The sequence below is a fragment of the Stigmatopora argus genome, chromosome 1 (genome assembly GCF_051989625.1).
Source record: "Stigmatopora argus isolate UIUO_Sarg chromosome 1, RoL_Sarg_1.0, whole genome shotgun sequence".
Classification (NCBI taxonomy): Eukaryota; Metazoa; Chordata; class Actinopteri; order Syngnathiformes; family Syngnathidae; genus Stigmatopora; species Stigmatopora argus.
The window spans coordinates 26082040-26142987 of NC_135387.1; the positions used below are offsets into that span (position 1 = coordinate 26082040).

A 60948-nucleotide genomic window follows, 5' to 3' on the forward strand; every position below is an offset into this window, starting at 1 on the left:
TGGCTTTTTTTCTTAAAAAACGACATAGTATAGTAAGGCTTTTTTTCTTAAAAAACGACATAGTATAGTATGGCTTTTTCCCCTAAAAAAACGACATAGTATAGCATGGCTTTTTTTCTTTAAAAAACGACATAGTATAGTATGGCTTTTTTTCTTAAAAAACGACATAGTATAGTAAGGCTTTTTTTCTTAAAAAACGACATAGTATAGTAAGGCTTTTTTTCCTAAAAAAACGACATAGTATAGTATGGCTTTTTTTCTTAAAAAACGACATAGTATAGTAAGGCTTTTTTTCTTAAAAAACGATATTGTATAGTAAGGCTTCTTTTCTTAAAAAACGACATAATATAGTAAGGCTTTTTTTCTTTAAAAAATGACATAGCAAGTAAGGCTAAGAGAGTCGGAGAATAAATCTGACTTCTGATTCTTCGCCTACTAGTTGTTGCTGTGGTCCACTGGCAAAATCATTGGGTCAGAACATGAGGTGGGAATCAGGAGTGAGTTCAATTCCACTCTTTGCAATTCTCAAATTGTTTATTGAGGTAATGAAAAGGATAAATACAACTTCCAACTTTACTGTGGTGCAGTGGCAAAGACAATGGGTCAGAACTTCAGGTGGACTCAAGTTCAAATCAGAAGTGAGTGTGATTCCACTCTTTGCAATTCTCAAATTGTTTATTGAGGTAATGAAAAGGATAAATATAACTTCCAATCAGATCATTTCAGAAGACACTGTGGTCCAGTGGCAAGAACAATGGGTTGAAGTTGAATTTGGACACAAGTTCAAATCTGGAGTGAGTTCAAGTCCACTCTTTGCAAATCTCAAATTGTTTATTGAGGTGATGAAAATGATAAATATAACTTCCAATCATGTCATTTCAGAAGTCACTGTGGTCCAGTGGCAAAGACAATGGGTCAGACAGACCTCAAGTTAGTGGATTTGACTGCCATGTGGGAGATGGGGTTCGAATCCCGCTCTCGTTTGACTAATCACTACACGAGTAGTTCAGTAAATGGGTAATCCTTTTTTCATTCAAATAAAGACTTAGTCATTTTTTTCAGCAAAACAATATTTCCGGTCAGCCTTCGGCTGACCGGAAGACAGTTGGGAGGGGGGATCCCTGGTGGTGTTCGACAGTCGGCCTGCGGCCGACTGCCGACACCATGCAGTCGTTGACTGGCAACACCGGGACGTGAACCCTCGACACCCACGTCGCAGGCAGGTGACTTACCCACTACACCACGAAGCGGCCCGCCTATACATGATTGGAAGTTATATTTATCCTTTTCATTACCTAAATAAACAATTTGAGAATTGCAAAGAGTGGAATTGAACTCATTCCTGATTTGAACTTGAGTCCACCTGAAGTTCTGACCCATTGTCTTTGCCACTGGACCACAGTGACTTCTGAAATGATGTGATTGGAAGTTATATCTATCCTTTTCATTACCTCAATAAACAATTTGAGAATTGCAAAGAGTGGAATGGAACTCACTCCTGATTTGAACTTGAGTCCACCTGAAGTTCTGACCCATTGTCTTTGCCACTGGACCACAGTGACTTCTGAAATAAAGTGATTGGAAGTTATATCTATACTTTTCATTACGTCAATAAACAATTTGAGAATTGCAAAGTGTGGAATTGAACTCACTCCTGATTTGAACTTGAGTCAACCTGAAGTTCTGACCCATAGTCTTTGCCACTGGACCACAGTGACTTCTGAAATAAGGTGATTGGAAGTTATATCTATACTTTTCATTACGTCAATAAACAATTTGAGAATTGCAAAGTGTGGAATTGAACTCACTCCTGATTTGAACATGAGTCCACCTGAAGTTCTGACCCTTTGTCTTTGCCACTGGACCACAGTGACTTCTGAAATGATGTGATTGGAAGTTATATCTATACTTTTCATTACCTCAATAAACAATTTGAGAATTGCAAAGAGTGGAATTGAACTCACTCCTGATTTGAACTTGAGTCCACCTGAAGTTCTGACCCATTGTCTTTGCCACTGGACCACAGTGACTTCTGAAATGATGTGATTGGAAGTTATATCTATCCTTTTCATTACCTCAATAAACAATTTGAGAATTGCAAAGAGTGGAATTGAACTCACTCCTGATTTGAACTTGAGTCCACCTGAAGTTCTGACCCATTGTCTTTGCCACTGGACCACAGTGACTTCTGAAATGATGTGATTGGAAGTTATATCTATCCTTTTCATTACCTCAATAAACAATTTGAGAATTGCAAAGAGTGGAATTGAACTCACTCCTGATTTGAACTTGAGTCCACCTGAAGTTCTGACCCATTGTCTTTGCCACTGGACCACAGTGACTTCTGAAATGATGTGATTGGAAGTTATATCTATCCTTTTCATTACCTCAATAAACAATTTGAGAATTGCAAAGAGTGGAATTGAACTCACTCCTGATTCCCACCTCAAGTTCTGAACCAATATTTTTGCCACTGGACCACAGCAATAACTAGGAGAAGAATCAGAAGTCAGATTTATTCTCCGACATTCTTAGCCTTACTATACTATGTCGATTTTTTAAAGAAAAAAGCCTTACTATATACAGACGCTCCCCTACTTACGAACATTCAACTTACGAACAACAGTACATACGAACATGTCTGCAAATTGCGTTTAAGTCCAAAAATGTTCGCAAGTCCAATTTTGTATTTCGCGCCTTTTTCGGAGTAGTACTTCTTTCCGCCGCTAATACCGACGCCTGGCGCTGTGAGAGCTCAGCTCACCCAGCATCTACCTTCTTCTTCGTTGCAATGCGAAAGTGCGTGAATGTATCTCCAGTGTGCAAAGAACCTTTTTCATTTGTATCATTAAATATCTCATGCATCCAATATTGAATATGGTTGGTAAAAAGCTAAAGGCTTCTATTGAGGGAGTTGCAAGGAAGAGGCAAGCCATTTCATTTGAAATGAGTGGCAATAATAACGAAGCTTGATGCGCGTGAGAGTGGTGAGCGTTTCTCGGGCATTGAATCGTTCAACCGTCAGTACCATTTATAAACAGAAAGATCGAGCAGCAGGATCCAAATATTGAACGTTGCACAAAGTTTGCAAATGAATTGAATGATGCCATACAGTGCTACCGCATCATTTATGATGAAAAAAAGAAGAAAACTGTGCAATCGTCATTAGGTCGCTTCTTTTGGCCAGTTTCTAATACATAAATCTCTCTCTCTACAGTACTGTACATATTCTCTCCATTTTATTAAATGTTTTTTTTTTCAGTACAAACCAATGCGTGTTACTTATACAAGCCTTAAACATACAAATGCACTTATATAAACCTTCAATATACTTATATCGGCCTTAAACATAAATTATAATACAAAATATAGCACTGAATCAACTTACAAACAAATTCAACTTATGAACAATCGCTCGGAACCAATTGCGTTCGTAAGTAGGGGAGCGTCTGTATAACATAATCATACACATTAAACATACAACATATAATCATATAACAATGATTTTCATCCTTATCAGTTAAAAGGAAGCACTTGGAAAACCATTTTTCATTATTCAAGCCGTTTATGCTCATAATTGTAGATGGGGTGCTGGAGCTTATCCCATCCAACTATGAGCAACAGGCCGTGGACACCCTGAATTGGTTGGCAGCCAATCACTGGGCACAATGAGACAAACAACCATTCACTCTTACTTGGGGAGAATTTAGCGTACAATTAGCCTAGCATGCATGGTTTTGGGATGCAGGAGGAAATCAGAGTACCCGGAGAAAATCCACGAACATGCAACTGGATTGAACCCTCGATCATAAAACTATGAGGCAGACGGGCTAAACACCCGATGGTGGCGTAGAACGTCCAATTCACTTTGACTGGGAGGGTCGAATGAACCAACGTTCAAATTAGACGTCATACGCCGCCATCGGCAGCCAATGAGAGCGTGAAAAAAACAATACAGTGGTACCTCGTGATACAACATGCTCGTCCTGCGACACGCTCATGGTACGACAAAAATTTCGATCGAATAATTCGCTCGCGATACGATTAAAATTTCGAGATGCGACGAGGCCAGGTGGCCATGACATGAGAGGCTGTTTATCATTGTCTTTTTTTTGCCGCATCTCTTTCGTGTATAACTACTATATCTACGAGGACTGAACGATTTATTCAGACGAGTTTCGACCAGGAAACACAAAATGCGTAATGTGCGGGCAAAAAGAGGGCTTTCTGGGTAATGAAGTATACTTGTGCACACAACACCCATAGGCAATGGCACCCTTTCTCAGAATAAAACTTCATTACCCACAATCAATACGTGGGTAAGCTCAGCTATTGCATTTGCTGTTATTCTTTCTAAGGAAAGAAGCTCCCGCGATTGCTCATTAAGCCTATTTCTCGTTGGCAAGTGGTCGTGCGTTATCCTATTGTGAGAACATTTGTGTGCATCATTTTCGGAATATTTTGAAGGCAATACAACAGCAAACAGTCCATCGATAGCGAAAGTGAGGGTGGAGGCGTGGCCAACCGCTAACCCGGAAAATGAAGGTAACAAAAGATTAAGACAAAACTAGAATTCAGTTTTCTGTAAAGTTACATTCAACGTATGTTTGAGCCGTGTGTGTTGTTGTCTCTCCCCTCCGCGAAATATGTCTAATTTTACATCTATTAAACACATTGTATTACTATTAAACCACGTGTTATTTATTCCTTTGTCAATATATGGCGAATTAGAAGAAATAAAACATTTTTTTCCAATCCAATATCCGTTTTTTGGTGTTTGTTCAGAGGGTTGGAACGAATTAATTTGTTTTCAATTCATTTCAATGGGAAACGTTCGCTCGAGTTACGAAAAGCTCGACATACGATCTCAGTCTCGGAACGGACTGCGATTGTATGTCGAGATACCACTGTACTACTTTCTGCAGGACAGGTTCTTAATACATGCACTCACTGCCAGCCAATCCAGTTGTAATGAATAACCAACTTGATTTTCCTTTATTTATTTATTTCATCCAAGTTTGATAAGCTATTTAAACTGTGAAATGCAGCTCATCTATCGAGAGTGCTTCTAACTAATTTGGAATCAAAATCCTTGCTGAATACTTAGCCTGGGAAACCCTGAGCTCAATTGACCTATCGCAATGCCCCCAGCATTGATATTCATCGTGATGATGATGAGCCCTGAGAGAGGATTTATGCAGGAAAGGCAGAGGGAGAAATTTATGAAAGGAGGAGCCTCTGAAAATGAAGGACGCCCTTGGCCTGTCCCCTTTGGTGGACGGATGCGTGCGACAATTTGTCATCATCTCGGATGCTGATGAAGCTCCCGGAGAGCAAAATAGCTGGCATATTTCTTACCCCAGAGTCCAGCTAGACTAGGCTAGCTAAACTGAGGCATGGGTGTCAAAGTGGCGGTTCGTGGGCCAGATCCGGCCCGTCAAAGTAAAACACGTGTCGACTTAGTGTTTTATGTTGGCATTCGAATTAAAATTGGAGATGTTAGAGAATGCTTTTCTGGAAAAATAATGAAAATAATAGGGAAATATTATGTGGAAGATCTATTATTTACTGTTTTTTAAATGATTATTTTTTTATGGCAACTTGTTTTTTAAAAACTAAAAAAAGAGTATAATAAATGAGACGCATACAAATATAGAATGCAATACATTTTCCTAAATATTTGAAAGTATTTTCTAGTATTTTCCTTCTTAAAACCAAGGTAAACATTTGTACAGAAGCTTATTGCATTCACCTAAAACGTTTTTTTTTAAAAGCCCTGGCCGTTTTTAAAATTAATTTATTTTTGGGGTTGTTTTTTGAAATAATTATTTTTTGAAACCTGTGTTTCAGATTAATTTATTTTTGGGGTTGTTTTTTAAATTAATTATTTTGTAAAACCTGTTTTTCAAATTAATTAATTTTCTGGGGTTGATTTTTGAATTTTTTTTTCTTCTGTGCATTTGTCCTCTTTAGGAAAAAAAATAGTCAATAATTTTGTAAAAAAATATTTGAAAAAAATAAAATCATGATACGATTGCTTACTTTTTTCCTCTTATCTGAATAGTAACTCATTTTTAATTAAAATCTAAAATATTTTAAAAAAGATAATAATACATATTCAGGGTTCTCTGGTCTTTATTGTAATAATCCAATTAATTAAAACATTTATGACAGAATATTTGCTGTTAAGAGGCTGCAAAAGCGAATTTGAACAAATCTTAATGTCTATAAATGAGACATGGACTACCACAAAAGCTCTCAATGATGACAAGACCCACAATAAAAAAGAGTTGGACACCCTTTTTCTAAGTCTTTTTTTTCTTTTTAAACCACACGTGTTTCTCATCGAAAGCTTGATTTTAAATAAAGCAAACGTGTCAAATGTCGACATTGACTGACATCTGTTTCACTTGCTTTCCAGTCAACTTGCAGATGTTATTCACAAAGAAAAAGTCAGATTTCAATCTACTTCTTTGACACATCGGAACGAATCAAAACCATTCCAAACGGCAGACTGAAGATGATAACCGTCATGACTTCCCTTGAGAAAGTAAGCTCTTTTTCATTGGGGTTTTCCCCCTGCAAATTGACCCCCTTTGTTCAAAGGCCTGCATTTAATAGGACGAAGCGATGAAACAAGTGTAACTTCTGGCCTCGTGTGAAGATCATTTATACATATATCTGTGGCTGCATCACATTTTTTGATGTGAAGTGGTTTGAAAGAACTTGTCAGAGAGGTCGCGGGCTAGACTACAGACGCCGACTGTTAGCCGAGGGATGACCGTATGAATGGCGGTACAGTTTGCACAGGAAATACCACAATGGAGTAGATGGAAGGCTTTTGACTTATTATTTATGTATTGCTTGGCATTTCTCAGACTGTAACCATGCCAGTCAAGGGAAATTACCCTCTTTTCCAGACCATAAGTCAAATTTTTTTCATTGTTTGGCCTGCGATTTATAAGCAATTGTGGCTTACCATATTTACTCGCACATAAGCTGCCCGCGAAATATCGACCGCATTCGCTTGCGTCATGACGTCACGCGCCGACGCAGCGATGCCATTTTGTTGTGACGTCATTGTGTCATGGCGCCGTCAATTTGCAGTTATTTTGCATGTCGTGTTTTTATGTACATATAAGTCGTACCCCTGATTTAATCATTTTATGTCAGATGTGTCAAAGGTGCGGCCCACGGCCCAGAAGTGGCCTATTGGGGGTCCGATCAGACCCGCAGGGTTGTTCTGCCTGACAGGCACTTTGTAGCTCATTCACACGGTTCGTACAGAATTAAATTAAATAAAAAAAATTGACAAGGGCACCGCAAAACAAGATGTTTGTGAGATCATGTGAACTTTGCTCCATTTCCTATCCCCTATTAGATTTATTTATTCACCCCTTGCTGTCAAAATAGCACCTTCATTGGTAGCTGATGAGTTAATTAGGAATACTAAAATGCCTCAAAACCAACAGGAAGTAACCTGGAAATGCCCCAAAATCAGCGAGGAGTGACAAGAGAATGACAAGCATCCTGAAACATCCCTGAAAATCAATAGGAAATAATCCAAAATTTACTGGTAGCGACTAAAATGGAAGTGGGAAAAAAGTGATGCAAAATGAACTCATTGTCTGCTATTGACAATGACAAATGTCCAATTCACTTAAACTGGCTGTCGATGCTCATCTTTCAATGCCAATGGCGGCAAGTAAGTTAACGTTTTGGGCCAAAAATAAACCGGCCCGGCCCACATGAGATCCGGTTGGCATTAACAGAGCCTGCCAAAGTGAGTTTGTGTTATGTTATGATTTTTACGCTATAGGCCAAGGGTGTCAGACTTGGTTCGCGGGCCGCGTTAACGTCAACTCGGTTCCATGTGGGCCGGACCATTTTAGATATAATATTAAGATTTTTTTTTTTTATAAATGGATTAAAGGAACAGGATTAAAAGCCCTAAATATTCAATTTTTTATAGTTTTTTTGAGCTTTTTTTCTTAGTAAGAGAAAATCATTTATTTAATAATTGGTTTTCATTTAAAAAGGAAACCATTTTTTATTATGTTCCATATTAAAGTGGAAAACAGAAAATATTTTCGATATATTTTTAGATTTTCCAAGATTGATTTTTGACCTAAAAACACAGAAAAAAATGATTAAAAAATTGAAATTATTGATTTAAGAAGGGGGAAATCAGAAAATATAATATACATCTATATCTATCATTTTAATTTGATCCTAAAACTGAGAGTCGGCACTCATGATTTACACACAAAATGATGCAGCGGGCCAAATTTGTGCTATAGGCTATCCAAAAAAAGTTACCAAAAAGTTCATGTTTTTTCTTGATTTCAAAACAATTATTAACAATTATCAATTAAAAATGATATAATAATCTAAAACCTGAATCTGTGAACTCACTTTTAACGTTTAAAACACCCTGATGCAGATTTATACTAGGATGGCTAAAAAAACACACACAAAAAACACACTGTTTGGACTGAAAGCGGAAGCACACAGCTCGTCCCGGTTTGTGTCATCCGTAAAAGCGACATTTGTTTAGAGCCCCGATCTTCTCTGGGAGTCAGACAGATCTGTTTCCAGTCCCACCTATCAAAAGCGCCGCTCTCGAATGCATGACGGATGGCTCGTGGTTTATGAAGCGACAGCTCGGGCAAAGAAGTTCACCTCACACCTGCCACATGGTGTCTGTTTACCTGCATGGTGAGGAGAATTAAGCCCAGGTGCACCGTTGACGCAGTTTGTTTTGTTGTGAGTTGTTTAACTCATTCCCATTTGCGAATTGATGACGGAAATGTTTTGCTACGTTCGGTAAACAAGACAGACGGCTTTAAACAGAGATTTGACTATCTTTGACTGCAATGAATGGAGTTTTTTTCTGATCTGGAACAAATTGTGGTGCAAGTACCGCATTTTCCGGACTATAAGACCCCTTTTTTAATAGGTTAGCTGGGGCTGTGACCAATGTTCCCTCTATTTTTTTGTTTGTCTGGGCAGAAAGACAACCTCCCTGAGCACACTGAGTACTGGTGTGAGCAACATAATCATTGCTCGCTATGGGCACACACCAGTATCACACCTGCCATAAGCAGGTGCATGTCTACTACACATTAATGATTTAGTAATAATACAATGTAATGAGTAATATCTATGAATGGGCGGCCCGGCGGATGAGTGGTTCGCGCGTCGGCCTCACAGCTAAAAAAAAATTAAAAAATAAATTAAAAAAAATTAGATTTTATTTTGTGCGCTCCATATGATTTGCTGTGCGCAGAGAAGACGAGAGTAGTGCGCAATTGCGCATGCGCGCAGCTTAGAGGGAACATTGGCTGTGACTAAAACTCAAATGTGACTTACCGTATTTTCTCGCGTATACGCCGTATTTGTCCCTATCCGAATCGACGGTAAGCCTTATATGCGCACAAATTAGATATTCTCCCACTACCCTCCTTCCCCAAAATCCAAATCGACTTATATTCCATAGAGAGATTATTGTTGGAGTGTGTCTAACCGTGACGACAATCAGCACCATGATGAATGTAGCGTTTCGCTTGAAGAGAAAATTTCGTTGTTTCGTACGTCAGAAGGATTTTTGCCACATTAGAAACGACAACTACTACCAAAAATATTTCAACTCTTTCAGCCCATTTGAAATGGATTGGACGTCCACCTCCATTTAATTATTTTTTTTGTCAGCCCAAACCAAATGGATTGGACGTAAACTTGATGATTCACTGTCACATTATCATACCTGTCAACCTCTGCCGATAACTGCCCTTATAAATGATTATTGATTCCCCTTACAAACCCCCCAAAAACCTTACAAACACCGTACGACTCGTACGGTGTTTGTAAGGTTTTTGGGGGGTTTGTAAGGGGAATCAATAATCATTTATAAGGGCAGTTATCGGCAGAGATTGACAGGTATGCATTATTCATATTTTTGTACTTTAAAAAAAATGAAGCCAGTTTCTTCTGCACAAAGAGATTGGTCATCTATTCCCGTTATTGGGATTAAATAATGTTAAATCACTGCCAGTTCATTTAAATTTTGACGCGTTTTTAATTTTTCAATTAAATATACGTATATATAGTGTAGTATACCTTTTTGTCTTCCGTTTGTTTTTTTAATGAACTTTTTATAAACATAAAGAAGTAATTTTGCCTTGTTAGCTGTATTTTTTGAAAAATCTTTGTTGTCAGGTGAGATTTATAGTCCGGAAAATGCGGTACATAAATCTACATTTCGACATTTAGGACATCAATGGAGAATACAACAACACATTAAAACCATTTCAAAACGCCACACCCACGCACACAATCAACAAGAGGAAGACAATTTTTCTAAGCTGTATTAATTATACCTCAGTTCTTCTATGCATGGCAGGCCAAAAGGTCGTTAGCTCGTATGTCAGACTTGGACAAGCGCACTCTCTAGTTTCAGCAACAAGATCCGCAGACCGTGTCCCCGTGTCCCGGTGGTCATCATCCACAATGCATTGCTCTTAGCCCCCAGTCAAAACCAATCAGCTCGTCAAACGACCCGCTTCATTGTCGCCGTTTGAAGCCGGCGAAAAGACTCGTAGGAACGTTTTTTTTATGACTGGATTTTATTCGGGCCGTGAAAAAGTAGTTCAAGGATAGTTGATGAGGTAACCCTTGACGATGAGACTTTTCTGGTCCATCTGCTGGAAATTTTATTACTAGTAGATGTATATATAAAGAATAGTTATCAAGAATGTAGAATTTCTTGTTTTTTTTGTGTTTTAATGAAAAAAATCTTGTAGTTTTTTGCAATTTTTTGAAATTTTTTCCACTTTTTTGTAAAAAGATTAAAAGTCATTAAATCTATAAAAACAATATTTCTTGGAATGTATTTACTGTCTTTCCTTATTTGAGTTAAAGTTAAATAAAGAATATATTTAATGTTTTCCTATTAAAAAAATGAAATAACAAAACTAAAAAAAAAAACATAATTATTTTTTTCTCACTTCATTGCCATTTTTGTAAAAAGATTAAAAGTCATTACATTTATAAAAATAATATATCTTGAAATGTATTCACTGTCTTTCCTTATTTGAGTAAAAGTTAAATAAAGACAATATTGAATGTTTTCCTATTTTAAAAAAAAGAAATAAAAAAAAACATAATAATTTTTTTCTGACTTCATTGCCATTTTTTTTAATTAAAAAATTAAAAAAAGACTGAAAGCTCATCTTTAATCTTTCAATGTAAATAAATAAATAATTAAATATGTACTCCTCTTCCTCTTTAACTAAAACACATCAGATAAAACCCTCCAAACTATTGTTCCCCCCTTTGTTATTACAAAAATATTATTTAAAAAAATCATATGAGAGAATATTTGCCATTAAAACACTCACAAAGAGGATTTGGACATATAAATGATCTACCAACTTTTGGAAAAGCTGTCAATTCATGAGTCGATTAATTCTGTTAAACCACAACGACAACGTGACCCACGACAAAAATGACTTTAGTCTGCTTGACGAACCCTGTCGAGACCACCCGCCACCTCATCCCATTGAAATGCGCAACAATCATGTGCATCGGTGTTTATCCTCCGGACGTAAACACAGACTTCTTCTCTCTCCAGCAGTCTTAGATTGTGACGTACCCGCATAAGTTATCTGGGCCACGTTCAACTTGAACAGGGCGCTGTTTACTCCCCTGGCTCCTCAAATCTCATCCCAACACGGGCAAAAGGACGCGGCCTTCTTTTCACTCCGAGCTTATTATTCATCTCCAGTCACGTTTATTTTCAAGGATTATATCGTTTGTTGAACAGGCGTGTGATAGTTCACAGGATGATGGTGAGCATTTGGGACAGGTTTTCCAGGTAAACCTGCTTCCCCAGGCAAACTGTTTTTTTGTTTTTTTGGGGGTGAAACGCAGTCAACATGATGTGCCTCTGTTCAAGACAAAATATAGGACATTGTTGTTGCATGTATGAATGGATTTTGAAGTATCTTTTGGTTTTAAACCTATTTTTTCATATCACCACCACTTTAAAATAGATTTTTCCCCCCCTAAAATTCATTAAGAATCAAATAAACGACTCAATTATGTGGTAGGTTTTGCTAACAAGAGAAAATTCCTCCAATAGCAACTTGTATGTGTCATCATATATATGTATATATATATATATATATATACATATATATACATACATACATACATACATACATACATATATATACACACATATACACATACATACACATACATATAAATGCACATACATATGTACACATACATACACATGCATATAAATATATTTATATATATATACACATATATACATACATATATATATATATACACATCCATATATACATACATATATATATATATATATATATATATATATATATATATATATACATACATATATACATACATACATATATACTATACACATCCATATATACATACATATAAAGATAAAGGACTTAGACTAAAACTCCCATTTGCTTGTTTTTTGTATTATATCAAGCAGAGAGGAACTATTTTCACTGTGAGTACAGTAGTTAAGTTTTTAAATATATACATTATATTTAGATATTAATATATTACAGTATTTTACATGCTTATAGCTAATATTCAATAAACACTTTGATAATTGTACTTGTGTACTTGTATTTCTGTATAGGCGCGAAAACATGCATTTTGGTATTTATAATGGGGTGAGCCTACTTCATGGTTTTTCGTTTATCGCGGCCATGTCCGGTCTACATTAACCACGATATTTGAGGGATTACTGTGTTATTTTTTTGCATTGGTAAGGACTAAATTTTGCCCGCCTGAATATTTCTCAGGAATTGGATGCCTCCGCAAAGCTGTCAGCCTTGGTTTCATTATTTATCATTTGAAATGTGCTTTTGGCTGCTTCGTCAGCTAAACTTTCTGTCGCTTATGTTCTTGGAGTTCTCCAAATGTTCAGGGAAGGTGCTTGGCAGAGAATGTGACTTTCTATTAATGTGAACACATTCACGTCCATCTGTAGTGAAATTTCCTTCGGGCCTGAACAATGTTTCGTTTGTAATGCTACATCGCTACGTGCCCACCGCAATACTCGCTCTTTCGGGATCTGAAGTGCAGTGTCAACAGCCTCGCCTAACATAAACGACCTGTCACAGCTGCTTGTTAAAACCTAGCTGACCCAATGTGACAATGCCTGACGTTTTAGCTGAGGGCACTCCAAAAGTTTGTAAAATCTCGAACATAATGTTCAAAACTTGTCCAGAATATTGCATAGACCGCTAATACGATATTTGCTACAGTAGCCAACGCAGTAACAAAGTTCTTTACCAAATGTTATGGTATTCAGCTAAAATAGAGGAAATTCTACATTTCTAAACTAGATTTTTGCATTTTACAACCTTGTTTTTGAGCCATCTGGGTTATAAAATAAAGAGAAGAGCAAACATTTGGCTGGAGAGGATGTACCCAGCCTTCTGCCCGTTGTTAGTCGGCTCCAGCACCCTCGCGACGCTCGTGAAGATTCGCGGTTCAGAAGATGAATGGAGGATTGAATGAAACATTTTATTGCTACGCTAACAGTTTCGGCTGTTCAGGCCTGGTTGCAGATGCGAGCTGATGTTTACAGGGGGAATCATTACGAAAGGTACTCGGACTGCAGTTTGCTACACTCCAAATTGTTTGGAAACAACGTACCGGGACTCTCGGGGTAAAATTCGGGCATCAGATTGAGTCGAACGTGTTTACCGAGCAAAACAACAAACAAATTAATGACGGGGCTTTTCTGCTATCTGGCCACCATCTAGGCAAGAACGTATTGTTTAGTCACACATTGTTTATAGATGTGCTATAGCAGATGTGGGCTGTGCACTGCAAAGATGTAAACCTACATGAGTTCAACTGGGGGTGCTGCATAAAAGTTTTTTTTCTATTTAGCAGGGAAAATGTGCTGATGAAAACGTGCATGCATGCTAGGCTAGCTGGTTGAACACTAATTTGCCCCTAGGTGCGATTATGAATGTTTTATTTTTGTCTCATTGTGCCTTTTGACTGGCTGACCACCAATTCAGGGTGTCCCCCACCTGGTGGCCGAAGTCATCTAGGATAGGCCGCGACCAGTGGGACAGAAAATGAATGAATTTAAAGGAAGAGGCCATACATCATCTTAGTAGTTGAAATCTCTAAGATCATCTCACGCTTATCCCAGATTACAAAGCGGCCCAGATTCCTTTTCCCTAGCCACTTCATCCAGGTCTTTTTAGAGGAACCCAAGGCATTCCCGGACCAGCCGGGAGACATAGTGGGACGTACTCGCAATACTTTACCAGGGAAGACTCTGGGAGGCATCCTCATCGGATGCCCTAGCCACTTCATCTAGGTCTTTTTAGAGGAACCCAAGGCATTCCCGGACCAGCCGGGAGACATAGTGGGACGTACTTGCAATACTTAACCAGGGAAGACTCTGGTAGGCATCCTCATCGGATGCCCTAGCCACTTCATCCAGGTCTTCTTAGAGGAACCCAAGGCATTCCCGGACCAGCCGGGAGACATAGTGGATGTGCTCGCTATACTTTACTAGGGAGGACTCTGTGAGGCATCCTCATCGGATGCCCAAGCCACTTCATCCAGGTCTTCTTAGAGGAACCCAAGGTATTCCCGGGCCAGCCGGTAGACATAGTGGGACGTACTCGCAATAATTTACCAGGGAAGACTCTGGGAGGCATCCTCATCGGATGCCCTAGCCACTTCATCCAGGTCTTCTTAGAGGAACCCAAGGTATTCCCGGGCCAGCCGGTAGACATAGTGGGACGTACTCGCAATAATTTACCAGGGAAGACTCTGGGAGGCATCCTCACCAGATGCCCGAGCCACTTCATCTAATTCCCCATCAATGCGCAGGAACAGCGACTCTGCTTTGAGTCTCTTATTGCTAAGGTAGAGCCCTTGAATAATACCCCGGGATACTTAAGGCTTATTCACACCTGCTCATCCATTGTCTGGTTGGATGTCCAAGGACTTGCACTTATCTTTGCCTGTTCAGAGTCCCATTGGGAATTATTTCAGCAGGAGGTGGACTGTTTGAATCTCTTCCTGCATTTAGAAAAGGTGTGCTAATCCTACCAGCCCAGTTTTAGGATACGGCTGTATACAAACCTCTAAGATTCTAGGCTTTGGGTGATTTTTAAACCCTTGAGCTTTTCAGATTATTAAAATGGACTCGTCAGTATATTCAGGGATTTTTTAAATATGTTGAAATGCGTTGCAATCTGCGATAGAAGCATTTTTTTCTTCTACAATGTAAAAAAAAATGATGTAAAATACTTGAGCCATATAGCAAAGCTACATAATGATACATTCGAAATGATGGTAAATAAACAAACAGGCTAAGAACCAACAAAGCACATCTAACGATAAAAGTGAGCCCATAAAACACGTAGATATGAATTTAGCCTTCGTGGATGTGATTGTGTTATTGTTGCTAGATTGAGCTGACTTGGGTGAAGCACCCCGTAACCACTCCACTCTAAGCGGTGTGGAAAAATGGATAAATGGAGGAGTTCAACCTACCTTTACGGAAGCAATACGCGGCTTATTAAGTTATTAGCCAGTGTCCACATTAGTCTCTCAGATAATTAGCTCCTTAGCTTCACTCCGAGCAATTGCCTCCAAGCTACTTCGGCAAATTTACTTCTCATTGTTTTCTCGAAAACAAAACTTGTATTGATCTGGCCATCTTGTTCGTTTAATGCACTGTTTAATAAAGTTATTCGCCAATATTCATCCATCAGATCTTCTTATTCACGACCCTTCCAAGGGTTGCCGCAGTTAGCGGGTACTGGAGCAATGTTCCCTCTAATTTTTTGTTTGTCTGGGCAGAAAGACAACATCCCTGAGCACACTGAGTACCAGTGTGAGCAACATCATCACTGCTTGCTATGGGCACACACCAGTATCACACCTGCCATAAGCATGCGCATGTCTACTACACATAAATGATTTAGTAATAATAAAATGTAATGATTAATATCTATGAATGGGCGGCCCGGCGGATGAGTGTTTCGCGCGTCGGCCTCACAGCTCTGGGGTCCTGGGTTCAAATCCAGGTTGGTCCACCTGTGTTGAATTTGCATATTCTCCCTGGGCCTGCATGGGTTTTCTCTGAGTACTCCGTTTTCCTCCCACATCCCAAAAAGATGCGATCGGCTGGTCACCGATACAGGGTGTCCCCCGCCCCTGGCCCAAAGTCCGCAGGGATAGGCTCCAGCACCCCCCGCGAGCGATAAAGTGGATAAAGCGGTTCAGAAAATGAATGAAAAAATATCTATGAATAAAACATCCTGAAAAATACCATTAGAATATGCACAAATCCGACTTAAATTTGACCTTATTTTACACATCTGTCTTTCTCACTTCTCATTCTCGTTCAAATGAATTTTCTGCTGAATGTCTCACCTGAGATAGTCAAGTTCCCATTTATATGCAATATTTTTCCATTAATTTTGCTTTGATTTATTTAATAAGGGATAGCACATACAGAGATACTGCCACTGGCTCCCGCGTGAACGGCGCCATCATAAGGGGAAAAAAATCAGATTTTATTTTGTGCGCTCCATATGATTGCTGTGCGCGGAGAAGACTAGAGTAGTGCGCAATTGCGCACGCGCGCAGCTTAGAGGGAACATTGTACTGGAGACCAAAAGATTAAATATTTTAACGCCTCCATTAATACAAATATACAATATGGGCTTTTTGTGTAGGGGGTATTCATCTAAACTTCTATTAAACGATGGCGTACAATCCTCTCCCGTGCATAAGACTACACAAGACCTTAAAATACATCAAACGGCCTAGCATTCGCACATCATCAAAGGACCGAGTATAAAAGAAGGACGAAGTAGCCTCAAAGAGGGACGTTAAGAAAAAAAGATGAAATAAAAAATATATTCTCCCTAACTTTAAGTTTGCCTCATTTGAAACAGTTAAAACTCTAGGATACACCTTCATTATCACTTTTTATCAATGTGACCTCGAGTGCATGAAAGTTACGTTTTTAAGATATGTGATTTACATGTTAAGTGTGAATGATCGTGACTCAATGCCATTGACGACGATCGACGTCTTTTATTCTGTCGTGAACCTCAACGATTTGACTGTTTGAAATTAAATAAACTACATGTACACAACGAATATAAATGGTGACGACGTGGAGCAAAGTACCATGATATATTACAAAACAAAATCACGTGGTAGACAGATAACTGAACTGAAACTGAATTTGTATTATTTTCATATCAATATCTAGGTATTTGAATCACAACCTATCAAGTGGAAAAGTAAAGTTCATTTTTTATGATCCGCATTTTTACAAAATTGCTATACTTGCCATTTACAATTTATACACAACAAATATTTTTTGGGTATAAAAAATTTTTAATTCAAAAAATCTAGTGAAAAAGACCTAATGTCACACAAAATCCCTTAAAAAGTCTAGTTTTTATAGAATATAAAGGCTTATTTTGAGATAATGATTTTTTTGTTACTTGTTAAAACTAAAAAGTACTTTGTACAAAAAAATGAATTTTTGAATTGAATTCTGACTTTGAAGCTCAAGTTAGAATCCTGGCCACCATTATTGAAAGAAAAAAAAAAAATTAAAAAAAAGGTAGCTAATATTCTGAGTTTAAATGAAAGTAGGAATCATGACTTTAAAATTATGATTTTGAGAATGAAATCAGAATTAAAACCTACATTTCGATTTTGAACTCTGAGATGAATGATCCCAATTTCATTCTCAGAATCAAATCTGACTTTAAAATCAGGAGCTGTAAGTAGAATTATGACTTAATTTTCAGAATGAAGCCTGACTTCAAATTCCAAATTCTGCTATAAGTCAGTTTTTTTCCAGTCCCTTTATCTTATCTGAGATCAACTCATCAGCAAGCTGCCCAGAAGCCTGATAATGATCCCAATTAATTGATTCAGAAGGAGTCTTGAGCAAGGAGACATGGCAAACAAACCGAATAGGTGCCCTTGAGGCCCACAGCTGGTAATGTAGGCCATCCCCTTAAAATCTCATCTCATTTTCTGAACCGCTTTATCCCCTTTGGGGTCGCGGGGGGTGCTGGAGCCTATCCCACACCGGGTACTCGGACGTTTGGTCGCCGGACGTTTGGTCGCCCGGACGTTTGGTCGCCCGGACGTTTGGTCGCCGGACGTTTGACAACATGACAGAGAGTTTACTCTTGAAACCAGCTCTCAAAATTATATTCATGAGAGAGAGAGTTTAATATCTAAATATCTACTGTTGAAACCAGCTCTCAAAATTATATTCACCCGGGCGACCAAACGTCCGGGCGACCAAACGTCCGGCGACCAAATGTCTGGTCACACCCACACCTATAACTAGGGGCAATTTAGTGTCCAATCAGTCTACCATGCATGTTTTTGGAATGTGGGAGGAAACCAGAGTACCCAGGGGAAACCCACGCAGGCCCGAGAAGAGAACATGCAAACTCCACACAGGTGGACTGACTTGGATTTGAACCCAGGGCCCCAGAGCTATGATGCCGACGCGCTAACCACTCGTGCCAGCTGGCCGCCCTCCCCTTAGAACAGGTGTCTCAAACCGATTCCGCCGAGGGCCGCAGTGGATCCTGGTTTTTGTTCCAACCGATCCAGTGCCGACATTTTAACCAATCAGGTGTCTTCTAAAATAAGTAGCACCTGGCTGCAATCAACTAATTAACTGATTACACTTGCAAAAGGTATCCTCTTGTTGAGTTGGAATGAAAACCTGCACCCACTGCGGCCCTTTGAGGACTGGTTTGCGACCACTGCCTTAGAATATTCCACCATATTTCCACAGTTTGCTCCATCCATCTTAACTGGACAGGGAGCTTGAGTTGGCTATTTCTGAGAAGTCAAGCTACACTTGCGGAAGAATAAAAAGCAAAGACTCCCTCCTCACACTATCTCGCAGCGATGTAAGAACATTATGAAAATTCCTCGATTTGCATGAGCTCCATAAGCAAAAAAAAAACACCTCCCAAGGAGCTTCTAACACCACGCGACACTCGCAGTTAATCATCCACCCACTTCCTCTATATCACATACCTGTCAACTTATACGTTTTATCCTTATTTTATAAGTTTTTTGATCATTTCAGAGTGTATGCCGTATAACATTTGGTACAGAATGTTTTTAAGTACGTTTTTTTTAAAACCGATCTCATTTTGCCTCTAATCCGGATCGTCGAGGTCACATTTTCACTATATAAATATAGCGTGTCAGCAAGCAATGTACCCAGACAGTCAAGCTGTCATACAGCGAGATCTACAGAATATGGAATTTAGTGCTTACTGATTGGGAACCATGTCCACTTTGGAGAAATTTTTAGACTTTTAAATGCGCCCTATGCGAGTAAATATCTGCCATGTTGCATTTGTACATTTTTTGTATTGCTTAATAAGGGGAATTGCAATCATTAATAAGGGGCGCAATTGGACGAGGTTGACAGGTATGATATCAATTTGGCACAATACGTGAACATTTCTATAAATTTTTACGCTAGGGCACATGTGTCAAAGTGGAGGCCTGGGGGCCAAATCTGGCCCGCCGCATCATTTTGTGTGGCCCGGGAAAGTAAATCATGAGTGCGGACTTTCTGTTTTAGGATCAAATTAAAATGAAGAGTATAGATGTATATTCAATTTCCTGATTTTCCCCCTTTTAAATCAATAATTGTAATTTTTTAATCAATTTTTTCTGTGTTTTTAGTTCAAAAATCATTTTGTAAAATCTAAAAATATATTTAAAAAAAGCTAAAATAAACATTGTTTTAGATCTATAAAAAACTGAATATTCAGGGCTTTTAATCCAGTTCTTTTAATCCATTTATAAAAACACAATCAAAATATTATTATTATATCTAAAATGGTCCGGCCCAGATGAAATCGAGTTGACGTTAAAGCGGCCCACGAACCAACCCGAGTCCGACACCCTTGCGCTAGGGTGTCCAGACAAGCGCCACTTGGCCACTGGCTCGCTGGCTGGCTGGTCCTTCCGGGTCAGCCTAGGAAAAACCGCGAGGTGAACCTCCCGCGTATCGGCGGCAGTGAAGACAGTGATGACCATTACTGGAATAACCAATGACAGCCACATAACAGCACAAGGCCACGATCGGCAGTGCGCAAGCTTTTACGATAGCTAGCTTTACAGTAGAACGTCAGTAATGAGCTCCTTTAATGCACTTTTCTTCAAGTTGACTGCCTTGTCACCCAGCCAGAGTCCTTACTCGTTAACGTCTCAAGAAAATAAGTCTTTGATGAAATAGGAGTTTTGATGCTGCTTGTCAAGAAAAAAAAGGAAAAATGAGACTTTAATATCACTGAGAATGGCGTCTCATTGAAAACATAAATGTTCAAGAACGATGTTTGCTTAGGTGTATCTTATTGATTGGAAAGTGGGTACCCAGATAGTACCCAATTTTTCCCTTTTTGACTGATTCAAACTGATTTTTCTCAAGATATGTTTTGAATCGAAGCCCATACAGTGGTACCTCGGGATACGAGCTTAATTCGTTCCGGGATTGAGCTCGTATGTCGATTTTCTCGTAACTCAAACGAACGTTTCCCATAGAAACGAACTAAAAACAATTAAATTTGTTCCAACCCTCTGAAAAAACACCCAAAACAGGATATTGGATTGTAAAAACATTTTTATTTGTTCTAATTCGCCATCTATTAACAAAGTAACAAATAACTAGTGGTTTAATATTACTGAAATGTGTTTAATAGTACTAAAATTAGACAGATTTCGCGGAGGGACAGAGAGAGAGGAGGGGGGACTTTTGCACGGCAACGCGCTCGTAACATAACAAACAAATTTAAACGAACTTGGATTACGATGCAGACACACTCAAAAATAAATTTAATCTAACCTTACACTACCGTATTTTCACGACTATACGGCACATCGTATTTTTAGCCGCAGTGTCAATAACGAGTGCTATTTCTGTATTTTACACACACAAAGGACGCACTGTTTTTATAGACGCAGCCAGGCATAGCAAAACATACACCAGCTTAAACCTACACGCTACACCCACAAGCTAAAAACACGTTTTTAAAAAGGCAACGGAAGCAAAACGGAGTTCGCTTGTACTTTATTTAGCCATTTTACAATGTACTCACGTCATCATCACCCACAAATCCATCAAAGTCCTCATTTTCTGTGTCCGAATTGAACAATTGTCCAAATGAGTCATCGAAAACGCTGAGTTTTATACGTTCGTCCAGGCGGCCACAATCCATTCGCAAATAGTAGCTAGCTAGTAGCTAGCGTAACTTTTCCAACGCTGCCTTCCACGCTTCGTAAAGCTGTGTTGATGTCGATGTCCAGGCCACAATCCATTCACAAAAAGTAGCTAGCTAGTAGCTAGCGTAACTATTCCAGCGCTGCCTTCCACGCTTCGTAAAGCTGTGTTGATGTCGATGTCCAGGCCACAATCCATTGGGTGTATTGACAAAAGAACTACTACATATCCCAGCAGTCACTGCACAGTACTTTGTCTACGGGAAAATAGTAGAGTCGGTGTACCCTATCAACTGATTCATTTTATTTTATCGTGATAACAATTTTAGTATTGGTCCATATATAAAGCGCACTGGATTATAAGGCGCCCTGTCTATTTTGGAGAAAATTTAAGACTTTTATGTGCGCCTTATAGTCGTGAAAATACGGTAAACTTAATTCTAATTTTGTTTTAAATTTTGATACCTTTCTTCTCCCTGCTGAGTTGGCTCTATTTGCCCCGCCTCCACCCTGACTTTTCAGTTGCAACATATCGAGGGTTGTTTGACAGCGCCGATCTAACTCCATCGTGTTGGAAATGAGTTAAAAAATTGGCTGATGCGGATAAATTATGTTGTGGTCCAGGTCCAGCATGTCTAAAAGTGGATATACGTTGTTAGGGCACGGGCCTCGTCAAGGTTAAACTCGATTTGTGCTCTTGGAAAGTCGTGATGGGACAGAAGATAATAAAAAAAATGAAATTACTTCAACTCAGCCACACAAACACGATTCAGTGGGAAGAAAGGACTCGGAGGTGTATCTGAATATGTTTCTGTCCGTCGGATGAGTCACATTTTACCCGTATGAAACGGTGGGCTTTCCTCATGTCTCACTGGCTTCATCCGAATATTGTTGCTGCATTATGATAAACTGTTGAATTTTGATCATGCTGTCGGTGAACTCTGGTTGCCCACATTCCTCCCAACGCCACCTGAGGGTACATGAACTGGGGGCTTCACACTGCAATGCAGATGAATGAATCACATGCGAATCTAAACTGCAGGCATCTGGCAGCCACACAATTCTCACATTATTTTATTTGACCACTGTTGACGACTAACAGGTTGAATAACCTCTTTGAAGAACTCACATGTCTTGTCGCAGCAGGCTGAAATTTTCTGCCAGTGGGTGACATGTTAGTTCTGAAAACAGCAGATGATGCGTGTTGAGAGACACGTGAAATAAATTGCTTGGTCATCTGCAGCGTTACACAAGATCAGGACCACACATTTTTGAATTTTTACACAGTTGTTGTTGGGATAAAATGGGAATAGTATGCAGGATTTGGACAGAAGATTGCTGGTGAATGCTAATTGTTTGAAAAAATAACCATTTTGGGAATACAGTGGTACCTCATGATACAACATGCTCGTCCTACGACATGCTCGTGGTACAACGAAAATTTCGATCAAGTATTCGCTCGCAATTCGATTAAAATTTCGAGATGCGACCAAGCCAGGTGGCCATGACATGAGAGGCTGTTTATCATTGTAGCGCACTGTCTTTTTTGCCACATCTCTTTCGTGTATAACTACTATATCTGCGAGGACTGAACGATTTATTCAGACGAGTTTCGACCAGGAAACGCACAACGCGCATGCGAAAAGAGGGCTTTCTGGGTAATGAAGTATACTCGTGCACACAACACCCATAGACAACGGCACCCTTTCTCAGAATAAAACTTCTTTACCCACAATCAATACGTGGGTAAGCTCAGCTATTGCATTTCCTGTTATTCTTTCTAAGGAAAGAAGCTCCCGCGATCGTTCTTTAAAGACTATTTTATGGCAAGTGGTCGTGCGTTATCCTATTGTGAGGACATTTGTGTGCATCATTTTGGGAATATTTTGAAGGCAATACAACAGCAAACAGTCCATCGATAGTGAACGTGAGGGTGGAGGCGTGGCAAACCGCTAACCCGGAAAACGAAGGTAACAAAAGATTAAGACAAAACTAGAATTCAGTTTTGTGTAAAGTTAAATTAAACGTATGTTTGAGTGTTTCTATATATTTATCCAAGTTAAATTTGTTTGTTCGTTTACGAGTGCCGTGGATAAAGTCCCCCCGAACAGCCCCCCCTCCGCCTCCCTGTGTGTCGTTGTCTCTCCCCTCCGCGAAATGCGTCTAATTTTACATCTATTAAACACATTTTATTACTATTAAACCACTCGTTATTTATTCCTTTGTCAATATATGGCGAATTTGAAGAAATAAAACATTTTTTCCAATCCAATATCCTGTTTTTGGTGTTTTTTCAGAGGGTTGGAATGAATGAATTCGTTTTCAATTCATTTCAATGGGAAACGTTCGCTCGAGTTACGAAAAGCTTGACATACGATCTCAGTCTTGGAACGGATTACGATCGTATGTCGAGGTACCACTGTATTGGAAGTATTTTTTTAGGCTCCGTCGTACATGTAGAGTATTGATGAGATCTTGAAGAGTTATTGTGGCTGGTTCATTTGTTAGTGACAGCGAAGTGAAGTGAAGGAGAAAATTGACATTCCACAAATCACTCTCTGTGTTCTTAATAGGCCTCTTGGACAGATGATTGATGACCAACAAGTTGCGGAGATTGTTCACATTAACACCATTTATTTTCATTTTGCCCTAAAGGAGATTTTTTATTTTTTTTATTTTTTTATATACATCACTTAAAGTACCTGTCAAGTTGTTTTACCCCAACTTGAAAAAGGCCCCGGATTTCCCAAAGTCTTCCTCCATTTTTACAGTTTATTGTAGTGTAGGGTGATATGATGGTGATTAAGTTGAAAACCTTAAAAAGGGGAAAGAAGTTATCCAAGTATTACTCTTGAGTTTACTAGTCACCTCTTAAATTAACTACAGACATGCAGTAAAGTGTTCAAAGTGATAAAGTAGAAGTGAGTAGGTACATTAGCTAATTGAATAAACCAAAAAAACATTCACTTTGTTAAGAGAATGAGTACAGTAATCCCTCGAGTATCGTGGCTTCAACAATCGCAGGATTTTTTTTTTGTTAATACATTTTTTTAAGTTTAAGTTCATAAAAATTTGAAAATCCACACTGAAACTCGGAAGCGGAAGCCACTCCCCTTTTCCTCCACTTGCTACTAGGACTCAGCAACGAAAAAAAAGTATTTTCACGACTTATAATCCAGTGTGCTTTATATATGGAAAAAAAAATTAAAATGTGTCATTCATTGAGGGTGCGCCTTATAATGCAGTGCGCCTTATAGTCGTGAAAATATGGTATATATATTTGTTTTTCTAAAATAGGGGTGACCCTACTTTGCGGTTTTTCGTTTATCGCGGTTATATCTGGTCTACATTAACCACGATAATCGAGGGATTACTGTAATCCAAAACTAAAGGAAAAAACAAAGAATACAGCTTGTGGTTGGCAACAATTGTGCTGAATTATGTTTCTGTCTGATGAATGTTTTTCTCTATTTATTTGTGTTTTGGTCCCTACTTGCTTAGCCGTTTGTTTGAACTTGTCCTATTTTTAGCCTCCTCTTTTAGTACCTACATATTGTGATATATTTGCTTTTCATTTCTCTTCTTTTTTTCTTTTGAGATGGCTTCTTATCTAAATTTGGACAGTGAGCATTTGATATGCGACTTAAATATTGTCATAAAGAAAATCGACCACCTCAACACACACATTTTCCCCCAAAAAACAAACTGAGCCATTTTATTTTCCACTTCTAAAGTCTTCAACAGGAAAATTGCATTGTAAAGATGAAACAGGCTATAGGGAGGCTTTTTGCTGCCATGCCCTACTTCCACCAGGCGCTCAATTGACGTCATGGCAAAAAGAAAAAAAACCCTCAAAAACCCAGCCGTAAATACCCTCTGATTGACACACTGTGAAGCACATTTTTTAATTTCATACTTTAGCAGTGAACCAATAAGGCTTGTAATTGCTAATTCCATTGCAGCTTTTTGTCTCTTACCTTGTCCTTTGTATCATTTGACAAGGTCATGCTATGAGGAGCCATATTTTGACATTTGCCAAGAATAGTATCACCTTAAACGGAGCGCTGTGGGTTTGTTCTGCCTGACAAGCAACTTTTAGCTCATTCCTACTGTACAGACAAGTGCTTTTATTTTGACATCGGTGCCGTAAAACCAGAGATTTGTGAGTTTGTGATCGCGTTCGTGCACTACTGCACTTAGCTCAGTTTCATGTCTCCACTCACATTCGCCCCTTCCCTGTCAAAATGGCGCTGTAGATGGTTGCCAATTACTTAAGTGACCCTAAAATTGCCCAAAACAAACAAGAAGTGACACGAGATCATGAGAAACGGGAAAGAATCAGAAATCAAATGACCCAAAATTTTCAGGTACAGTGGTACCACCCCAACATACGAGCAATTTGAGATACGAGGAAAAAAAATTGAGACATGAGCATACAGCGGACGCGACAGGCTACTCATAAGAACCTAAATATCTAATTATTTATTTTTATTACATATTATTATTCAACGAAAGAAAGCAGTCTTTAAATTGAGAGTGATGAGCGGTATTGCAGGGCAAAGGGAAATGAATAAGGTCGTTGATTTTTACTATAATTTGGACAACGTCGGCGGGCCGGATTAAAAAGCCTACAGGCCGTATATGGCCCGCGGGCCGTAGTTTGAAAAACATGTGTACTCCCTCTCATGATTATAATTTTGAGAGCGAGCGAACCCGGCGACGACGAAACATCCGTTTGACGAAATGTCCGGCGGCGAATCAGTCGACCAAACGTCCGTTCGACGAACTGTCCGTCGACCAAACGTCCGTCGACCAAACGTCCGTCGACCAAACGTCCGTCGACCAAACGTCCGTCGACCAAACGTCCATCGACCAAACGTCCGTCGACCAAACGTCCGTCGACCAAACGTCCGTCGACCAAACGTCCGTCGACCAAACGTCCGTCGACCAAACGTCCGTCGACCAAACGTCCGTCGACCAAACGTCCGTCAACCAAACGTCCGGGTACCCATAAGAACATCATAAGCACCGTCTCTCTCCCCGCAACTCCCTCGTATAATGTCTCTGCGAGCACTGGGCGGAGCGTATGATTTTTTCAGTGTTTTTTTTTCCGTTACTTATTGCGAATGGCGAGGCGATCGCTAATACGAGAGTTATATATACTACTTCTCGTTGGCAAGTGCACGTGCGTTATCCTATTGCGAGGACATTTGTGTGCATCATTTTGGGAATATTTTGAAGGGAAGACAAAAACAAACAACCCTCGATAGGTTGCATCTGAAAGTCAGGGTGGAGGCGGGGCAAATAGAGCCAACCCGGGAGAAGAAAGGTATCAAAATTTAAAACAAAATTTGAATTAAATTTAGTGTAAGGTTAGACTAAACTTATATTTGAGTGTGTCTGCATCGTAATCCAAGTTCATTTAAATGTGTTTATGTTATGTTACGCGCGTGTTGCCGTGCAAAAAAATCGACATACAAGCTCGTATCTCGAGGTACCACACTTAAACTGGTAGGACTGATTGTTGTTCATTCCTCGTTTTCCTTTGTATTTTTATTGTGTTGTTTGTTTGTTTTTGGTCTCTTTAATCAAATTTTTGGAGTTACCACCACCACCCCACTGCCTGCAATTGAGCCCATCACCCATTTTCTCCACCTGCTTTGTCACAATATAAAATCAGTGGGTGAACTTTTCACACAGATTTTACCTTGTGATGAATTCCATATTTTGACAGTTGGAAGTCTAACTATTCCAATTTACGTCTCTGCATCCACCAGAAATCATTCCTTCTTTGAAAAGATGCGCAATAAAACGTTAGGCTCTGAAAAGATCTAATGAAAGCGAGTGAGCGTATTGACCCGCTAATTATCGACCTCAGGTGCGGCGTTTGGGAGTTGTCCCGACTGGCCGCGTTTCTGAGCATTTAGATGCAATAAGGCCACGTTCGTTCAATCCCAAACTCCTCGGGCTTTTGCGGTGATTGACGGCAAGTGCTTTACCAGGACATCGTTTAAATGCCCGAGTGATTGAAACGTCTTAAAGTGAGGAAAAGGCTGCCTGCAAATAAACCTTAGATGTTGTGCAAACGTATCTAGCATCCCTTCGGGAGGGTTTGGGAACTGGCTCTGCTCCATAAGCCCCCACGTTTCAAAGAGATTCCATCTGCGGAGATTTAGTCCCCTATTCTAACGTTCTGAGGGTGATGCATGACTCATAATAAGTTTCCAATAAAGTTTGAGGAGGCCCGGCTCATTTTTCAAGCCGGGGCTAAAAATAGCTCGCAGGCGAATGGAGCAGAGAGAGGAACATGCAAATTGGGAGAGGGTTCGGGATTGGAAGTCACACAAAGCAATTAAATTGTTTTTTTTTTTTTCAAGTGGAAAATAGGAAAAATGTAGAAGTATACAGAAATTAACATTTGGTTTCCCCATTTAGATTTAAAACAGTTCTTTTAAAAAATAAAATAAAATAATCAAAAACTGAAAATATTTAAAAAAATCATTTAAAAAATGCTTTTAAATTTTGGATTTTTTTATAATATGCAAAAAAGGTCAATATTCTCTAAATATCTATAAGGAATCATGAAGTCAACACTCGATAGTCCGCACAACGTGATGTGACCGACCGTATCTGGCCCACGACCCGCTACTTTGACACCTGTGCCATACAACATGCAAATACAGTGGTACCTCAACCTACAATCAGCTCTACCTACGACATGCTCGAGGTACGATGAAAATTTCGATCAAATAATTTGCCCTAGATACGATCAAAATTTTGAGATGCGACCAAGCCAGGTGGCCATGACATGAGAGGCTGTTTATCATTGTACCGCACTGTCTTTTTTTGCCGCATCTCTTTCGTGTATAACAGATATTTACGAGCACTGAACGATTTATTCAGACGAGTTTCTCCTACGCATCGACCAGGAAACGCACAACGCGCATGCGCAGGCAAAAATAGGGCTTTCTGGGTAATGAAGTATACTCGTGCACACAACACCCATAGCCAATGGCGCCCTTTCTCAGAATAAAACTTCATTACCCACAATCAATATGTGGGTAGGCTGTTATTCCCTCCTTAGCCTGTTAGCTCCCGCGATCGCTCTTTCAAGACTACTTCTCGTTGGCAAGTGGTCGTGCGTTATCCTATTGTGAGGACATTTATGTGCATCATTTTCGGAATATTTTGAAGGCAATACAACAGCAAACAGTCCATCGATTGCGAACGTGAGGGTGGAGGCGTGGCAAACAGCTAACCCGCCCAGAACGAAGGTAAAAAATAAATAAAACAAAATTAGAATTCAGTTTTGTGTAAAGTTACATTAAACGTATGTTTGAGTGTGTCTGTATATATTAATCCAAGTTAATTTGAATTTGTTTGTTCGTTTTACGAGTGCGTTGTTGCCGTGGATAAAGTCCCTAAGAAACACCCCCCCTCGCCTCCATGTATGTTGCTGTCTCCACCCTCCGCGAAATGCGTCTAATTTTACCTCTATTAAACACATTTTATTACTATTAAACCACTAGTTATGTGTTACTTTGTTAATAGATGGCGAATTAGGAGAAATACAACATTTTTTCCAATCCAATATCCTGTTTTTGGTGTTTTTTCAGAGGGTTGGAATGAATTAAGTTGTTTTTAGTTCATTTCAATGGGAAACGTCCGCCCGAGTTATGAAAACCTCGACATACAATCTCAGTCCCGGAATGGATTAAGATCGTATGTCGAGGTACCACTGTACATATAAAAATGCAAAAATCTTCCAGAAAGCAATGTACAAATGTGATGAGCCTATTCCCAGCAAAGCTTGCCATCGTGTGCATAAGAAGGCGTGTGGGAAGTTTTCACCAGGCACAAATTAGCACTGCCTTTGAGATGTGGTGGGTGGTATGGAAAAAAAAAAAAAAAAAAAAAAAAGCACATGCTGGCTGGCCTCTGTGAGGGAGTGGCATGCTCTTTTGCAGGGATATGATTTGGGAAAACTCCAAACCTTGTGGGCGTCACATCATTCCTAAACAGGCTAGGACTCGCAACGATGAGATTTCAGGTGAGCAAAGCCATCAGAAAATGACTTTTTTTCCCCCCAGTGCTATTTCTGCCAATAAAAACTGTCGGATTGCAATATTGAAAAGGTCTGGGTCCCAAGATAAATCTTCCGGGTTCCCAATATTGCGCATTAAAAGTCAGGTGAAGGGTCAAACTGCATTGATAAGAAAAGTGGTGCCTCTACTTATGAAGTTCTCAGGTTACAAAACCGTTTACTGTTCCAACATACAAAAACATGGTGAAATTATGATTTGCTGTTTGTGCCTTATTGTTTCTTTGCAAGAATTATGTACAGTAATACCTCGCCATTTCACACTTCAACTTTCGCGGCTTCACTACATTGCAGATTTTTTTCCTGGGGAATTTGTTTTATTAATATTTTTTAAATTTGATAAAAATGTGAAAATCAAGCAGAAACTCGTAACAAGAAGCCATTTTTGCTACTAGGACTCGGCACTAAGGAAAAAAAGAAAAAATAATTATTATTAAAAAATATTAAATTATGGCGGCCATGTTTGCTGTATTGAAAAAAAGGACACTATTTGAAAAAAAGCATAAAAAAATGAAATAACATTGAGGTTTATTTTTGGATGTGTCGCTGATAAATGCCACTAGGAAAAGTCTTCACAAAAATATGATTTTTGATGTTAGGCAGCTCTGTGCAAATGAAAGAAACCACTGGATAATAATAAATATTTGTATTTAAAAAAAACGTCCGATGGACGCACATTGGTTTGAAAATATGAGCCGTTGCCAAAAATCACAAACAAAAACACACTTTCCTTTCCTTTCATTTTTATCTGGAAAAACAAAAACAAACAGAAACAAGTAAAAGGTAAATATGCACTGTTGTTAAACAAAATATCCGAAACGAACATCTTGTGTAGTACAGCTAGCTGACTTGGTTTTTTTTAAATGGACTTTTTTTGACCGTAAAATCATAGTGGGGATAAATATTTCATTTGCCCCAGATTTCCCTTGAGCACACTGCCAGTTTTGTAGAAATACTTCAATGCAAAGTTTCATTTTTTTCTGGGTCCTTCACGCCTTGTCATTGACAGCAATAAATGTCCAATTATTTTGGACTTGGATGCCCGTACATCAGTGCGATCATCCGCTGCCTGCCTTTCCTAGTCAAATTGAATCGGACATCTGCCCGCTAGACTCGAATGCTGTCAACGCCAAAGTTTGCCTTAAAAAGGACTATGAATATGAATATGAATATATATATATATATATATATATATATATATATATATATATATATGTGTGTATATATATATACACACATATACATATATATATATATATATATATATATATATATGTATATATGTTTGTATGTGTGTATATGTGTGTATACGTGTGTGTGTATACGTGTGTATATGTGTGTATACGTGTGTGTGTATACGTGATATACATATATATATATATTCATCCAATAAAAACCAAATGGAAGAAGAAATACAGACGACCTTTGCTTCCAATAAATCCCCCCCTTAAATCTGTTTTCCTTTTCTCTGAAAGCAATCCGCTTCGCTTTAATCCAAAAGATTAAGCCCTGGCAATAATTCCATTTAAGTGATTTCAGAATGAAGTGATCTCACCAAGGGAGCCCCCTAAACCCAAGACCCACGCTGTGAGTGGCTCTTTAAGGCTGGGACAGCTCGAGACATGTGGGACATGACCTGCGAGTCACATCTGTTCGGTCACGTTCAAATCAGGATTGACAGTTGGACAAATCTGATCCTCGCTACAGATATCCCAAACTAGCAGATTACCGGAGTAGCTCTACTTACAAATGCCTCTAAATACAACATTTTCAGGTTACAAAACCCTTTGGTGTGGAAATGACCATTCCAACATTCAAAAGAGAATTACAAAATCCGCCAAAATGTCAATTCTTTTCCTGTATCCATTACCATATCATATTTGTATATATGTATGTGCATATATATGTATATGTATATATGTATATATGTATATGTGTATATGTATATATGTATGTGTATATATGTTTATGTATATATGTATATGGAAATATGTATATGTATATATTTATAGGGAATTATGTATATGTATATATGTATATATGTATATGTGTATATGTATATATGTATATGTGTATATGTGTATGTGTATATGTGTATGAGTATATGTATATATGTATATTTGTATATATGTATATATGTATATGTATATATACAGTGGTACCTCAACATACGAGTGGCCTAACATAGGCGCAATTCGAGATACGAGTAAAATTTTGGGTAAATCTTTATCTTGAGATACGAGACAAATTTTGATATACGAGCAGACAGCGGATGCGAGATGCTGCTCATAAGAACGTCATGGGCACTGTCTCTCTCCCCGCAACTCCCTCATGTAATGTCTCCGGTCGCAACTCCCTCTTTGTAATGTCTCTGTGAGCACTGGGCGGAGCGTTGCATTTTTTCTATTGTTTTTTTCCCTGTTAGTCAGTGCGAATGGCGAATATAATATTTCTCGTTGGCAAGTGGTCGTGCGTTATCTTATTGTGAGGACATTAGTGTGCATCATTTTGGGAATATTTTGAAGGCAATACAAACTCAAACAACCCTCGCTTGATTTGGTGATTCTTAATGATCCCATTTATTTTGATTAGCTTTGTACTTTGTGCTTTTTGCTTTGTTGTTCTGTAGCCTTTGCGACTGTACTGTCTAACTTATAACTATGCCTTTTCTTGCTACTGTCACAATGAAATTTCCCGAATACGGGATGAATAAAGTTATCCAATCCAATATTGACTGAAAGTCAGTGTGGAGGCGGGGCAAAAAGAGCCAACCCGGGAGAGCTAAGGTATCAAAATGTCAAACAAAATTAGAATTAGGTTTTGTTAGGTTTGATTAAACTTATTTTTGAGTGTGTCTGCATCGTAATCCAAGTTCATTTAAATTTGGTTATGTTACAAGCGTAACACACACACACACACATATATATATATATATATATATATATATATATATATATATATATATATATATATATATATATATATATATATATATATATATATATATATATATATATATTTATGTATATAAAAAGGAAATGCTAATACTTCATTTGATAGTCACGATCCGCTGGCACGTTTTTGGGTCTGTTTCCCGAAAACCACCGCGAATGAGAGAGTTACGAGTTTGATCTTAGACGGCTGCGTCTTGGCAATCTCGACTCACCAAGTTTTCTGCACTTCATCATTATCGTCGCATTCATCTTATACTTTGAAACCTGGTTAGAACCGTCACGAGAAAATCACCCAGTTGAACGCAAATGTGCGGAATGATTTGTCTCTGTTCTCACGTGTTTCTACTTCGGCATCCTTTATTCTGCCAAGGGTGCTATTTTGTCAATGCTTAAATTGGCTTTTTTGTGAGATGTCAGGAGTTAAAAAAATAAAATAAAATAAAAAAAAGATGAGAGCAGACTCACCATGGCCCTTAAGGACAATTGTCATCAGAAATATGTCACATCTGACACATTGTTTCAAATTCGTTTACTGTCTTTTAAAGCCAGTCATCAAAGTAGTAGTTGGGGATTTTAATTTTGGAACTCTGACTGTCACTTTTTTTAGATGACTAGAAGTTGAAAAAAAAAAGTTGACGATGATGACTGTGATTTGTGATAAATATGGCAAAGGCTGGGATGCAACTGTGCGTATTTTAATCTCAAACAATCTTATGATAGCCCTTTTATTCCCTTTCCCACTTGATTTATATAGAACATTCCTTTTGATAACTGACAGACAGATACACTTAATTTTGCAACAGAACAAAGTCGTTTAAAGTGGGAGATTTCTGACGAATATGAAAATACGGCTTTTTTACTGCACGAACTTTTGAAATAAAAGAAAATAGTAAATGCAAAGTTTAGATGAATGTAGAATGACATCAGCCAAACTGATGTGTTTTCTTGACTTACCTGAATATTCATATTTTGATCTTCTGATATGTAAATGAAACTGTCAAATGTTGGCAGATGATGAGAAGTTTTAAAAGTGATATTTCTGCTGTATCATGACAAGAAGGCCAGACAGTAAAGCAAAAATGAAATATTTATATCAACACTTTTTTATACAGCACAATTAAGGAATTATTTCAAGGTCTAGTGCCTGTATTTTTTGGCCATTTGTTGGAAAATTACCTTAAAGCGCTGTTATCAAGGACTTAAAAAAATACTTTAAATCAGGGTTCGGCAAACCCAAATTTTGAAAGAGAAATAATGGACAAAAAAACAAATATATCTGCAGCAGCAAATGAATTGAAAGTTGTAAATATTATATAGTAGTAGGAAAAAAAGAAAGACAAGAATGGTCCTTGAAGAGACATTTTCCTTTTCAGTAGTTTTAGTCGGTCTTTCATTCCAAAACAATATAGAGTACGTCGTCCCATGACTGGACACCTTTGATGGGCAAAAAAAAATAAAAATTGGGTCACTGATTTGATGTTCCAACCGTTTGCCAAGTTAACAACAGGATGGGGGCTCAATCCGCCTGCTTTATAGCAAGCTGCACAGCTTGGCAGGGCTGGCATCATAAGATCGGCGGGCGTGGGGGGGCGGGGGTGTTGGGGTAGGGTAGGCTATTGCAGACAAGCCCCAAAATCCAGAAAGTAGAATATTGCAAAACAAAAATTCGAGACATTCTTTAAAGCGGCCGGCCCGGTGGAGCGAGTGGTTTGCGTGTCGGCCTCACAGCTCTGGGGTCCTGGGTTCAAATCCAGGTTACGTCCACCTGTGTGGAGTTTGCATGTTCTCCCCGGGCCTGTGTGGGTTTTCTCCGGGTACTCCAGTTTCCGCTCACATTCCAAACACATGCATGGTAGGCTGATTGGGCACTCTAAATTGTGTGCAGTCGATTGGTCGCCGTCTTTTGGTCGCCCGTCTTTTGGTCGCCCGTCTTTTGGTCGCCAGTCTTTTGGTCGCCCGTCTTTTGGTCGCCCATCTTTTGGTCGCCCCGACCTCGACAACGGGCGACCAAAAGACCGGCGACCAATCGACCATGTACCCTCTAAATTGCCCCTAGGTATGGATGTGAGTGCGCATGGTTGTCCGTCTCCTTGTGCCCTGCGATTGGCTGGCCAACGATTCAGGGTTATTCCCCCTCCCACCCCTGCCTCTGGCCTGGAGACAGCTGGGATTGGCTCCAGCACCCCCAGCGACCCTAATGAGGATAAAGCGGTTCAATGATCGTTTGGTTCAGTTGAGGATTTTTTTTACTTCTTCAGTGGGCAACAAAGACATGTCAAGTGGGATTTAATGGTTTTAATTAATGTTTTGTTCCTAGAAGGAGATTCAGAATTATTTGTGGGCAAACTTGCTGATTTTTGCTCTTTTCGGAGAATTGCTGCTTATTGATCATTAGGAATCAAAGCTTTACTTTTAACAGGACATTCTCTGTTCAGCCACTCTTTTAATTTATCACCATTTATTCATGGTTGTTGTGCTTTGTATTTTACCCCATAAACCCAACGCCCCCAGAAAAGATGGATTGCAAGTTTGCCTTGAAAAAAAACTTCAGCTTATCTTACTAAAATTCTAATTTTACTCACTTTTTTCATTTTTTTTAAAGAAATATTTAAATAAAAAGTCTTAGTAACTGCATATCACTAAATAAGCACCCTGATGCTCTGAGGATTTTTTTTCTGGGGAAGAAAAAAAGAAAACAGCTCAAAACTGTCAGCGAGAAAGCAAAACCAAAAATAAATAGAAAAAATAAACTAAAACAGCTTATCATCCTGTGGATGTTAATCGGAGACACTTTAAATGGCGCTAGGTCTCCCGTTTAACATAATTTTGCATGCAATTTGCTTAATTCTGAACACAGTCGTTCCCACATTGAGTAAAGGACCACCTACCGTATTTCCCGCACTATAACGCAAAATTATATTGAAGGTCCTCCTTATAGTGTGGAAAATATGGTAATATTTTATTATTATTTTAACTTTAATATTGATCTTATTGATTCAAACATACAGGTAAAATGTTTTTATTACCTAAGCATTATTTTGTCTGTTTTACTACATCACAAAAATGTGTCTTTCAACAAAGATTTAAGTAAACCATATTCAACAGCATATATCATACTAAATAACAACACCAAAGTTATTTATATTACCAAAATTAATCACCTATTAAGGCATTTTTTTATTTAAACTATTTCAAAACAGTGTACTAATAACAAAGTCTAAACCTATGACTCCCTAGATTTTTACAGCATAACGTACATAACCCCCCAAAAAATAAAAAATCCTCTCAGTGGAAACCGACACTTACTGCCAAATTTTCTCACCACGTTAATCCAGTGTCATTTCTTCCCATTTTTGGCATTACAGTTAATCCGCCATGTGCAAGTCAAACACAACCAAAAACAAACATCCATCCCAGGTGGTGTGTGTTTGTGCTGTACATGTATATTGTGTGTGTTTTCTTAGAAGACCCCCCCATGCCCCCCTCCACACACACCCCTACGCGAGCCATCTCCAAACCCCCACAGCCATTGTTGTGTGATTAAGGATAGATTTGAGCCATTGCGCAGAACGCCGGGGTACAACAGCAGGGAAATAAATAACCCCAAAACAAGCGCCCGCATTGCAGGAAGCTGATTGGACGATAAAAGAGCAGGGGGGTGGGGGGGGAATCAAGCAAGCAAAGATGGAGATGTCCACGTCCGATGTTCATCCGCGAAATTCTCATTTAGGCAACAGTATTTGTGTTGTATTCTTTATTTTCTTTGCTCTTTAGGTACAACTTTATGGACTGTACAGCACTGAAGGCACACAAAAACAAAATATAGAATGCGACGTGACTATTTACAAGATGTGCAGAATAAATAATGCAGTGGCGTGAGGTTAAAAAGCTACAGATAGTGTGCTTACGTAGTGGAATCCTGAATCATGTCCATGTTGAGAAAGGCGTTTATTAGGATCATAAAAAGGGGAAGAAAAAAATCCAAACGGGTCCGTGTAGTTCGTAACGGATGCCCGGATCAGATGAATTGTGGTGTTTTGAAGCAAAAACAATGAAAAATGAAAACTTCAGCAGGACTCGGTTGATTGTCATGCACCGTATTGATTAGCGCAGTGCATTTTACAAGACGATAGTTCTGTACTTCTAAGTGCTCTGTTTTTTTTCCTTTTAGAAAAAGAACCCCTCCGCTACGTTCGTAGAAAAATAAACCAACATTTTGCAGGACGGCAGAGACGATGAAAGAAAAAGACTATTTACATACACGCTCCTTCCTCTATTTCCGACGTACGTCGTTGACCCGAAAAGCCCACCACCCAGCGTACAACCCCCCCCTTGCCCATGACACAATGAGCATTCCGGTTCGAGCGATCCAGCTGGTTTATGTTGACAGAGGGTGGAATCAGGTCAGGCTCGGAGTTAGGATAGACTGATTAAACAGCAATTCTAGGTCAAGTGGTGATTCAAAATTCACAATTTTCTAACATCTGCTTTATCCTAAACAAATAAAGAGTGTGAGTGTGGGGGGGTGTTTGGGTTCTGGGCGAGGGGCCAGTCTTTACCCATCAATTCATCTAGGGAGAATAAAAGTCTATTAACGTCCCATTTGGCCCCACCCCTAAAAAAAAGAAAAGTACACCTTCCACTTAGCTACATTGTATGGCTGTCAAAAAGCTAAGAATTTATATGCGCCGTTACATTCTGTGCTACCATTTGACTTACAGTGACATGCCCATTACACCTACTTCGCACCGGGGAAGTAGAAAGCGGGCAAGGCACTTGCTTGGGAACGTCACGCTCGCTTTCTATCCCTGCTGGATTTCAGTTATACGCCGGCGGATGCTCCACAATCTCCAAGTAGTCTGGCTCGCTATGTAAATTGGCTTTGAGTTCAAAGTACTCGTTCTTAGTCTGCTCGAGCATGACCTTGCGCGGCCGCGAGTACATAATTGTCTCCATTAGCTTTAACTCCTCCTGGTGCCCCGGGACTTGCCTTTCCACGGTGGGCTGAAGATGGGCCATGTTTTTTCGGAGGTATTCCGTAATTCCTAGCTGCTGCAGCTCCTTCTCCCGCTCCAGAATGTTCCTGTACAAGGAGTTGGGGTCTCCCAGCGTGACGAATTCGGCAGGGCGTTCACCTGGTTGGGACTTGGAGCCGGGGTTCCCGGTAAGCGGGGAGGTGTTCTCTTTCTCCATGATGCTCCGGCAGACATGATTCTTGGAGCCGGGACCGTCCTGACCGTAATCCAGATCGCTGTCGTGATCTTTGTGCTGAGAGCAGTACGTGGGGTTGCGGCAGATCTGCACCACGGGACTACGCGATCTCTCCTCGTACAGGCCGGCCGAGCCGGGTCGTTGCGTCAGGGTGTGGTGCGTGGTTTTCTGCCCGTACATGCTGTAATGCAAGTGGATGGGGCTGCTGGTGCTAGTCTCCCTGGGGTGCTCGCCTCCCACTTTCCTCTTGGCCCGGCGGCGCCGTCGGTGCACCACGAAGACCACCAGGCCGGCCGAGCAGAAGATGATGGTCAGGACGAAAACCAGAAGGCTCAGGATTAGCACGGAGAGCGGAACGGTGTCCGTCAGCGAGGCCAGCAGGCCTCTGCCGGCGCCGTCGGGGCCCAGCGTGGCGGTGGCGCTCTCCTCCCCGTCCAAAGAGTGGGTCCCCAAACCCGTGCAGAGCGCTTCGTGACGCAGGTTCCTGAGATCAGACTGCGTGGCCTTTTTAGGCGTGTGGCACAGGACGGAGCCCACCACGGTGTCCTTTCTCAGTTTTTCCAGCCACTGTTTGAGGCTAAACAAGTCGCAGCTGCAGTCCCAAGGGTTGTCTTCTAAATAAATCTGCTCTAACGAGTGGAGTTGATCGAGCACGTTGCTCACCGGCAGGTGCGTGAACAGATTTTTCCTCAGATTCAATTTGGTGAGAGGCGCATTGCGAAATATCTGCGCGGGAAGGGAGCTGAGCAGGTTGTTGTTTAACGACAGCAGATTAAGGTTTGGCAGGGGATTAAAAGCGCCTGGAGCGATGTCCTTGATCAGGTTATATTCCAGGTACAAATACTGGAGATTGTGCAGACCCACAAACATGGTGGGGTGCAGTTTCTCAATCCGGTTGCCGTTCAAATGCAGCTTCTTCAAACTGCTCAGGCTGAGAAAAGTCTCGTTGTCGATGTACTCGATTCTATTGTTCGCCAAGTTGAGCAGTTCCAAGCCGTCGTAGGTAACAAAGTCGTACCTGTAGAGTTTCTGAATCATATTTCCCGTCATGACCAATTTAGTGGGGCTTTGAGGAGCCACTCCGATATCCGAGACCTTTTGAATTCCTCGGTCTTGACAATGCATCAAAAACCCCGCCGAGGGGTAATTGTGACACGAACAATGTTCCACACAAGGGCTACCCGGAACCTGAGACGGAGTCGGTGGCTTGCCTTCGTTGTCGTCTTTGGCGTCGGTCAACTTGGGAACCTGCGCCCCCTTAGAGGACGGCGTGACCACCATATCCAGTGACTTTGAGGGTTCTTCCAAATTGATGTCGGCGTGGGACGGGCACAGGACTTCTCGCTTGACTTTGGCCAGCATGGTTCCCTTGAAATTGTGCGGGGCGCTGCAGACCACCTCCCCGATAGCAGACTGCCCCCTCATATTCTCCATCCAGATTTTCAGGTGCAAAATATCGCAGTCGCACACCCAGTCGTTGTCCTCCAAGAGCAGTTCCATAATCCGCCCAATGTGTTCCAAAAAGCCCACGTAAGGCAGCGTCTGCAGTTTGTTCCCGCGAAGGTCCAGGTGGGTGAGAGGCACGAAACGAAAAACGTTATTTGGCAAAAACTCGATGGAATTGTCGTTGAGGATCAGGACCTTGAGCCGGATCAGCTTGTTGAAGGCCCCCGGTTCGATGACCCGGATAAAATTGGTGTCCGCTTGAAGAAACTCCAAATTGCCCAGGCCTTGAAAGGTGTCCTCCTTGAGGGTGACGAGGAAATTTCGATTGATGTGGAGTTTTTTCAGCGAACCCAGGGCGCCGAACACCCCCGGTTCTAACTCTTGTATGCTGTTGCCTCCGACGTGGATGGAAAGGGCGTTCTTGAGCGCTTCCATTTCTTCGGCGCGAAGCTCGACCAGGTCGTTTTTGTAAAGGTTCAAATGGAAGGGCACGTTGGACAGGACTTGGATTTGACCCAGGGAACTGATGTTTCTCTGCTCGCAGTTCATGTAGAAAACGCCGTCCTTGGCCTCACAGGAGCACAAGGAGTCGCACGACTCGCTGATGGAGGCGGAAGGTTGCAAGGGATGCGAATCTTGAGACTGGACTGCTTTTAAAAACAGGCTGATGAAAAGCACGCAGGGCGACATGATGCTCTCTCCCTTACCTGCGATGACACAAAGTGGATGGGGGGGTTAAAGAAGAGAAAAATAACATTACAAGGCAGATTGTTCACAGTAGTGTTTGATTTGTAGCAGAAACGTTTAGTACACAGCCCCCATTGTTGTTTTGTTTGGCCCGACAAAGTAAATCATGTGCACCCACTTCAGAGTAAAACGCTGTTAAAATTTCCAGATGTCACATCTTTGCATGTTTTATCCTTTTTTTTTATTACACATTAACATATGAGACACAAGTGTGACCCATGTGAACCAAAATGTGATGTCTATATAAAATAGATACTTGTTGTCAATGTTCTTAATATTTTTAAAAGATGGTTAAAATATTGTTTTATTTATTTATTTTTCTATTTGTTGTATTTTTATGGGTAAATCGATTTACAAAATGATTAAAATATTGTTTTTATATGTATTTTTCTATTTGTTGTATTTTTATGGGTGAATCGATTTACAAAATGAATAAAAAATAAATAAATAAATTGCATGTTTTATCCCTTTTTTTATTACATATTAACATTTGAGACAAATGTGACCCATGTGAACCAAAATGTGATATCTATGTAAAATTGATACTTGTCCTCAATGTTATCAATGTTCTTAATATGTTCAAAAGATGGTTGAAATATTTGTTTTATATGTATTTTTCTATTTGTTGTATTTTTATGGGTGAATCAATTTACAAATGATTAAAATATTGTTTTTATGAGTATTTTTCTATTGTATTTTTATGGGTGGATCGATTTAAAAAATGATTAAAATATTGTTTTTATATGTTTTTTCTAGTTGTTGTATTTTCATGGGTGAATCGATTTACAAAATGATTAAAATATTGTTTTTATATGTATTTTTATTGGTGAATCAATTTATAAAATGAATAAAATAGTCGTTTAAAGAGAGAGGGATTTTTTAGGTTTTTTTCTTTAAAACAAATGGTTTCCTTTTTTTAAAATAAAAAATAGAAAAATACCCTCCCACCCCACTTTGAACAGATTTATAGTGCGGCATGTCTCATATTTAAAAAAATAGTTACTTTAAGAGGGTGCCTATGAGTCCCAAATTTTTTAAAAAAAATGCTACATTTTAGATCATTTCGAGGTCAACCACCTCCAAAAAACAACCAATTAGCCGTTGATGAGTAGATAAATCATGGCAGCCCTGTTTCACTGCCATTAACGGCCCAAATGATCACTGCCAACCCTCCCCGTCAGAATGCATTAGACCCCCAGCATCATCAACGATGGCCAACGCTTTAAAATAAAGGTCGACTGACGTAATGTCCCTATAGAAACAAAAATAGCAAAAACGCGCTGCGACAAAGATGAGTTGGACACCCCTACGAACGCAAAGTTAATAAACAACCGTACCAAAGACCCCATCTCTTTCCAATGACTCACGCGATAATAGCGAGTTTGAAAACATGTCTCTACTTTGACTCACTGTTTGCCTATGCTATGCATTTACATGACTCACGCCGAGCTACTTGGCTTAAATGTCATCTCCCGTCTAGCTCAAGTACACATTAGCAACAACTTTTTACCAGTTGTCCCTCATCTGGAAGTATGGACGCAACAAAATGAAATGACGGCGTGAGGATTGTTGCCACATCAGAACTGATCTATTAATCTGATTAAAGTGACAACAGATCAAAAAGGAGGGATTCTTTGTCATGAACTGTGTGATATCTTTATTTTCTTCTTCAAAACTCCTTATGAAGCTTGGCGAATAAGTGTTGATGCGTCAGAGATCAAAACATTCGTCCTTTACCATTTGAAATTAATAAGTGTTTGTTCCTGATCCACTTTTTAATGCAATATTTAAAATAATATATGGAAAACAAGAAAACTGTCTAATGCTAGCTCTTTATGCCTTTTGAATCAGAGTTGGAGATATAAAACACGCAATTAATAGGAGTGTAAAACATCTGAAATGTAACATTGCGCACCCTTTTATCACAGGGAAAGGTTTTAGACCTTCTTGTACCACACATGTGCCAAAGTGGCGGCCCGGGGGCCAAATCTGGCCCGCCGCATCATTTTGTGTGGCCCGGGAAAGTAAATCATGAGTGCCGACTTTCTGTTTTAGGATCAAAATAAAATGAAGAGTATAGATGTATATTACATTTCCTGATTTTCCCCCTTTTAAATCAATAATTGTAATTTTTTAATCAATTTTTTCTGTGTTTTTAGTTCAAAAATCATTTTGTAAAATCTAAAAATATAAGAAAAAGGTAGAATAAACATTGTTTTAGATCTATTAAAAACTGAATACTCAGGGCTTTTAATTCAGTTATTTTAATCCATTAATAAAAATTAAAAAATCTAAATATTATATCTAAAATGGTCTGGCCGACATGAAATCGAGTTGACGTTAATGCGGCCCGCGAACCAACCCGACCGAGTCTGACACCCTTGCTGTAGCACATAAACTTCTGATATAAATACAGCGGTACCTCTACTTACGAGTTTGCTTCTACATACAACATTTTCTGGTTACAAACTCCTTTGATTTGCAAATTGGTGTTTCAATGTATGAAAACAAGATCCAAGTTACGAAATCCCCCAAAACATCAATACATTTCCGTTACTTTATTTTGAAATTGTCACAGTAGCGACGCATCCCGCTTGACAATCTCCCTACACTCCGCTGGCCTCGAATCGGCTGTCTACAAACAACAAGTCTTTGTTTTTTTTTGTTTTTAGAAGAAGAAATGGCAGAAGATACAGCGATGTCGTCGATTATTTCTAAAAAAGCAGCTATTAGTGCTAAATTGTTTTGACTTCATTTTGAGGTTTGTTTTTGTACGTGTACTTTTTTGTGTTGCCCAATGTTAGCTTCCTCCTTACACCTGGATGAGATTACATGGAAAATGTTTGTTGTTCATAATAATACGTTAATAAATTATTTTCTCCAGTTTTTGGTTCTCCGTTCATACAAATTTGGGACACTGATCTCTTATTCCGTTTTTTTTTGAGGACCACGAAACGAATTTGAGGCAGATTGGGACTCGGTTTCAGCAGATCCACAAAATCGGGTAACTCAGACTCAACTTGCATGCAAAAACGTGCGATCGAGACCTCCCTCGTAAAAGGGGGGGGTTAGCAAATCCACACAAAGGATTACCAGTTTTATAGAATAGGGATTGACTATTCTCCAACATTAGTACAGGATACATTAAGAAGAGCTCCGCTTTCTCGCTCAGTGTTCAAGACCTTTCTGCGTCTCACAATAGAGATCTCCTGGCCACAACTGATGTAATTCCAAGGTCACTTCTCAGAGAAAAGACAGACGCTGAGGAACTAGGACAGTCTTAAGCGTCATTATTACACGGGATATCTTCAGATAAACTTAAAAAGAAACAAAAAGCCAGGAATCAAGCATGACTTCTCCGAACAAAAGCAGACGGCTGAATAAATTAGTCTGTCGGTTACAGTTTATCTGGAAGGATGGGAAAGAGTTCATGGGATTACACCATTAATTCTTCACACGGTGGCAACATCTGTTTCCACTTCTAGGAGGACCAGTGCAAGAAATGACTAATATCGACTGCCAATACAGAGTTCCAAAAGGGGTTGTGGGGGTGCTGGGGCCCATCTCATCCAACTGCAGGTGCCATGTGGGCGAAGGTACTCGGAAGTTTGGTCGCCCGGACGTTTGATCGCCCGGACGTTTGGTTGCCCGGACGTTTGGTCGCCCGGACATTTGGTCGCCCGGACGTTTGGTCGCCCGGACGTTTGGTCGCCCGGACGTTTGGTCGCCCGGACGTTTGGTCGCCCGGACGTTTGGTCGCCCGGACGTTTGGTCGCCCGGACGTATGGTCGCCCGGACGTTTGGTCGCCGGGACGTTTGGTCGCCCGGACGTTTGGTCGCCCGGACGTATGGTCGCCCGGACGTTTGGTCGCCCGGACGTTTGGTCGCCCGGACGTTTGGTCGCCCGGACGTTTGGTCGCCCGGACGTTTGGTCGCCCGGACGTATGGTCGCCCGGACGTTTGGTCGCCCGGACGTCTGACAACATGACAGAGAGTTTACTGTTGAAACCAGCTCTCAAAATTATATTCATGAGAGAGAGAGTTTAATATCTAAATATCTACTGTTAAAACCAGCTCTCAAAATTATATTCACCCGGGCGACCAAACGTCCGGCGACCAAACGCCGGGCGACCAAACGTCCGGGCGACCAAACGTCCGGGCGACCAAACGTCCGGGCGACCAAACGTCCGGCGACCAAACGTCCGGCGACCAAACGTCCGGTCACGGTGGGCGACACTCAATTGGTGGCTAACCAAGAGCAGAACACAATGAGACAAGCAACCAATCACTCATAGCTAGGGACAATTTAGCCTACAATTAGACTAGAATGCATCTTTATGGGATGTGGGAAGAAAACAGAGTACCCGCATTTAACCCACACAGGCCCGGGGAGAACATGCGAACTCCACTTAGGTCGCAACCCACCAGAAATTGAACCGAATTTGGTTAGTGCGCCGCCATCAATATGTACTTTCCTTTTAAAATGAATAAAATACTTTGTGTCTTGCTTAAACTAATGATTTCAAATACTTAAAAACATGTGTTAGGAATGTGCCGATGGCTATTGTAAAACGGACTCAAAGAGCAGAACGAATTGTCTTTGACGTTATTGATCAACAACTGCAGCCAATAAATGAATAAAAAAACTAATTCACTGAAAATATCCACTGTTTTTGGACCTTTTGTTTATGCTCGCAGCTGTGTCACATGCTATCGGTACAAATGGACATTTTCCGAATCATTTCTTCCAGTCACAGCCTCCCTTTTGTGCAAGTTCTCTACGGTGGTTATTTTGGAACATAACTTCCATTTTATAATCAAAAGAAAGCTCAGTTGATAAGACATCAAACAGGCATTTCAAATGCCTTTTTTTCTCCCTATCACCAAGCTCATCTTCAAGTGGTGTTTTGAACAGAAATTGACGATCTCCAAAATGTCCATCTACACTGAAAATGAAAACAAGACTATCATTCAATCTGAGAGCTTCGCCAAGTACGGGATTTTCGTGCCATTCCTATTCCTATCCATATTTCAAACAGACTGCGTCAAAATCATTTGTATTCCTGAGCTGATCAAAGTTGCATGGGATGCCATGTCCCAGGAGCCCGAGATAAAATGTCTTTCATTGCTGCTCCACATTGGACATTCAAATATGCATCACTTTGGTGTTATGACAATTCATTTGTGGCTCCGCTAAAGCCAAGTGAGAGCTTCCCTCCAAATCCACTGTGTATAATTTACCCAATATCCCTCCATTACGAGGCTTTTTTAAAAATCAGCACTGTTTTGACCCAGATTTTTGCTACCCTTACAAAAGTCTGGCGTGATAACAAATTTACTGCCAATATTCAATACAAGTCCCAATAGAGAAATGAGCCAATTTAATCAAATAATGTGACATATCTCAATAAAACACCAATTTCAAAGGCAATAATGCTCTTTTTTTAATAGAAAACACACAAACTGAATTAAAATAATATTAAGAAATATTTTTTTTTTAAATCATTATACAAAATGTGTCATTTGAAAGCTAGATTTGTGACCCGATGCCATTTTTGTTCTCTTCCAATTAGACTATATCAAAAACATTGATATGATCCAAAATCAATGCAATCAAAATGTGTTTGTTAGCTAACTTGAAAGCAAATTATTCTATTTTTTTTATAGTGTGGCTACAGTTTTTTTTATTTATGTTCTACTCACACAGCCACACATGCAAAACAGTTTTAGGGCGAATATAATTGTATTCATTCATTTTCCAAACACCAATTCAAAGGCAATAGTGCTCTTTTTTAATATAAAACACGCCAACTGAATTAAAATATTAAGAAATATATATATATTTTTAAAATCACTATGCAAAATGTGTCATTTGAAAGCTAGCTTTCTGACCTGATGCCATTTTTGTTCTCTTGCAATTAGACTACATCAAAAACATTGATTTGATCCAAAATCAATGCAATCAAAATGTGTTTGTTAACCAACTTGAAAGCAAATTATTCTATTTTTTTTATAGTGTGGCTACAGTTTTTTTAATTTATGTTCTACTCACACACCCACACATGCAAAACAGTTTTAGGAAGAATATAATTTAATCCATTCATTTTCCAAACCAAATATCCTCAAGAGTCGCAGGGGTGCCGGAGCCTACCCCAGCAAATTTTGTAGGCGGGAGACACCTGAATCAGTTGGTAGCCAATCGCAGGGAACAAATCAAACAACCAATCACATTCATATCTCGGGACTATTTAGCATACAGTTAGCCTAGCATACATGTTTTCATATGTTGGAGGAAACCGCAAATTCTATAATTTTCTCCTCCTCGAATGGCGGTCGAATATTGTTGTTGTGAGAGACAGCCAATGGGAGGCCAGCGGAGTGTAGGGAGATTGTCAAGCAGGACGCAACACTACGGCAACAATTTCAAAATAAAATAACGGATATAAGAAATGTATTGAAGTTTTGGGGGATTTCATAACTTGGATCTTATTATTGTATATTGGGACAGTCATTTGCATATCAAAGGTCGGATTGGAAGAGCGTAACCTGGGTTTTGGGGGCTATCCCTTGTCTAAAAACGACAATATTATGCCGACCAAAGTGCAATTCTGACATTGAAACACAGCTGCTCATTGTTTTGTCAAAAATGGGGCATGTGATATTTATTCACGATATAAAACCCTAGTTTTCCATTAATATTTTGTACGCCTTGTGCACAAAATGCCTCTTGTGTTGTAGGGTTTATTTTTATCCTCAGATGTGTCACACTTTGCCGGGAATCAACTTAATACGGCAATTTGAATTCATACAGTGCAGGGTTGTGAGCATATCATTGCATTGCATTGGTCATCATGCAGTATGCGCAAAAATGGGAAAACGGCATAATGTTAAAGGAAACTTTTTGATTATAAGGGGACTGTGAACTGTAATATTTTGATTCACAAGCAAAACATCAGGCAATCAAAAAAAAAAAACTGAGTTGTTATTTCATCACATTTTGCTCACTTTTTCACATACACATTAAAAGTGCATGTGACTATTTTGGGCGTTTCCACCTCAATGGCTGCAATTGTCTGACCATGGACAATCATATTCAGTTGTAAATTTTAATTATTTTCTCACATATTAGCCACCTCCGCGTATAAGCCGCATCATTAAAATTGCCTTTTTTTTTTACAATTTCTCTCGTATAAGAAATGGATGGGAACATCAAATGAATTAAAAAAATTATAAAAATTTAAAAAATTTATACAAAATTATAATAGTAAATCTTTGTATTATTCATGGTAAAATATGATTATACTGGTTATATTTAAATATTTTAGACGTAATTTAATGAAATTAAATTGATTCTGGTTATGACGAATCTTCTTTTTTTTTTCTTTTTTTAATTTCGCAGTATTAATACTGGGATAATAAATAACTCGTTAGATGCCATTGAAGTGGATAAATGTCCAATCCATCTGGACAGGAAGGGCTGAAAGACATTGTTTGAACTCGTGTTTAAATCAATTGGACATCTATTGCTGTAAATGAGAATGAAATGAAAAATGTTAGTAAATCTTGTATTATTTGTAATTATAATATATTTTCTTCTGCTGCCAACCTCTCCCAATCAAAATAGATTGGATGTCTGTCTATAGATTGGTCGCCAATGGGTTAAAAAGCTCATGGTTGACTTCTCGAACACGATTGTGTCAATATTGAAGAAAGCACACTTTATTAGCTTAAGCCCCAAATATTTTTTTCAGTTTTTTTCTTTTTGAAGTAGGATCAAATGAGTGGGAAAACAGTGGGGAATTTTACACACTTGAATGTTGGAATGATGCCATCCTGCGAAATGTCCTTTCTAAATGCCGCGTGCATTTACCGCTGCCTTTTGATCGACTTTGGCTTCTCACATGCGCTAAAAAGACAACGCTTTTTAAAAGCAACTTCTCGGTGTAATCATGTTCATGATAGTTCTCCGTGGCTTGGGGCTTGGTGTGTTCTCTCCGACTTGAATTGCTCAATTGAAGCCGCCAAGCACAGCCAGAAACAACGGCCACGGGCTACTGGAAATGATCGTCTTATGATTCCTTCCACCAATAGGTGTTGATGCCATCTGATTCATTAATACTCATAAACGCACGTTGAGCAAAGCAAAAATGTGTACATGGATACAAACTTGCCTGTTCTGGAACTTGGGAAAGACGAGCTAAACTAGATGGATTGGGCAACCGTCCAATTGAATCGATCAAAATGCAACACGTCGATCGATACCGGTGTTGTTTAGATCTGCTGATTTGTTGAAAAGAATTGTTTTTTTGTGGGGCTGGTCGAGATTAATGTTGATTATTTTGTATTTTTTTAGATGGCTCTTGGTGATCGGCCGTGTCATTTTTAATCGAACGTATGCAGATGCCAACAGTATAATTTGGGAGGATTAAACAGTCTATATGTTTGGTCGCCCGGATATTTGGTCGCCCGGACGTTTGGTCGCCCGGACGTTTGGTCGCCCGGACGTTTGGTCGCCCGGGCGTTTGGTCGCCCGGACGTTTGGTCGCCCGGACGTTTGGTCGCCCGGACGTTTGGTCGCCCGGACGTTTGGTCGCCCGGACGTTTGGTCGCCCGGGCGTTTGGTCGCCCGGGCGTTTGGTCGCCCGGACGTGTGGTCGCCCGGACGTTTTAATATCCAAATATCTACTGTTGAAACCAGCTCTCAAAATTATATTCACCCGGGCGACCAAACGTCCGGCGACCAAACATCCGGTGCTAAAGGGTAAAGCTAATTACACGTAAATACGTAAAAGACAGATACTGTAAATTAAAATAGCAATACTAAACATTTCCATTTTCAAATGTCCCCTAGCTTAAATTCCTAATATCACAGATTTTTAAACACTATATGATAGTACAGAATTACCAAAATGGCTCACTTAATTACGAAAAAAATACAATTTCTCATTCACTGGTGGCATTATTCATTCATTTTCTGTACCGCTAATCCTCAAGTCGGGGGCGGAGGGTGCTGTAGCCGATCCCAGTCAACTATGGGCACCAAGCAGGGAACACCCCAAATCAGTGGCTAGCCAATCACAAGGCACAACAAAACAAAGAACCAATTACTCATAGCGAGTGACAGTTTAGCGTACAATTAGCCTAGCATGCATATTTTTAGCACTTGGGACGATACCGGAGTACCCAGAGAAAACCCACTCAAGCCTGGGGAGAACATCCAAACAACATACAGTGCGGACCCACCTGGGATCGAACCCTCGACCCCAGAACTGTGAGCCCAACACGCTAAACACTTTCGCACTGGGCCGGTTGTCCCATTATAAAAATATGGCGATCTATTAATTGAGCCAAATTTTAAAGCTAGGCTACTTATTGAACGTGAAATACTCTGGTGCGCCTTACAGTGCAGAAAATGATTGATTAATGATGAATTATATTGCATAATAAAGAATATTAGTCCATCCCTTTCCTGAAGACAGAAAAACAAAGGCAAGGCCACAGGCTGCGTTGACATCAGCATACAGACCGCAGTGTAAACAAAAGTTATTTTGCTTAAGTAATGTTTATTCTTCTTCTTCTTCAGAAAGCCCATCAATTCTCCGTAGGCTCCTTTCCGAACGAAGGGTATTTCCATGGCTCAGCAAGCGGGCCAAACACCTCGCTGCACACCAGCCTTAAATAAACTCCCATCGCCGAAGCAACCTGTTTCTCCAACTGCAGACAATAATAAATACAATATTAATGGAAGGTTGTTTGGTGAGCGCAGCCATCCATTTTAGCGCCTAAAGCCCAGAGTCTTGGGCAAGCGGCTTCCTGATTGTTTTTTTTCCTTTCATTTTCTTGCCTTCTCTCTCTCTCTGATCTAGTTATGTCTCCTCACAATGACACAGGCATGCTTCGCAGCGAAACATGTCCTGCCTTAGGAGCGTTCATCTTTCCTGATTTGCGCCAAAAGGTGTCAAAGTGGCGGGTCGGGGAGCAAGATGAGGCCCGCCGCGTGACCTTGTGCGGCCCGCCAAAGTCTATCGTGTATCAGATGTTTTAATGCTAAAATTCAAATGAAGATTAACCAGAATATTTCACTTTCTGGCCTTTTTCTAAGGGAAAAAAATAATTTTTATACACTTCGTTTTAAATTGCAAAAATGTAATGTTTCCATTTTTTTAGTTCATTTTTATTTTATTTTTGAAAATATGATTTCATATTTAAAAAATAATAATAAAATGATTCCCACTCGGTGATGGTGTGATTGTCCGTGTTATTGTGCGCTGGCCTGATTGGCTGGGATAGGCTCCAGCACCCTCGCGACTATTATGAGGATAAGCCAAGGGTGGGCAAACTATTCCACAAAGGGCCGCAGTGGGTTTTCATTCCAACCCATAAAAAGGCCTCTAAATCAGCTGGGATAGGCTCCAGCACCCCCGCGACCCTCGTGAGGATAAAGCGGTTCAGAGAATGAATGAATAAAAGATTAAAATAAAAAAAATAAACCATTTAGTGTTTTTCTTTCCCCTATATATAGATATATTGTTCTAAAAATCTGACAAAATAAAACTAATAAGCTATTACTTTTTTCCTAAATAAACACATACAAATATAATATTACTATTTTCTGTTTATAAACAAAACGGGCAGAAGATCATGATTCATAAAAAGTACAATAGAATACTTCCTATTATGAGTCTCAAAAACAAGGGGTGTCAGACTCGGATTGGTTAGCGGGCTGCATTAACGTCAACTCAATTTCATGTGGGCCGGACCATTTTAGATATAATTTTTTATGATATTTTTTTTTATAAATGGATTAAAGGAACTGGATTAAAATCCCTAAATATTCATTTTTTATTGATTTGAGCATTTTTTCTTAGTTAGAGAAAATCATTTATTTAATAATTGGTTTTCATTTCCAGAGGAAACCATTTTTTATTATGCTCCATATTAAAGTGAAAAACAGAAAATATTTTTATATATTTTTAGATTTTGCAAGATGATTTTTGACCTAAAAACACAGAAAAAAATGGATTAAAAAATTGCAATTATTGATTTAAAAGGGGAAAAAATCTGGAAATATAATATACATCTATATCTATCATTTTAATTTGATCCTAAAACAGAGAGTCGGCACTCATGATTGACTTTCCCGGGCCACACAAAACGATGCGGCGGGCCAGATTTGGCCCCCGGGCCACCACTTTGACACCTGTGCTCAAAAAGATCTGGATGCATCCCAACATCTATAAATGATCGATTGCTGATCAATAAAGCTTTCAATTCATGAAGTATAGCATCAAAATTGACCCCTAAATAAAAGTAATTATGACGTGGCCTAAAACAAAAGAGGAGTTCGGCACCCCTGCACAACTGCTTTCCCACAAAAAAAATGAGACGGCATTACTTGTTGCATGCAGCACAGGCGAGGTTTCATCTTAGTCACACACACAACACACACACACCCAACACACACACACACACACACTTACAACCGCTTCTACTCTATTGCTTGACAGTGCAGAAATGCGAGTGCGTTTTTGTGCCTTTTTAATGCACACGTGCGCACTCATCGTTGCACGCCACAGCGATTCGCCGCCGTTATCCCGGGAGCCAATTACTGAAGGAGTTAGGGTCCCCTTTTCACACGGCGTAATGCAAGCGATGTAGCTCACCCCACAAGGGTCATGACCAAGACTTCCAACGTGAGAGAGCAAAAGAAATTCACTCCAACACAATCTTGATTTAATGATCCTGCCAGCAAACGAGCAAAGGAGCAATAGCCACTTTTGCCCGCCGGCGCTTTTAACCACGCGCACGCATGTTTCTCTCTATGGCAACCAATTTTGCACTGTTGGATCTTTGTGAGAAACTCCAGGAGATGTTTTATTTTTCTTCTCCTTGGTAAGTGTGTCAAAATCAAGTTTTGTGGTTACGGGCCAATATGTCTGCCAACGAGGCCGTTACGATAACGCAAGCTGCCAAACGTGAAAAATCATATTTCCTAATTACTGACCCTAGTTTTTTGAGACGCCTACAAAATTAACGCCAATTATTAACTCATTTTATAAGACTTTTCAAGTGTGTCGTTGACCAGGAAGTGAGCACACGCTACTTAACTTTCAAAATAATTGAACGTTTTGACAACCTACAAAACTTATTGAGGACATAATATTGCATTTCTAAATGAATCGTCACGTCTTTCAACATTTTATTTGATTTCTTTTTACATAAATTGCTGAAAATAACGTTTTGATTATTTCAATTTATTTATTATGTCTGGATTTTTTCAATTTGTTTTTATTTTGTCTGGATTTTTTCAATTTTTTTATTTTGTTTGGATTTTTTCATTTTTTTTTATTTTTTTTGGATTTTTTCATTTTTTTTTTTTTTTTTTTGGACTTTTTCAATATTTTAATTTTGTTTGGATTATTTCAATTGTTTTATTTTGTTTGGATTGTTTCATATTTTTATTTTGTTTGATTTTTTTTCAATTTTTTTAAATTTTGTCTTGATTTTTTCAATTATTTTGTTTTTGTTTTGATTTGACTCATTTTGATTTTCTTAGTTTTGATACAAAATGCATATTTAGCAGTTTGGTAAACACTGGCGATGAAAACTACGGGAGATTTGTTGTATTTGGCAGCTCAGCAATTATCCGAGCATTATAGACCAGGGGTGTTAAACGTGAGGCCCGTGGGACGGAACTGGTCCGCTAGGGATTTTGATCTGGGTCATCCTACCTGACTGGCACTTTGTAGCTCATTCCTAATGTACATATAGAATTAAATACTTTCATTTTTTTCATAAGAGCGCCCCAAAACCAGAAGTTTTTGAGTTGCGCCCCACTGCCCTCAAAATGGCACCTTCAATGGCAACCAATGAGTTAATACAGAACCTCTAAAGGCCTAAAAAAAAACAAGAAATGCCCCCAAATCAGCTGCAACTGACAAACGAACAGTAAGCATCTCGGGAAGTCCATAAAAAACAATAGGAAATAATCCAAAAATTCCCAAAAATGGCCCGTGAGTACCCTAAAATCCATTTTAGTGGAGCAAAATGACGTCATTGCCTCCTATTGACAATAACGAATGTCCAAGGGACATAAACATGAGTGCCATTGACGATGATTCAGTGTACTTCAAATTTTGGTGACGTTAGAATTGACGTCAACACAAAACCTCTACATTAGAAACATTGATTTGTTTGGGACTTAGCCTTCCAAATGTATCCACTTAATATTGGTATGATGTTCCGCTCAATCCGTTTTCAGAAATGTTCACAACTCTCAACTTGAAAGACACTTTTGAACATTTCTGATGCAATTAATGATCTAAAGAACAGAAAATAATGCATGCATTTAAGCTGTCTTTTTTTTCCCCAGTCATGGGGTTGCTTCTTATGTCATTAGATCACTTTTAACTCTTTTCTTTGTGGTTGTCTATCATAAAACAGGAAGAAAAAAATGTATATACCGTATTTTCCGGACTATAAGTCGCAATTTTTCATAGTTTGGCTGGCCCTGTGAAGTACAACTTTTGTTTTTTGTCTCTTTTGCTGACCAATAACAGCCTGTTATGTTTTTTTGACTATAGTTATCAGAAAAACGGTTATGTTAACAGATGCTGTCGTTTTCTATTTAACAATTGTTAATTTAATGTATATTTGTTCTTGGTTTCTGATTGAATAAAAAAAATGCAAAACATGAAAATAAAATATGAATAATATAAGTAGGGAGCATTTGTGGATATCACATTTTTGGTCATTGGGCAACAATTAAACACCAAAATGTCCCTATTGATGATAAAATGACCCAATTTTTTACATCCATGTATATGCTCACCAGGTTTTTTTTTTTTAAAGATTTTAATCTATACTTTTTTAATGCTCGAAAATACTCATCTGCCCTTTTAAGGGTTAAATAATGCTGAAATAATCAAATTGAATTCCCTGACAAAAACATTAAAATAACCAAAAAATGATTATCAAGCAAATCATTGACTTTATGACTAAGAACAGTTTTTTTTTAAATAATTATATATAGGATGAATCGTTTTTTTAAATATGAATTTAATTGGCTAATTTAGATCAAAAAGCCTTAAAAAGGCACAGCATGAGCCTTCAATCTGTCAATTAGCAAAATTCCAGGTGGGCTCAAGGTTACCTGTCAACTTTGAGCTGACGTTTTTTGTTTTTTTTCCCCCCAACAAAATGTGACGCCAGTTTTAACGTTAAAAGCCACTATTCGGTAAATTCCCTTTCTTAAGTGCACCTAACAAAATAAAATGTAGATGAGGAATATAATAAAATGATAACGATTTCTTACCCAGGAATACAAAAAAAGTGATGTCAAAGAAGCTATTCCAATTGACGCCGCGGACAGTCCATCAGTGCGCGGAAAAAAAACGAGTCTCTCCGCAGTGAGGTTGAACTTCTTCACTTGTCCCCCCCCGGTCACGATGTCCACCAAAAAATTAAAAAAAAATGTCCACTCTTCTCTTGAACCGGGACGATGATCGATACTAGTCCTCTATCGGTTTTGGCAAATTGGGTGAGTGCAAAGTTCCCAGTCTGGAAGATTTTTTAAATTTATTTTTTAAAGTCGTGCTCGTATTTTTTTTCTTTAGATGCACATCCCATAAAGAGCAACGATGTGCTCCGTCATGTTCTTCTTAGCGCTGCTCGTTGTTTAGCGAGAAGAACTGAGCGACGCCTGGGCTCGGTTTCTTCATTTGCATGGAGCGGAGGTGCAATACAGCGAGATGGGAGGTCCATCAAGCTCGACAGAAAACGGCAACACATCCGGTAAAGCTGAAGAAAATAAAAGCAGCGAGCTGAATAATCTCCCCTTTTTGACAGCAATAACATAACAACGAACGTTTGTCCTTAAACCACATATCCGTCCCTATCTAATACACTATAATACGACAGCAAGATAGAAAGAAACAAAATATTAACAGAAAAATCACGTACTTAAACACATCCACTTCCGGTTTTCACAAATCCAAATGTGTGGTCTAATCATACAGCTGGGAGCTGTTATACTCAACTCCCTATTGGAGTATTTTACATTACAGAGGAAGAAATAGGAATTGTTGTGCTTTAAATAGCTCGGCAGCAGCGCCATTCAAATGTTTGCTGTTATATAATAGGCAGGTAGCCACAATAATCTTATTTTCTATGATAACAATAAGGAAAGGAGGAAGGTCAGGAAAAGTGCAGAAAAGGATAATCAAGTGTATGATTTTTTTTCCTTCATCTTTTGAAAGTTTGGACAGCAGAGCGGCCCGGTGGGGCGAGTGGGGGGCAAACCGGTCCTCGAGGGCCATTGTGGTTACAGGTTTTTGTTCCAACCGATCCCACACAAACAGTTCAACCAATGAGGTTTCTGCTGAAACAAGAAGCACCTGACTGCAATCCACTGATTGCACTTGTAGGAAACCCGATTGGTGGAAAGGTTTCCTCTTATAGGTTGGAACGAAAACCCGCCCCTACTGCGGCCCTTTCTGGAATAGTTTGCCCACCCCTGGGTTAGCGCGTCGGCTTCACAGCTCTCGGCTCCGGGGTTGAAGTCCAGGTCGGTCCATCTGTGTGGAGTTCGCATGTTCTCCCCGGGCCTTTGTGGGTTTCCTCCGGGTACTCCGGTTTCCTCCCATATTCCAAAAACATGCATGGCAGGCAGATTAGACACTCTAAATTGCCCTTAGGTATAGGTGTGTGTGTGCATGGTTGTGCCCTGCGATTGGCTGGGTACTCGGTCATTTGGTCGCCGGTCTTTTGGTCGCCCGGAAGGTTATTGATAATTACCATTTAAATCGTTGCTCAAATTACCTAAATACAAACTGCGAATTACTATTTAGTCATTCTTAATGCCCTATTAATTATTAGGCTAAAGAAAAGCTCAAAATTTCCCGGACTTTTATTGTTTTTTGTTGGATAACTTGTTAAGACCCTGACGGACGTAGCTTCTTAAAGGGACAACGCATGTATATACAAACTCATACACTGACACATCGGCTCAGTGAAACTGCTCATGGCCATTGTTGGCTTTTATTGATGCGTAGACCGTGTTGTTTTACCTTGTTTTGTCGCCGGTCTTTTGGTCGCCCGTTGTTTGGGTCCGGGCGACCAGAAGACCGGCGACCAAAAGACCGGCGACCAAAAGACCGGCGACCAAAAGACCGGCGACCAAACGACCGCACACGATCGGCTGGCCACCAATTCAGGGTGTCCCCCGCCTCTGGCCTGGAGACAGCTGGGATTGGCTCCAGCACCCCCCTAAGACCCTAATGAGGATAAAGTGGTTCAGAAAATGAGATGAGATGAGTTTGGACAATATCTTTTAGGCCTGAAACAAACTGTCTTTCTTCTTCGGCTGCTCTAAAAAAGGAACTGCTACAGTAATGTTGGTTTATCATAATTATTTTCAACTCTAAAACCAACTGCATACATACAATTTTTTTTTTTTTTAAATGTGCTTTAACCCTTTTAGTGGACAGCTGTTCAAAAATGGACACTTGGTCTTTGCCTTGGTAGACCAAGTATCTGTTTTTAATAATTAAAAATGTTTTTTTTCTTTTTGAGACTTAAGACCAGGAGTGAACAAATCCGGTCCTCGAGAGCCCCTATCCGGTCCTCGAGAGCCCCTATCCGGTCCTCAAGAGCCCCTATCCGGTCCTCGAGAGCCCCTATCCGGTCCTTGAGAGCCCCTATCCGGTCTGTTTTCCATATCTCCCTCCACCAACACACCTGAATCAAATCATCTGGATCGGTATCAAGCTTCTGGACTAATATAAACTAATTAAAGACTCTAAAATGGTCTTTAATCAAGAGTGTCAATGGTTGTCCATCTACTTGCGTCCTGTGATTGGCTGGCCACTGATTCACGGTCCTCCACCTGTGCCCGAAGATAGCTAGGATAGGCTCCAGCGCCCCCCGCAACTCTTGTAAGGATAAGCGGTTCAGATGTCATTATTAACGGTCAAATGGATTGGACGTCTCTCTGTCAGGGGTAAAAAAAAAACTAGTTTACCCTGAAAGAGTTCTATAACCTAGCGACATTACTCTTTTGGAGTTTGTATCGTGAACTAAATCCGCTTAGTGGCTTCATCATGCAGTATGCTAATGAAAGCAATAAAGCTTGTGTTAGTCCAGAGTTTCATTTGGTCAGCAAAGTTGTTGTTTTCAGCACGTAGCTCGTATTGATAATGAGGCGGCAAGGTCGATAATCGGTTGTGCAGTTCTGAGATTAGTTCTTCAGTCCTGGCCTGTGGACTTCCTGTGGGGAGTTTCTGTTCATATATACATATGTATATAGCGAGTGTTACCTCTATGTACTTACAAATATCTCTACAAACAAAGTATGACGGTTACAGAAAGCTTCAATGGGAAAATTTTGTTCCAAGTTACAAAAGGTAAAATCTTACTCTATTTTATTTTGAACTTGGCATGATACTAACGCAATGTCCATGAGTTTTTCCTCAAGATAATTTTATTCTTTATTTCTCATCATTCTTTTGTATTCATAATACATCCAAGATCCAAGATGGCGCCCTTCACGCGGGAGCCAGTGGCAGTAGCTCTGTACACGCTTATGTTTTTCGTGTTTTACAGCCCTTCCATCTTTTTTTTAATTACAATTTAATATTTCTTAATATATTCCTTTTTACTTTACTTTGTACTTGATACTTTTTACTTTAATGTTTTTACAACTTTCCTTGTTCTGTTAGCCTGGCTTCTTTCGGCTACTTCTTTTTTGGAACCATTCAGCCAAGGAAGGAGCAAAACCTCGGTGCTGCCGGGGATTCGGAGCTGGACAAAAGTGCCGGGAGAAGAGGCAACGCTTCTGACCAACCATTCCATCGTGGGATAAGATGGAAGAGCTGTCGGCGCTTACCAGCAACGGAGTCGAGGGGCTCTACTCTACTACTGTTGTCTTCAGCTCCAGACCACTGAGGAACTGTGTGGATAAGCTTGGAAGAGTGACTCTGCATATTCTCTACCTCGGTCACAGTCTGCAGAAGTTCCCCATCTTGTGGAAGAATTCCTGTGTGTGGTTACAGTTTTTGTCCAACTTTACGTCTTTTGAGTCTGTATCCGTTTTTGCTACCACAACAAAAATGGCGCCGTTCAAGTGGCAGCCGGTGGTGGTAGCTCCGTCCACTCTTGCTCGTTTTGTGTTTTTGCTGCTTTTCTGTCTTAATGATTTGATTTGGTGATTCTCAATGATCCCATTTACTTTAATTGTTTTGTACTTTGTGCTTTGCTTTGTTGTACTGTCTAACTTATAACTATGCATTTTCTTGCTACTGGCACAATGAAATTTCCCGAATAGGGGATGAATAAAGTTATCCAATCCAATCCAATAATTTTAAATTGTGTGTTAACATATGTTTTGCTAGTTGCCCAAGGTTTAGTATCTAGTCCTCTCACCTAGCAACAATCACATCTTTTATACAAAATCGGTAGACTTTGATCATTTATAAAGAGTTTCGTTGATATTACTAAGAATCTTAGAATGGATTAAAGCTTTTATATGTCTCTACTTCTGAGAAATTCAAACTATGAAACCATTTCTGGAACCAATTAATTTTGTAAGTAGAGGTACAAACACACCCACACATTTTTTTTCCACCTGCCAAAAATCCTTTCATTCTATTGCTTTGCACAGGTGTCTCTTTGTCGCCCCAGTTGGTATCTTGTTGCCTGTTTTCCATCTTCTCACCCTCTGAACCTATGCAAATTCCCTTTGTTTGTTTTTTAGCATTGGCCTCTTCTTTACAATTTTACTATTGGATATGCAACGGTGTGGAAAAGTACCTGCTCCCTTCTCAAATTTTCATTTTTCTTTAAAGTGTTTTTCTTTATGGTTTGGGTTCTTTAAGTCACATGTGTCAAAGTGGCGGCCCGAGGGCCAAATCTGGCCCGCCGCATCATTTTGTGTGGCCCGGGAAAGTCAATCATGAGTGCCGACTTTCTGTTTTAGGATCAAATTAAAATATCTACATCGGCCTTCTGCAACATTTTTCTAGTAATATTCAATTATGGAAAATAAAATCAAGGCAGGCCGGCCCGGTGGAGCGAGTGGTTAGCGCGTTGGTCTCATAGGTCTGGGGTCCTGGGTTCAAATCCAGGTCGGTCCACCAGTGTAGAGTTTGCATGAGTTTGCCTGCGTGGGTTTCTTCCGGGTACTCCGGTTTCCTCCCACAATCCAAAAACATGCATGGTAGGCTGATTGGACACTAAATCACAGGTGTCAAAGTGGTGGGCCAGGGGCCAAATCTGGCCCGCCGGATCATTTTGTGTTGCCCGGGAAAGTAAATGATGAGTGCCGACTTTCTGTTTTAATATCAAATTAAAATGAAGAGTATAGATGTATATTAGATTTCCTGATTTTCCCCCTTTTAAATCAATAATTGTAATTTTTTAATTCATTTTTTTCTGTGTTTTTAGTTCAAAAATAATTTTGTAAAATCTAAAAATATAAAAAAAAGCTAAAACAAACATTGTTTTAAATCTATAAAAAACTGAATATTCAGGGCTTTTAATCCAGTTCTTTTAATCCATTTACAAACAAAAAAAATCTAAATATTATATCTAAAATGGTCCGGCCCACGTGAAATCAAGTTGACGTTAAAGCGGCCCGCGAACCAACCCGAGTTTGACACCCTTGCTATAAGTGGAGGGAGTCTCTGCAGGGATTGGTGGGATAATAAATAAAATTGATGGTGGCCACTCCCTCATTACATGAAAATTGGACAGAAGTTCAATTTATCCCCAGAATAGACAGTTTTGACAGTAGCATGTCCAGATTAAGGGACAGTTTCTTCCCCCAGGCGATAAATCTGACTCCTATGTAACAGTCATCAACTAACACCCCCAACTCTCGCCCCCAATCCCCCCTTTGATGACAAGTTCCTCATTAAAATTCCTCATAAAAAGATATAGTAGTGATATTTTCTTTAATAGGTGCACGCATTGTTAAATGGCCGTAAAGGAAATTCAGGTGTCCGTCTTAAAAGTGTATCCCATGTTACCTCTTGTTTACCTTTTTGGAAGTGTGTCAATTTGAGACTCTCCTGATTCCCTTCCAAACTTGGCTCCATTTTATGCCCGGAAACTATCATGACTAACCCGCACAAATATGACAGAAGTATTTACTCAAGACTTCAGCAGAAAATTTAGTTGTTGGAGCCATTGGTTTATATGACAAGGACATGTTGGAGCCCGTTCAGGCGGTTAACAAAAACAAAACGTAACTTATAGGACTTTAGTAACTTTAGTTTGGATTTGTCGAAAGCAAAATGGTTATCTCTGCTTATCATGCTTCAGCAAATCTACATTTTTTAAGCTGCTATGAGCCCAACAGAATCACAATGTGTAAAAAGTAGAAAAGTCTTGTCTATGATAAAGACTAATGAAGCAGTCGACATTTGGGTCAGAAGTTTATACGTTCATTTAGTCTCTCGGTCGTTAATTCAGGGATTTAAATTATTCATTTGAACTGCTCTTTTCCACTATTTAATTAGTGGAGTGATTCTGTATGTCTTAAATGAGTTTTTAAAAAAAGATTCAACTGCAAAAATTTGGATGAAAGAATTAAAAGAATTAATGAATGGTTTAAAGAAACTATTTTTAAGGCCCCGATTTTACGATACCTGTTAAAGAAACATGCTTTGCAAATAATCGTGATACGGTTATCAATGGTAAAACTGAGATTTTCTTTTTACTAAGAGTCTGAAATAAAGTATATATATTATATAGTATTTTGTTCATCTTTTTTTTAAATAGTGGTTGCAGTACCATTTCTGGCCACAGATCTTATGTATAGCTCTGTTAAATTAATAGATTTTAAATGCTAGCATGATTGCAACTTGAAATTAGCCTTTGTCAGCATAAATCATGTATTAGACAGCTCGCATGGGTAGACTAAAACCAAGAACAACGGAAAAGCCTTTAGGGTGGGATCTGGATCCGTGTGATGTGCAAAACAAAAAGTTAGCATGCGCTAATGGAATATTCTTTATGATGTCTTTTTTTGCTCATGATTGACCTCTTGTCAGTCTCGTGCAGATGATCAAAACATGTTTTTTTCTCTTAAATGTCCAGCATCATGGATTTTTATAAACCAATTACCGTATTTTTTCGCATATAAGCCGTATTTGTAACAAA

General features: G+C 39.5%; 1 protein-coding gene across 1 annotated transcript; it reads right to left on the reverse strand.

The window, feature by feature from the left end:
- Positions 1-36124: 36124 nt before the first annotated feature.
- Positions 36125-39744, reverse strand: slitrk6 (SLIT and NTRK-like family, member 6). The gene has a single exon (XM_077612759.1). The coding sequence runs from the start codon at positions 39730-39732 to the stop codon at positions 37204-37206; it is 2529 nt and encodes an 842-aa protein (XP_077468885.1). The 5' UTR covers positions 39733-39744; the 3' UTR covers positions 36125-37203.
- Between the last annotated feature and the right edge of the window lie 21204 nt (positions 39745-60948).

What these genes read in the sequence shown, in the direction of transcription:
- slitrk6 (XM_077612759.1), bottom strand. Translation starts at nt 39,732, where the DNA reads ATGTCGCCCTGCGTGCTTTTCATCAGCCTGTTTTTAAAAGCAGTCCAG.